General features: G+C 41.3%; 1 protein-coding gene across 4 annotated transcripts; it reads left to right on the top strand.

The window, feature by feature from the left end:
- Positions 1–37,089: 37,089 nt before the first annotated feature.
- KMT5B (lysine methyltransferase 5B) lies at positions 37,090–69,506 on the top strand. 4 transcript variants are annotated; one of them, XM_068399815.1, is made up of 10 exons: positions 37,090–37,664; positions 46,076–46,318; positions 47,174–47,321; positions 57,793–57,958; positions 59,267–59,376; positions 61,343–61,509; positions 62,176–62,195; positions 62,383–62,519; positions 65,118–65,314; positions 66,676–69,506. In XM_068399815.1, exons 2-10 carry the CDS (start codon positions 46,159–46,161, stop codon positions 68,142–68,144), a joined length of 2,574 nt encoding a protein of 857 aa, XP_068255916.1. In that variant the 5' UTR covers positions 37,090–37,664; positions 46,076–46,158; the 3' UTR covers positions 68,145–69,506. The 4 variants fall into 4 exon arrangements, with proteins under 4 accessions (XP_068255916.1, XP_068255917.1, XP_068255918.1 ...); XM_068399816.1 differs by having other exon boundaries at positions 46,073–46,318; XM_068399817.1 differs by lacking the exon at positions 37,090–37,664 and adding an exon at positions 38,411–38,439.
- The last annotated feature ends 2,583 nt before the right edge of the window (positions 69,507–72,089 follow it).

The raw sequence follows: 72,089 nt of genomic DNA, 5'->3' as shown, positions 1-72,089 counted from the left end.
CATGTTCCCACACTGCCTGGCACCAAGGGAAGGAAGAAGGGTGTGTTGGAGATGTAACCGGATGCTGTTTCCAGCCCAGGAAGGGCTTTGCAACTCCACCCATGCATCTCCCGGGCCAGAGTTTTATTCTGTAACAAAGCAATAAACAAAATGCTTCTTGTGTCCATTGTGGATTCCCGCTCCCCAAATATTTCTCACTTCTTGTAGCTTCTCCTGTCCTTAGACAGATAACTGGAACTGCTAATTGAACAGAGCTCCAAACTTGGGCCAAAAAGGAGGCAGATCCTTTTGTCTTAGAGGCGTACAGGGATATACAGAGCAGACAGAGGAAGACACATGGTTGAGGAGGCTTATGGCAGTCTGATACAAGCTGAGATAAGACAGAAGTTTCCTAATTTAGGGACCTACAATCAGTTCCCTGCAGCAATCTCATCTTCACAGCAATGCAAAACCCCTGCATTTACATCACCAAGTCTTTATCTTTTAGTCTTTGCTACTGATATATCATAATTGGGTTCTCTTATTTACTACAGAAGCCCCTTGTTTTTTTCTGAACTCTTCAGCAATGCAAAATACATATTGTTCTTTACATAATGGCCACATTGCTATTGCTTCTGCAATTCTTTCTATGCAAAAGTCTCACCAAGCTTTACCAGTAGTAGTGAAGCAAGCCTCACACCTTAGCTCCTCTGAGAACCAGAAAGCATATTAACTTCATCCTGCAGTTATTCCACTCTGCTGTTCACAAGCTATCAATATATAGCCAAAAATCATTCAGCAACTCAAGAGTCACAAGTTAGAGGACCCTTAATTCAGCTCCTTGGATGAGAAGCATTCTTTTTCTACAGCTTGCTCTGTCATGGCTGTAATGACATAAATCTTTACAAAGGTAAATTCCTAGACAGGAAATCTGACATCGTGCAAGTGCTCAGTGGGATAGCTTACCAGGCAGAGCACAAAGCAATGCAGACCATTTCACCACAGAGAGCCAAATACATCCTGCCAGGCTCTTTTTAAGCCATTAGCACTGTACTTCATAGTGCACAGACCCCAACATTGAGATGTTGAAATGTGACATTTGTTTGACAGGCAAAACTGATCTCCAGACAAACCTTTAACTAAAAATGGAAATTATGTGCAAAATAAACTAACAAAAACTTCCACCAATTTTGTACTTAAAACCTGAAATGTATTCTATACCTCTCCAGTCTTCCCTTGCCAGCAACCAGGGTTTATCAGATTTAAATCCCACACTGTCCTGTCAGCATGCAAAACTTCCCCCCTTGAATCAGATTCCCCACCCACCCCTTAAGTGTATAACACAATACTTGATGTACTCGGGACAAGCACTTGCCATTGTGCTCATGTGTCATTGTTTTTCGTCATTGTGCCAGGTCATATGAAAACAAAGTAATTTTAAGTACAGTGGGTGTAATTGTTACAAAAATAGTTGAATGGGCTATTATAGGCACAGTACTTTCTTTTGAAATAAATGCACTCTTGAAATATATTGTAGGATGCTACTGAATGTTAGGTAATTTTCCCAATCTGAATGCGTGGGAATTATATGCATGGGTTTTAAAGAAAATAAATTGAAAATGCTTTGCAGCTTTCCTCCTGATGTCTCATAAACTACAGATTAAGAACTGCTGTTCTATATCAAACCATACCACTTTTTAGAACCAATTTCATATTTCCTTTCTTACTTAAAAACCTGTAAAGATAGCAATCCATAACAGATAAAATACCATAAGCCTTCAGGTTGCTTGAAAATAATGGTAAGTGTGGCACAGTTAAGTCTCTTAGCGATTTTCAGCCAATCTTACTAATCTGCGATGTTATGCAACTTTTTTAGGTAAGTCTATAGTAGCAACAGATTGTTCAGCTTCAGAACTGGTAACAAAATAATTCTGTGAATTATTTTCAGCTTCTGAGGGTCTGTTCTCATTTTTCTTGTCCTGGGCATGCGCTCAGATGTGTAAAGTTCGTTTTTTCACTTTTTTCTATGATTGTGAGCAAGATGCAAGGAGCCACACCAGCCAGCTGATATCCATTTAAGTCTGCCAATGGTATCTATCATTTTCAATATTGGATGCGACTGGTGGGGATGGGCTTGGCACATATGGAAACTCAGGATGGCTCAGAAAGATACGTTCTTGCAAGCCTGCTCCTGGCTGACCTGGTGATATCTGTCTCAGCATCTCCTACTGGCTTATCTCCTCCATCAGTTAAGTATTCAGATAGCCCAGCACTGTCCACCCCAGTCCAGTCTCATTGCCTCTCACATGATACAGCCACAGGTTGGTCACATCCTCACAAAATACTTGCATTCTAACTTTTCCCATGAAATTGACAATTGTTCACAGAGCACTCTCAGTCCTTTCTCCTGACAATCTCTGTTCTTCTGGACTGGTCTGTGCTTGCTTGCTTTTCTTGCATTTCTGTTGTGCATTGATCTATGTCCAAAATGCAGCTTCTCTGTCTCTTCCTTCTGGATATAGTCATTGCTCTTCGGCTGTTCAGTCCAGTAATTTCTCATCATATGATGAAAGGAATCAGGGCTGTCACAGGATATTTTGGCTGCCAGTTCAGTGTCGTGCTCTATCCCAACAATTAGCCACAGGAACAGGCTATTAAAATGAATGGGGAAAGCATGGTCAGTGCCCCTTTGCCTTCCTTGTTGGCAATGAGTGTTTGTGCACCTTCAGGTAAGAGCTCATTTTTACAGTAGAAAAATGGAGGATAAAGTGGTGAAGCTTTGTCTCCTTCCTTAACCTGTAGCAAGCTTGCAGCCTTTTTTTTCCCTACCTGATTCACACTCCAGACCCATATGCTCAGAGAAACAGAGATACAGCAGCCTTATCATGGGTGTGAAATGTCTGATCCAGACCATCAGACCATGTATTGACAGATGGAGCATATACGGTCATGCATATTTATCATTACCAAGCAGGACCTGCATTACATCGCTGGGATCACAAAGTATTTATTGGATTTGGATGTGTCTTTGGCCATGCTTCTCCAAGTCCTTTTTTGTGCCCCGGAGTCCACTGCTCTGTTTTGTTTTTCTCTCTTTCATATGTCTGTTTTGAAAATAAGGTCATACAGAAAAGTTGTGAAGACATCTACATCCATATGCCAAACTTTGCATCTCTTTTTCAATATTTGCTTACCTTGTCTACAGCTACTATGCATGTGAGACTGACAACCTGTTCCATGGCACTACAACTGTACTTTTCTTTGTCCTCCTTTTGGTATCTGTGGACAGCCTCCACGGATAATTTTATGTCTTCCTGTGGGTCAAAAAAAAACCAGAAGTGATGTTCATGTCAGGACACCCTTGACATCTTTCAGTTCCTTCATGTTGTGCCCTGCCCATTGGGTGACATTGTGAAGGAGAAGCCCTTTGAATTGTATGATCATCCGTGTATGAATTTACTGACATAACTGAACATGAGTAATGGCCTCAGATTTTTTTCCAGACTGTGTGTTTCAGATTGTATCTTCAATATTTCTTTGCATCCTCAGCCAAATTTCCCTTTGAGAACAGTCTCACCCTCCAAATGAAGTGATTTCATCCTTTAAAACTGATATTCAGCCTTGTTTGGTTTAAGTTTACTAAGCTCTTACACTTTCCAGTCCTGTCCTCTACTGTTCTTGAGGTAAGTGTCCATGCTGCCCAGTCTGTTAGGCCATCAACATAGATTTTCCTCTCTGCTAGACATAGCGCTTGGGGCGATTATCCTGCAACCAGAACTGTGGTGAATATATTCAAAAAGGCCATTTAAAAATGCAGTATCTGCCAAATGCTGCTCTCAAAGTGTGGATTGTGTTCAAGGAGATCTGTAAAAATCCTGCTATTGCATTCAATTTACTTAAGAATTTGGCTCATGCCATCTCAGAATGGATTTTATTTCTTATGGACAAGTGAAAGCATTCCCTTTCACTTGTTTTTGTTTAGCTTCTTTGAGTTCACACAAAGTCCTCCTGATCACTATGGAGTTAATTCAGTCTATTGGTTCTTTTATTCTTCGTCGTGTTGCACAACTTTCCTTCTAGCCTGTTTTTTAAAACTTGCAGAAATTGTTATGCAGCAGGCCTGCAAGCACTGGATTTGCTGTTGGATGCTACAGGGAACTTCCTGTGTAGCCCATGAGCCTGTTTAACACCCATATGTGTGGCTCCAGATTGTCCTTCTGAAACAGAGGGGCATGTAGCCTCTTGATCAGACTGAGGGACATACATACACATTTAACTCCATGCTAGATGACTTACATCTTAATCTTCTAATAATTTCCCTTTCTATTTGAATGTCAGGGTGTGCTCTCCCAGCTCGGACACTTATCTTCCAAATAGCGGTTCTTTGCAGATACGTTTTTAACTCTTCCATTTTGACACGTACCTTACACTGACCATGCTGTTGCCAGTGATGGGCAGTTTGTGACTCTTAACTGGAAAATCCTTTTCTGTTTGCTGTATTGTGTTGCAATCCTAAAATCATCTCTTCCTCGTCACATGAGGAATCCCTTTCCTCACTCACTATGCACATTTTCCTGCATTCTGTAAATGTTTCAACAGTGGCCTGGGTCTGTTACAAGTTCTACATATTTCTTGCATCATTTGTGCTGATTGCCACACCACTGGTACTGTTTTCTGCTTTCAATTTTTCTGCCCTCCACCAAACTTCATTCTGTTAACTTTCCCCTAACCAATACAGCTATGTGCACTGAGTGATCTTTTCAGCGCCTTTATCATGGACCTGTATTTGCACTTGATCTTTTGACTTAGTGTATTCACACTGGCCTTTCCCAGTGTCAGATTTACCAGAGCAGCTGTTTATGAACTTTTTTATTGCTGTGCTTTGTGACCATCTGGTCAGTAAAGTTTTCAGTATCCCTTATTGATAGAAACAACTTCTTAGCCCTGGACAAATCTCTGTACTGTTTTCTCTTTGTTCCATGCTGTCACCTTGAGCCCTTCCCTGGTAAATGTCATTTTTTTGCAAGAATACATGATCCTCTGACACTTCCAGACTTTCCACAAAATGCTCTGCCTTACTACCCGCCGCCACCTTCACCCCACGCCATGGCCTTACCTCACACTTCTGGGTCTGTGCTGTTGAGCAGTCTTTTCTACTCCTCCAGTTTAATTGTTTCAGTAACTTTTAATTTCCATTTGACACTTCTCCAGATGTCTTTAGTGTGTCACCTGATTCTCAAGGCTGCACAGGCTCAGTAGCATCTTTCAATATTACTTCTCTTTCCAGGTCTCTCACATTTTGTACTGCTGTTTTCTTGATGAGCAAGCCAGCTTTCAAGATAAATCCTTCATGACAAATGAAAACTATGCATGGAATAAGATTTTTCTTTTTAAATCTGCTCTTCCCTAGATGTAGGCTGTCACAATACACTGTCCCTGTGCTCTTTTGTTTGACAGATAGCAGCCTGGTGTGCTGAGAGACACACTGCACTGAACACTTCTTGAGGCCTGCCCGTATGCCACAACTGGAATCTCTGCACAACATTTTATCAAACATGTGCATCTCATTAAGTTTCAGGTTTCAGTGCAAACCCACAGCTTCACTAGATTCGCTGAAACCTGCTCACTTTCAGAAGCTTTTGGATGAGGCTTGACCAGAGTGGGGTGACTTCAGGTGGAAGTCATGAAAAATTTGGAAGTTTTGCTTGGATTCACCCACAATTTAACCCAAAAAAGCTCAATCCTAAGCTGAATCTGAAAGCATTTAAGACTTTTGTGGGTTTTTTTACTCTCTCATGAATTTGGGGATTGGACTAGATGATCTTTCGAGGTCCCTTCCAATCCCTAACATCCTGTGGTTCTGTGATTCTGTGAATGAATTATTTAAAGCACAGTAATCCAAATTAATGTGACAGTCAGGATTTCCAGTAATGGAATAACATTTGCAAGTTCACAATGTATATGCCACCTTAATTCTGCTCTCCTCATGTAGCTCCAGATTGCTGTATAACTAAATATAACCATATATATTTTTCAGCAATATTTGATAACAAAGTGCTAAGCTGACGTGTTCACAGTGCAAGAAACTGTTACTATTAAATCACTGTGATCCTGCCTTTTCAGACTGACTATCTGGACTGGCCTTTGCAATATTGTGCTTAGCAAGTTCATCTTAATGAAACAAATCTGCATTCACTCCATAACACATTCATAGATTATGGACCCCTTATAGACAAGAGAGAAGAAAAAAATTAGTTCAGCTTTGGGCCTTTTCTCTGCCTTTGTTGTATCAAATAGGTGTGGGTGGCAGAGTATCCCATGAATAAAACCTTCATCCAGTGCCATCCTGCCCTCTGCTTAAAGTCAATATCCACATGCTCATAGCTAAGGACCCCTGGAAGAATTGCTGTGGTTCTGAACACAGTTTACAACATCAAAAGATTTCTGCATGGCTGAAAATTTTCACTGCTCCAGGAGCTTCATCGTAACACAAGCATGGATCTGTCAAACCAGCTCTGCCTCTCCTTTAGCATATTAGCATCCAAACACCAAACGTGGAAAAATACAAGCCAGTGTCAACAAAACTCAGACCTGAAGAACTAGCCTTCCTACCCTCATTCTTGGCCTGCAACCATGCTACTACTGGTTGCAACCTCATCACACATCATCCTGTAACCTCAGGAGGGTCAGCTGCAGTGCTAGCTTACACGAAACTCAACTGCTGAGAGGCCAGAGGGGTTTTGTGGCAACTGGTTAGTTTTTGGGCTCTCTCTGTGTTTCTATTCCCTGTGAACTTCACTCTCCATGATGTTGTTTCAACCCAGATGTCACCAAGTTAAAAAATACTGAGGGCAGTCTTTTAGCCAAGCTGAGCTGGAAGCTGTGGGGCTACTAGAGATCTCATGCCACCCTTCCCAGTGGAGAAGGTTAGCTCTGGGGTGTGATCGATCCCACTCTAGATGATGGCTTCTGCTTCCTGCTCTCACCTGCTCTGACAGTTTCAGTTCTCCATTTACAAACTCGTGAATAACACCAAGGGTCCAAAGAACGCCAGTGCTGAGGCATGTGTAAATATGTGTGTAGGAGGAAGTGGGGGTGGAGCGTTTCCAGTTTGCAAAGAGCTTCTAGATCAGTCTGTGAAAAATAAGATGTAAATGTAACCCTGCATACATATATACAGATATGTATGTGCACATATACAAATGCAAAGGTCCATACCCTCTCATTTATATAGCTACTTTCATCTTCAGACTATCTCACAGTAATCACAGAATCACAGAATCACAGAATGTTAGGGGTTGGAAGGGACCTCGAAAGATCATCTAGTCCAATCCCCCTGCTGGAGCAGGATTACCTAGACCATCTCACACAGAAACGCGTCCAGGCGGGTTTTGAATGTCTCCAGAGAAGGAGACTCCACAACCTCTCTGGGCAGCCTGTTCCAGTGTTCGGTCACCCTCACCGTAAAGAAGTTTTTTCTCATATTTAAGTGGAACCTCCTGTGTTCCAGCTTACACCCATTGCCCCTTGTCCTGTCAAGGGATGTCACTGAGAAGAGCCTGGCTCCATCCTCATGACACTTGCCCTTTACATATTTATAAACATTAATGAGGTCACCCCTCAGTCTCCTCTTCTCCAAGCTAAAGAGACCCAGCTCCCTCAGCCTCTCCTCATGAGGGAGATATTCCACCCCCTTAATCATCTTCGTGGCTCTGCGCTGGACTCTCTCTAGCAGTTCCCTGTCCTTCTTGAACTGAGGGGCCCAGAACTGGACACAATACTCCAGATGTGGCCTCACCAGGGCAGAGTAGAGGGGGAGGAGAACCTCTCTTGACCTGCTAACCACACCCTTCTAATACACCCCAAGATGCCATTGGCCTTCTTGGCCACAAGGGCACACTGCTGGCTCATGGTCATCCTGCTGTCCACTAGGACCCCCAGGTCCTTTTCCCCTACGCTGCTCTCCAACAGGTCTGTCCCCAACTTGTACTCATACATGGGGTTGTTCTTGCCCAGATGCAGGACTCTACACTTGCCCTTGTTATATTTCATTAAATTTCTCCCAGCCCAACTCTCCAGCCTGTCTAGGTCTCTCTGAATGGCTGCGCAGCCTTCCGGTGCATCAGCCACTCCTCCCAGTTTGGTGTCATCAGTGAACTTGCTGACAGTGCACTCTATTCCCTCATCCAAGTCATTAATAAAAATGTCCTTCTGAGATAAGGGCACTTTCTAATATGCAGCAGAACATAGCTGTATCTACAAGACTGAGTCTCCCCAGCTTAATTTGTAGGTATTCATTTTGAAACTGCATGATTAAAACCACTGTAGCAATTTTATAGAGGCAAGTTTATGGACTCAGATGTGCAAAATTCATGAATTCTTATTGGAGCAGCTTAAGATACCACCATCCTTAGGTTTCTGCTAGTCCTGCTGCGGCAGTAGCACACCTTGCAGCACAGTTGGCATAAAGGGAGAAGTTGCTGGGTGCTCCAATTCACAGACTCATATCTTAGTTCAAACTCCCCTTTACTAGCAACTGAAGCTGAAATGTTGGACTACGAACGAGGGGCAGACGTGCGCTCTTTTGCATGCATTCTGGGCCATGGCCAGTCCCATCCAGCAGTTGTACATTCCGAGTTAGTGCTGTCTTAAACCTGTGCAGGCAAACATGAGTCAGAACCTCATGTGGTACCTCCACGATGGGCCCAGATTAGACCCTGGAGCTACTCTGATAGCAGAGTGTTTCTGGACACCAGATTGTACTGTGATCCATTAGCACCCCCAAGAGATATCCTTCAGGGCAGGGCTCATTTTCACCGGGCAGGATTACTAACCTCTCTGGTATCAGAAAAGCATCACACTGGGAAACTAGACAGCTGGACTTTTGCTCTGACCAGCTGTGTGGCTTAAGACAAGTTGCTCTGCACCCCTCTGCCACGGTTTCCTTACCTCTAAACTGGGCATATGCTGCCAGGCATACAAATACATGCCACTCTTCATTCACAGCTCAGAGTAAAGAATTAACCATGTTGTGGTGGTTGTGTCCAAATGAAAACACCAACAAAAGCAACAGAGCAGCTACTCTGTCTTCATTCTCTCCCTTCCCCCCGTGTTACTGTGATCAGTGGTAAAATTTACAGTCTTAATATTTGGAAGTGCCCCAAATGCCTTTTCCTTAGATACCATGTGCAAATTGAATTAGAACTTTGTTTAGGAATGTTGTTAAGAAATTTAACAGTTCTGCAGAAACAAGTGCAAATTACTCAGTCCCCTACCTCCTTTCCCCAACCAGCGAGACAGTCATAAAAGTGTGATGAGGCTACCATAGAACCAAATCTGCTGTAGCCTTCTGGACAGAGTTTAGTTTTGGAGACAAAATTTCAAAAATGTAAAGGCTTCATTAACCAAGGAAGATTCAACCACCACCAGCAACAGAATGCGGAGGAGGGGGCAATAATATGCACATACCTAATGATAAGGTTTGTGTTACTGGTGGAGATCATTGATGTAAAATGGAGCCCAAAGCACATGCTAATTGCTCTTGTTAGTGCACTCCTTTCACTTGAGAGCAAAAAGGGTCAAACTATGCCAATCTGCTTTTTCACCTTGGCTTCCCACTTGCTTGCTGGAAATTCAGACTGTGGCCAACAAGTGCTATGATTCAGGTTGTCCCCTGTTGCCTGAGAGACTTTTTTGGGCAGCCTTCTGGGCTCAGGAAAATGAGTCTGTGATTCATCTCTCTTTCCGTTAATGATGTGAAGGGACAGAGCCAATCCACGGCTTCAAATTAGAACTTTTTTAAGGCTAAGTTTTTAAGGCTTGAGTGGAAATCCGAGTGTGCCTTGGACTGCCATGCAAACCCAAGACCTTGTCAACTCAGGAAGGATCACTGCTACTGTGTGGAGGAGAGCTCATGCCATCTTCCCTGAACCTGAGTAGAAGCCCCAGTCACATCTTGGATGTTAGCACAGTCCAATGTAAACCTCTCAAGACCAGCTTGTCAGCATCCCTTCCAGCCCTGGCAGGAGCTGTTATTCAGGTTGTGAGGGTTCACAGTCCCCTCCACTCTCCATCAATAAGGGCAACTATAAGCATCCGTTATGATGTGTATACTGCCTGGCAATGGGTAGCTCACTTTCCAGGGGCCACCCACTGCTCTACAACTTCTTGCTGCTACAGAGATGGGCTGCATTTCACTGAGTGCTGAAGAAAGCACATATTTCTCAGCTCAACCCAAAGCTCACTGAAGTCACTGAGCTTTGGTACAAACCCTCGCATTCCCACGAATCCTGACGTGTAAGGGGAGTTTACATTATTGACTTTTCCCCTGTCTGCTTAATAAGGAACACCTCTTTGCAAAGGGCATTATAATATAAGCTGAATATTTTGTGTCTGAGGGACCTAAAAAAGGGAGTGAGTCACACATCCCTTTCCATCGTGCTTTGCGAGATGATGTGATATGACTTTGAGCAGTCACAAAGAAATACTGTTCTTTTCCCTCTTAAAGAAAAACATTTATTTTATTTTTCTTCCATAAAGGAGGCTCAAGCTTTGGGTCATGTTGAGTTAAGCTCCTTGTGAAAAGCAAGGGGCCAGCACGGCTGGTTTTCACAAGGCAAATTTAAACCCCATATTAAATGGAGAAGTTTACTGCTAGCCATAAAAAATTAAATTATGTTATTCAAATCTTTGATTTTTTCAATGAAGAGATTATTTTCCTACAAGGGTTTTCCAGATTAGATTGATTCTGTAATTGAAAATAAAATTCTGCAGAGAAAAGTCAATAAGCTTTCTACAAGGGTCTAGTACTATCACCCCCTCTATGTCAGTCAACAGCTCTTCAACTTCACAGTTCAGTTAAAATTGAGATCCTATCAGCAAAGATTTTGTTGTCTAGGAGTCTTCTAGTAACATGGCTATGTGTTTATATTTCTGATACTACGCATGGGAAGCAGAATGCTGGCTTATGCCTCTGGGCCAAATTCAGTTCAGTAATTTGCCCTGCAGGCACAGCAAATACCTCTCATGCCAAGTGAGACTGCAGGTGCTTGTACTTGGGAAGAATTTGATCTTGCATGCACCTCTGAATTAAACTGCAAAAGACTACATTGCAATCAAGTTATATGTCGTAAGAAATCCTAAGTAGAGTTTAGAATTGCTAATGTTCAGAGCATGCTTTGAGAATCTGGAAAGAATAATGCTTTTCCAGTTCAAATCTTAAAATAAAAACTCAGACCTTATCACCACGCAGGGCCAAGTGGCCTTTGTTACGTGACAAGCGTAGTGCAGGCTGCTGTGCACGTCCTTAGTCATGCTGGAAACTATGGAGTTCCAGATGCAGAATACCCTAGAAGTGAAAAGGGACAAAAACATGGTACTTGCACCTTTCAAGAGAGTGAGGGGTTACTACTTAGGCCAGATGTTGTGGATGAGAGTGCACAAAGTAAGGATAGATAATAATGTGCGCACTGGCATGATGGACACTTGCAATATCCAAATTTCTATACCGACACCTTACTTTATGCAGTACCATTCCTGTTTCTTGTCAGGAGATAGCTAATGTCAGAATCCAAAAGTATTAGGGTCAATACCCTACCTACAATTTTGCAATTAAAATGTTACATCATTTACAGCTTTTGTCTGACTTTAAAATGTTAAGTATTTTAGCACCTAAGAAAATACGATTCCAGGGTAAACAAACTGCTGCTATGATCCAGAATTTGCTCTGGTTGGTGAAAATAGGTATCTAGGCAATTCTCTACTTCAGCCACAAGTTACAAGATCCAATTCAAGACTGACTGAGTTACAGAAAGCAGCTTTGTTCCCTCTGTTAGATGGGAAGGACGGAGCTAGGCAATAATAGTGATCCGTTCTGATTTAAGTTAAGTTTGTGACTGACTTTCTACATTAGTCCCATGGGAACAATCACACTGATCTCTGAAAGCAGCAGAGCTTATAAAAGCAGTAGTGGGAAGGCAGGATGATCTTCATGGCAGAGCTGACAGTGGTGGTAGCTGTTGCTTAGGAATGCACATAGAAGCAGAATCACATGGTGTCTGGGAGTGCTTTCAAGAAAGCAATGGCTGGGGTTTTGCCACAAGAGACTTAAAAGCTGAATCCCAAGGGAAGAGGAAAGCAAATTGCTAGCAATGCAGAAGATGATTGCATTATCAAGCAAAGCTTACAGAACTAAAGGACTCTGACATAAATGTCACAAGATGGACAGACAATTCACTGTGATGAATGAAGTCAAAGAAGTGATTATCTCCTCAGCAAGCTGATAATTTAGAAGCAGGTCAGGTACAAGGTACTAAAGCTCTGATGCATTTCAGAACCACTCTGCTCCAGGCCACTGGTACCCAAACAGAAAATCAATGGACAAGGAGGGAAATGGGAAGGAAACACAAGAGAAGGAAAGGGGGAAGTTCTGGTAGAGAAAAAGGAGGAAACAACAAGAAGAGTTTGTGCTGAGAGACTGTGGAATTCAGAGGGTGCTTCTGGTTAGAGTGTTTCTCTGGGCACTGCGACCAGCCTGAGTGGCCATTTCCAGCCACCCTCCTTCCCTGTGTGTCCACTTCTACACAACAGGAGGAAATACAATTCGAAATCAAAGAAATTAGTGGGAAATTGGCTACTAGATAGACTACGGGGTCTAAGATGCTCCCCCTTCCTTTCTAATTCTAAGCTAAGTGTCCTTTAATACCTTACAATAACAGAGTGTAAGCTAAGCACAAGATTTTATTGACGTTTTCTGTATGTCTCTGTAGTTTAGGAGAAGCCATAGCTTTCAGTTCTTTATCATCTATGCTGGATTACTGATTGCTAACATTTGCTTTCACTTGTCTATTGTAGGGACGGGTTCTATCATGTTTTTTTGAAGGGAAGAAGCGTTTTTGTTTTTTTCCTGTACATGCTGCTCTTTGTGTCACGGTAAAGAAGCAAGCTTTTCTGTTTGCGGAGAGTCTTGCAATGGTGCTTAGTCCTTGCTGGCCTCCATGCTGGCTCCTGGGGAAGTTCTCTCCCTGATTTGGGAGAGCCCCTCCCTTTGTCAATAGTCCCCAACAAAGGTAAAAGAGCTGAGAAATCACACACCTACAGGCACGCACAGCTGCTGATGACAACAGTCAAAGTATGTTTCTTCCATGGAAGAAACCCACTGAAGAGGATGCGAATTCTGCATGTCCATTAAGGTGCAATATTTTTACAAAATCTAATGTCCTACCCCCACCTGCAAGAGTCCAGGGACATTGACACCTGCTGTAGCTCCTCCAGAACAGCTCCACTGGAAAGTCCGTCAAACTCCTCTGGACACACAGGCAGGCAAAGTGATGGAAAGGGGTGCTCGCCATACATAAGAGAAAGAGCATGTACAGACATGGAGTCCCTGGGCTGAAATGCTTCTGACAGAGTCTGAGTGCTGCCAGAGAAGTTCTCCAGATCTTCCTGCAGGCTAATACAGCCTCCCACTGCCCTACCCATCAGCTGGCACTGACATTACCATCAAGTGACATGTGCCAGATCTCCCTGACACATGACCCTGGGCCTGGGATCTCCTGCACTGAAGAAGAAAGAAGGTGAGCTAGCCATAGCACAGGCAGGAAATGTTGGTCCTCTTCTGGGAATGCTTACACCAGAGTTTCACAACCAAATTAGTGCTGTTCAAAACTCAGTGACTGTATTTTCAGTCTCCAGCCTGCAGAAGAACTTCAGGGTTCAGTGGGGTGTGGGAATGTGATCCAGTGAGGGCAGAATATTCACACAGCAGCAGAGCAGGGCTGCTAGCAAGTTCTACTACACATGCAGGAATAGTAACTTTCAGAGTCTTATAACACAACCAAATTGGGCAGGATTTTTGCAGGGATGCCAAAAAATATCTCTTTGACTCCAGGAATATTTCCTTGCCAAACCTCAAAGTCCTGTGCCAAACCCCTAAGGTACTGATCCTTCTTTCTTTTCTTTTCTTTTTTTCAAATAAATGTTAACATTGACTAACTACCTACATTTTCCCAGCTAAAACAGTCCTCCAAATTAGCCTGAAAGTATATGAAGAAGTTAGCCTGAACCTAAGCATGCTTTATCTCAAGAAGTTTAAAGCTTGAGACACTCTTTTGTGATCGAAAAGGAGAGGGCTGCCCTGGGAAGGTGTTCGGCATCTTAAATGTAACTCCTAGACCCCACTCTTGCCCAAAATGAAATCTCAAAAGATGCTGGGGCGCGTATAAGAATGGCTCTAATTTTCAAAATCATTTGTACGGAAATTTTCATGAAGGAGGGGGCTCACTGCAATGGTGGAGCTGCATCTATTTGACATAATTTCTGTGGGAAACTGGACAGGGATGTTCACTGACTCCCTTGTTCCTCCTTGGCCAAGACGGCATTAGCTGGGCTTCCCTACATGGTGCCTCCCCAACTAGCATTATTAAAACTTTTCTCACTCTTTGGGCGACAGTGAGAAAATGGGTGAAAGCTAGAAGGAGGAGGGGTCTGACCATTAAGTTTCCAGGAAGAGCTGGCTTTGGAGTCCCCTCTTCTCAATAAGGTTAAACAAAAAGCACTGTGATCACTAAGCAGAGGCGCTCCTGAGCACAAGTTAAATAAGCCCTTTTGTGATTTTTTTTTATAAAGGTAAATCATCTGAGTTTTGGAGGAGGTAGTGGTTGTGCCTGGGCAGTGTGCAATGAGAGAGTTGATCCATTGGCAGCTCAGACACAGCAGTACAGTAGAGCAACAACATAGGATTCAGAGAAAAAGTAGCGAGGAGGAGGCATGGTCTGACTGCACAGAGATTAACTCCTTCCCTCCATTTCACATCTCTCTGCAAAACTCTGCCAGAGGGGGAAAAACTCCATTAATATCACTTCCCCTCCTGTAGCTGGCCAGGAGCACGTTATGCTGTGACTGAGATGGGATCTACTGAGGTGGGACCTGCTTGTCCTGTCCTCACCTCCTGGCATCCTGCAATGAGGCGGATCACTTGCAGTGGAAGCGACCACACAGGACTCAGAAACACCAGCCGGGTTTTCCTTTCAGCTCTCATCAGATGCTGCTCGGTTCCCTTAATTCTTTGGGTTAGTTCCCGTTTTCATTATCTCTGCCTTTGTCTTGCTGATGCTGGCTGCATCTCAGTCCTGCTGAATCCGGGCTCTGCTGAGCATGGGGCCATCCCCAGACAGAGTTTGGGGTCATCCCTAGCCACCGTGGTTTTAAACTTCTTTTCTTCAAAAGCGGACAGGAGCCTTTCTTATTGTAAGGCACAACCCTGGGAGGTGAAAAAAGGATCAGGAGATTTTGGCGTTTAACTCTTTCCTAGGCGGTCGAAGACATATCAGTGTAAATTAAAAACCAGTGTTCACCCACCACCCCCACCCCAAGTCTGCACTTCTCGTTTGCTCTTTCTAAGCACTTTGCTCTAAAGGTTTGTTTAGTCGGGATGCTCAGGGAATGGCTGCTTTTCATACCAATAGCCGCATACTGATGCAAACTGCATAAACAAAGGAACTGCCTCTTACTCGTTTACTACAGTCTTCCCGGATGAAAAAACAACAGCTATCCAGGACATCAAGAACAGGAGCAAAACCCCAGCTGATCAGTAACTAATTTCCACACCTCAGTTTGTTTATTCACAAACAAACCATAGGCTGAAAGTGAGTCAGCAAGGGGTTTTTTTTTTGGCTAGGATGTGACAAGGAAAAAGTCTGTCTCCTCTTTGTTGCAGTTCCAGAAGTATCTGGGAGGGGACATAAGGAATTTCCCTCTGCTGCTGAATCACATCATCACCACCTCCAAACATTCCCCTTGTCCATCTCCTACATGATAACTGGCAGCTAATTCAAATCCACAAGACCGGACTCACCTGCGGGGTGACCACATGTGATTTATTGGCATCCAGTGGCCTCACAGACCAACGAGCTAACATCCAGCTAACGTCCGGGTCTAGGAGCTGGACTTTTTGAGTCTGGCTCTGCTGATAGTTGTCTTGGCCATTAGAGCAAGTGACTTCTCAGTCTCACTTTCTTCTGTCATTCTTTGAGTTGTATCTTGCAAGAGCAAGTTTGCAAGAACAAAGCACTGCAGAGAAGCAGTTAATATGTACATACACTGCCTTCTACTATGGCACCCTAACCCCAAGTTTTTCTCCAGGCTGTACCGTAATAATAGTAATGTACAGAAACTACCCAAGCCATGATACCAAAAGCAACTTGAACATGCTAAAACAACCTCCAAGAGACCAAAGTAAAAGGAAAGTAAAAATTATGTATTTTGCTTAACAGCCACAGCAACAACAACAAATCCACAGAATCACAGAATCAATCAGGTTGGAAGAGACCTCTGGGATCATCGAGTCCAACCATTGCCCTAACACCACCAAGTCAACTAGACCATGGCACTACGTGCCATGTCCAGTCTTTTCTTAAACACATCCAGAGATGGTGACTCCACCACCTCCCTGGGCAGCCCGTTCCAATGTCTAATGACCCTTTCTGAGAAGAAATTCTTCCTAATGACCAACCTGAACCTCCCCTAGCGAAGCTTGAGGCTGTGTCCTCTTGTCCTATCAATAGCTGCCTGGGAGAAGAGGCCAACTCCCACTTCACTACAACCTCCCTTCAGGTAGTTGTAGACTGCAATAAGGTCACCTCTGAGCCTCCTCTTCTCCAGGCTAAACCATCCCAGCTCCCTCAGCTGTTCCTCATAGGTCAGACCCTCCAGACCCTTCACCAGCTTGGTCGCCCTCCTCTGGACTCTCTCCAACACCTCAACATCTTTCTTGAAGTACGGGGCCCAGAACTGGACACAGTATCAAGGTGTGGCCTCACCAGTGCTGAGTACAGAGAGAAATACACGGAAATCCATCAGCGAGTAGGAGATTTAATAGCCAGTGTGTTGTCTCCTTCAATAAGCAGTATGATTATGTATTAATTGACAAGCTCAGAATAGACTTCCTTGAGTTGGGGCAGTGGGGGTCCAAAACAGAGGAAGGTCAGCACTTGAGCATTCTCCAGTTACCTCAGTTTATTTAAAATGTAGCAATTCCTTACTCCTGCAGGTCAGATTTAGATTCCAGTGAGAGCCAGGGTTTATGCAGGGCTGCAAAATATGCATTCCTGCCAATGTTTTGCTAGGATTGCCACCTCCAAGTGACAGTCCCCACAGAGTGCTTCTATCTGCCACTTCATGCATCGTATCATTGAATATAATCTGACTGCACAAGGCACAATCAAAGTATGGTATGAATCTTGAGTACTGGACATCCAGCTTTGGATTTCAACATGTGCATATGTGCAGGTGCGTGCTGATTCCTGAAATAAATGGAAAGCAAGAAAGTGCAAATATTTAACCTCAATTTTCCTGCCAATCCTGCCTCTCTGTAAGAAAAGTGATGCAGAAGTAGGATTGCACACGTTTTCACTTTTCCATATGAAAATTGCAGAGGTCTCAGTGTAACATAAGAGAAAGCCAAGAACGCTAGGGGAAAACAGTAAAATTAGCAAGTAGGTATTGTGAGAAAGCAAGATCCTTTCTGTCCTGCCTCTGTAATCTAGCTGGAGCATCTGCTATCCAAGTTGACATCAACAGTCCGGCTAAAAAGAAATGCCTCCTGGCCCTTATAGCTTCTGATGTGTTGCATCAAATGCTGTCAGTTCAAATTAAGCAATCCTGTTTTCACACTGCATCCCGCCTGCTGCCTGACTTGTTGCACTTCTGCGTGCAACTGCATTGTACCCTGGCAGAGGCTGGTACTGCCCTGCTCCCTGGATAGTCTGAGGAAGCAGCGTGGCCAAGTCAGCAAAGGACCGGAGTAAGGATCAGATTTGCCCAGCTCTGCAGCGCTCTGGAACTAGTCCCTTCACTCCCTGTTTCTCTCCAACTTTTTGTTCAGACTGAAAGACTGCTAGCCATTCAGAACAGGAGCCTGGTGCTTGTGCAGCCCACAGCAGACTTCCAGGCTTAGCTAAGTACACGTTCTCAAATGAATAGCAGCTGCACTCAAAATAGGTGGAGAGTGCCCAACTTCTGCTACACTGTATATTTAATAGTGTTGGTGTCCAGGTGCTACAAATAGATACAATACTGTAGCAAGGATTTTTGGAGGGGCTTAAAAAATCTCAAACTGTCAAAATGTAAAATTATGTCCTTTTGAAAACTGTAATAGACAAAACCCATACACAACATCTCTGGCCCCTGTGGCTTGCCCTCCCAATTCTTACAGTAAATGTCTTCTTGGATCTAAGACCAAACACTCTTCATTTCCTCTCAGCTGTCAAATGAAATCACTGGACTGTTGAGCACAAGAGATTAGATCACAGCAAATACAAATTTTCCCCCATAACACACTGAGGATCATCTTTTACACCATTCCAGGCTCTTAAGGGCCACTAAATTAGTGCTCTGCTTCATCTCCTCACACTAGCAGACACCGAGTTTCCAAGAGCTTTTAGAAGCTATGTGCACAAGGTTTCAGACTGGCTACTTCAGGAAAACAAGCGTGGGTCAGAAAAAACCTTTTGCTTTGGTGTGGGTCAGGAAAAAAATCTGTTCTCTCTCCTGATTTTAGAGACAATCACCCATTTCCAGATGCTCCAATAACAGTTTAGGGTTTCACCTGTTGGATAAAATGAGGTCTACTTTGCACAGCTCAAGCTTTCTTGAGCCAGATTCCTATGTTCACTTGGGAAATGTTGCTTATTCTAATGTTCTGCCTTATGTAGCCATTGACTTGAGCTGCAATTATGCCCCTAGGTCCATGTAGCAATGGGAATTTCTTCACAATACATGTATTTTTTATGCACCACTACACCCGTTTCGTAGGAGGTATTCCTTGCCAGAGCATGTTTTTTTTCTTCTTTGTCAAGACACATACTTCACTGCAGAACAGTCCGCTGTGGAGTAGCAAAGGAGGTTACCTTCTCTTGCAAGTACAAGACAAGTGTCTCAGAAGGAGACATCTCTTCTCACAATTTATTCACAAAGCCTAGGACATAGCTGCTCTAAGGAAAAAGAAAAGATGGACAAAGTACAAGTTTAAGTCCCTTAAAGTGTCCTGGGGATTATATACACTATCCATTTGGATAGACTCTAGTGTGATATGATGGGAAACACCACTGGAGTCCATAGCCATAGTGAGCCCACAGGACATCCTAGCAACATTTCTAGCCTAAACATGGAACCGTACTCTCTTGACTACTTAATTTGTGTTTCTTTTTCCCTTGCATTACCTCTCTGGTCCCCAGTGCATTAATTTATCTTGTCCACAGACCTGAAGAAGCTCTAAATACTGTCTTCTCTGCCTGCTTCCTCTCAGGTAGGGCATTGCCTTACTCCTGAAGACTTCAAGAGGGTGCCCAGTGAAGTAAAGAAGTGCAACTTGCACTTGCTAGGAATTGCACATACAACCACACCCTTTCAAACCACTTGGAAGGAGTCTCTCAGAGCAGGTTTTCCCACTGAGAGATGTGATCTTCCACCTGTTGACCTCTGGCATGGAAATTAAGAAGGAACCTGTCTCAGTAGACCATGCAAGTGTGAAAAACCCTGTTCCTGCTACTGCTGAGAAAATCCTCTCCTCCTCCTCTTTTCATAGAATCATAGGAACATTTTGGTTGGAAAAGACCTTTAAGATCCTCAAGTCAAACTGTAAACCCAGCACTGCCAAGTCCACCACTAAACCATGTCCCTAAGCACCACATCTACATGTCTTTTAAATACCTCCAGGGATGGTGACGCAACCACTTCCCTGGGCAGCCTGTTCCAATATTTGATAATCCTTTCAGTGAAGAAATTTTTCCTGATATCCAGTCTAAACCTCCCGTGGCACAACTTGAGGCCATTTCCTCTCATCCTATCATTTGTTACTTGGGAGAAGAGACCAACACCCATCTCCTCACTACAACCTCCTTTCAGGTAGTTGGAGAGATCAATAAGGTCTCCCCTCAACCTTCTTTTCTCCAGACTAAACAACCCCAGTTCCTTCAGCCACTCCTCAAAAGACTTGTGCTTCAGACCCTTCACCAGCTTCGTTGCTCTTCTTTGGACTCTCTCCAGCACCTCAGTGTCTTTCTTGTTTCTTCACAAATTGAAGAAACACTTCTCATTTGGCATGTCTATTACATTTACAGACACCCTGCTGCATAAGAAAGGGTGATGCAATGAAAGATTTCTGCTGTCTCTTTCCAGAACTTCACAGTGCTAAAACCAATAACACATATTCACCATGGAACACAGAAAAGTTGGGAACAACCCAGTTCAAACTGGCCATGCCATAGGAAAAACCTCACAGCAAAATGGAGACTGAAGACTCATGGGCTTCCAATGTCATCCTAGCATGAAGTATTAAAATAGCTAACTCAGATCCTGAAAGCCATAAAGCATAAGCAGCATACATACAGGCTAATTTACACCTTCGACTCTGCAGTTAGTTCAAGTATCTCTGTGGAGTTTCACTGAAGACAAACACTAACAGGAAGAATGCCAAAAATTCAACAGACTTCATAGTATTTACTATAAGGACATACAACCAAGATCTTTCTGTGATCATTATTCCAGAATAAACTCATTGGAAAGAGCAGGCAAGAAGTGTTTGTTTAGGCAAAGGAGGTTTGGATTTTAATCTTCCATCTGATTTTTGCATAGTTTTGGCACTTAATATTTAACAGCTCTGTTCTAGTGCCTATTGCTGAACAAGGAGCTAGGTGTTACAGCAAACCTGTGTCAGTAATGCTAACTAAATACTTGTGATCCTGAGCGGATGAAGAAATGCAGCTGAGTGGCATCATATGCATTTTGCTTGTTTCTCCTTTCCTCTTCTCTTCTACTCTCCACTATCGAAATAAAGATTGCTGAATCGACTGAGTCTTCCCCATTTAGGGCCAATACCCAATTGCTTCTGTAAAATTTTCTAGTGCTTTTTCAGTCCAGTCTTACATGACTCATAACAAAGCTTTCATCACTTTCTTCATGGGATAATTCAACAGTCTCCTAGACAACATGACAGCAGTACATAGGTCCTAAAATTAAGCAAGAGAAGCTGTTTCTAATTCCTCTGTAAAGATATCCTGTGAATTAACCTGGCTCCACAACTTCTCTCTTTGCATTTTTCAACTACCACCAGATAGTTATCAAACCTCTGTAGTATAGCCAAGTTCTTCTTTATTTAGTCCTTTCTTCTCATTGTCTTGTTTGAACGTAAATGCAACTCCTGGTTAGAATCAAAAGCTGAGAGTTCACAGTGCTATCACTAGATAATTTTGAGCCTTGTTCCACAGCCACTGAAGTGACCAAGCATTTCAATTTAATGCAGATGCTCCCAGTTCTTTGTTGAAAGTTGCTAAGGCAGATTTGAGACATTTTTCTAACCACTCCAAGTTGCTCTCATGTTTTCTCTCAGTTTCCCTTCTAGGTCTTTCTCATTCAATAGAGCCCTCCCTCTGGCAAAGTAAAGCATGTTGGATCAGACATTAATTTTTTTTAAGAAGACAACTGGCACTTGTTCTTGTTAGATCAGAAATCCAACAAACCCAGCTAGAGAGAATTCCTATCTGTGTAATAAATGGTCCTTGTGTAAGACAAGATTGTAGGTATCAGCAAAGGCTTCTGCAGAGCTGAAGTTGCAACGTTGTTTTCTTTACCAGTAACCACACATTCTCTGGAAGTCTTCAGTGGCGTACACACCAAGGCCCAAATCCTAAAACGTTGCTTACGCAACTAAGTGGAAATTAGAAATCTCATTACTCATGGATTTGTGATGAAGTAACATATTCAAAGTGATGACCAGGACATGCATTTAGCATCTCTGAAATTCAGCCATGCTCAGGAACTTCAGGTCAAATTCTGTTATAAAATTCTATATATTTATGAAGAATACAATTACCTTGAAGGTATCTCAGTCAGAGACCACTGGGAGCTTGGCATGCCTACGCAGAAATAATGAAAAGTAGATTCATCCTTGTCAAGATTTGAACTGCAACTCTGTCATATATGAAGCTTAGAGTTAGTTGATAATTATTTATGTAGGTAAGCAGTAGTGTGCACTACATGTTAATGTTTTATAATATTGGGACTCAAATCAACATAATAGGAAGAAGGTAGAAAGAAAAAACAGCAGAGAATTTTGACAGGACAGCATCTCTCTCTCATATCTTAGTTACTACTGAAAGAAATCATCCCAAACAGACAAATACAAATACAGACTTCAGTCATTCCTGATCTAGAGAAATTTAGATTCAGTGCTATAACATGAATCTGTAACACAAAATGCTTATTAGGTAGAACTTCCTAAACTGCTTTGCTAAATCTGGAAGATGACTGCCCAGGCTGTTTACTTTGAACCATTTCCATTGCCTTTAAAAAAGAATACTTAGTATCTTATTGTTTCCCCCTACTCCTGAAATACTTTTCTTCTTCTTTAAATGGGGCCATCACTGGGAATTGCAGAGATACAGAGAGATGCACAAAGCAAGAAATGGTGTAATGCAAGCATGCATTTCATCCTCTGTTTAAAACATACTACCCGTTCAAGACAGAAAACACATCTATCTTTTTTGTAAACTTCTTATTTTAGCTCCAGATCATTAGTATTTCGATGAGTTCATTCAGAGATTCAGGAATTAATTCATCTACGAGAGGGGAGAACAAAATACTGCAGATAAAGGGGGGAAAAAAAAGGAGGGGGACGTTAGATATGAAACAGAATATCCCTCAGGCTATTATGTTACCCAATTGTGTTTTCATTAACATTCAATATTTCTTCTTTTAACTTGCAACTTGTGTGCCCTGTATTTTAAGGCATCAAATTATACTGCCACATTGAGGATTATTTAAGCAATCCCAGTAAGTAGGTCAGTCAGTAATTTACTCTTGGTTTATTAGAGGGTGCTAAAAGAAAAAAAGCAACACCATTATTTGTTAAATGAACAGCTGGACCCAAATTGTTGGGGGAGAAAAATCCATTAGTTGAGAAAGTGTTTTGTTAAGATTTCTAGCATAATGAAAAGTATGGCAAAATCTTTGTTTGCCACACAGATTTGTGTAGCGAGCAAACACAATTAGAGCAGCCTCTTTTGCACAGCAGGTTAGATTAAGCATCAGGAGGAACAATGCAGAGAAGAGCTCTGTATGACCCAGGGGACCAAGATGGAAGATGCATTTGGTCTTGTGTAGGCTGATTAGACTAGGTTTTTCCCCAACTGTGTTAACAGTCCAGAAGCTGCCACTGAAAGAAAGAAGAGAAAAGCATCCCAGTCAGATTTCTTTATAATCATAAGGAAGAATCATTCAGTTATGATTTTGACATACATAAGAGCAAAAATGATGAAGTTGTCCTTATGAAACTAGAATAGCCTTCTGGCACCAGACCTCAGATATTTACTTGTGAACTAATCTCCAATTTCCCAGTGTTCCCTTTGGAAATTCTCTCCAGTACTGTAACACAGAATTTTAAAGAGAAGGTATTGATTTTGATGTGTGGCTGTAGGTAAATATGTAAGGCTAGCATAAAGGTTTTAAAAGAAACTAACTGAATGGCATAGAAGGGGTGAAAAGGGCAAAGATCTGGTCTTACAGCTATCAGATCAAAGCCTTAACACTTATCCTTCCTTCTGAAAGCAATATCAGCAGCTCCTCCATGTGAATACTCTGTGGTGAGAGATTTTTATGGATTTGGATAAAGGTGAGGGTAATGTCCTGTCTGTACATTGTCATCCCCAAAAAACTGTCACAGTCACCCAGAATGGGCAACTGTGTATGTTCATACTTAGCATTCATAAAGGAGGTAAATGATAATGTTCTTCCACCTCAGTTATTTTACAACAGTGCAACTGTGCCTGGGTTGTGGTAGTGAACCAAAAGTTTTGCTGATGTTGGCCTCAAGAACTTCTTTGGATGGTAGCCCTCAATTACAGTTTGTCTTTTCCTTTACTTAGAAAATTTGCTCCTTAAAAACAAGTTTTATTCATGAACCTAGCTCTAGCTGGCCTTCCTCAGTGCAGGAGACTGATTTCAAAAGTTCAGCTTCCCTTCCCCTTCTCCCTCCCTCACAAAGAAATTTGGTTTTCATAATCTCTGAAGCAAAAACATCATTAAATTTCCAAATCAGTGTTAGAGGGTTTTATGAGAGGCTTAACTTTCCAAAGAAGCCTGCAAGAAATCAGAAAGAGGGTTTTATTAACAGCTAAATAAAAATAACCTGATAATTTTTCATATTTATAAAAATGCAGAGGGCAAGTAAGATGGTCATGTTGCTCTGCTATAGGAAAGAGAGAATTTGGGGCAGTGAGCAAGAAGAAATGGGTATTCAGAAGGTCAATATTGAGACAGTCCCTGGTCTCTCTTTAGTTCTCAGTTTTCTAAGTTCAGAGCTTGTAGTAGATATCAGGATGTTCCTATTAAATGTTGGTGAATATTAAGCAGTTACAGAATACATTTTTGAACGTATTACAAGGACCAGCTTTCCACAGAAGGCAGCATGTCCAAGTCCCCACTGTTCAGAGCATTAGGAAACTTTGGGCAAATGCATGCACACAGGCATTCCTATTTTTAAGGGTTCAGGAAAACAAGTACAGACTCAAAATATGAACTGAAAGTCAATAAATTAGGGTTGTACCAACCTGATAACCTGATGAGGGAAACACATTTCATCAGAAATTCATTTTCAAGAAAAGTCCTAGATCCTTCTCTGGCAACTGTCTTGTGACTGAAGAGTCTATTAGCCCAGATACCTCAAACAGTCTTGTAAGCAGCAGTATCAGTCTGTCTCCTTCAGGTAACCAGGAATCAACCCATTTAGGGCTTCATGCATCACATTCCATCTGACAATCCACAAGCCAGCAGAGATTGCACAGCACAAATAGTTGTTTCCTGAGGAAAACACTCTGCAGCCAATGGGCAATCATATCAGTTGAATTCATGGCTAGTCCTAAGGCACAGACATATGAAGAACACACAGTTCATGTGACATCCTTCAGGTGGGACAAGCACAGACTGCTGCTCCATAGTTTTCTCCAAATTCCTAACGTAACTTCATTGCTGACAGCTGTGGCCACCTTATCTGCATCCAGGCCCCTGCTGCCAGCAGGATACTGCATAACTAACCCAACAAACCAAAACAAGAAATATGGCTGCCTTTAATGTGTCGGAGACAGCATGACCTATATGGCCTCACTGTTACCTTGAAATGGCTCCAGCACTGAGGAGGGGCTGACAGAAAAACTTACAATTCTTAATTCACTTTGAGATGGTAGAGGAAGATGACAGAGTCAAAAAGGTAAGTGAAGCTTATTAGTATCTTTTGCCAAAAAGTAAAGAATAAGGCCATTAAAGAACATGTATATCCCTGCCATGATGTCCAAGCATGTCAGTACCTCTGTGGCCAAGAGAATCAGAGAGAGATGTCCCAAAAGGATCAGTGTCGTCAACAGGCAGCCACAAAACTAATGCAGTCACCCAGCTTTGTACAGGGTACACAAACTAACCAGGCTCCAAAGAGTCAGAGGTTGCCAGGCATTGTGAGGGATGAATCACCTTTCCTCACAATTCTCTCCTAAAATAGGAGGATTAAGAGTAGAATCATAAATAAGATTGCAAACAGCAAGAGAGCAAACAAGGATCCAGTAATACCTTGTTTGAAAACAAGCTTGACTCTGTGCCGCCCCCCGCCCAAAAAAAGGGCGCTGCCAGTCTGTCCTGTGTACCTACTGTCTCACCACAAGATGTTAGAGGCACACGCAGTCCATTAATAGATTCCCTCTGTAAAACTTCATTTCAGAAAACCTTTTGCTTCCAAAGAAACTGAACATTCAAATAAAAATCAAATCATCTTACCCACAAGATAGAACAAAACTTTCCACATCAAGAAACAGACAGATGAACAGCTAGACAAAGGGAGCAGGATTTTGCAAAATGTCTGCTATATAGTATCTGTCTGATATCATCTGTCTGAAATCACTACATTACTGGCTTATGACCTGTGGAGTTTCCATTCCCTGACATAGCGGAGAGGAATATGGGCTAGAACATGCTCTAGCAGAACAACTCAGTAGTACAGCACTTAGATACTAGCTACAAAATGCTGCTGAAAGTAGCAGTCTACTTTTTCACCAAAAGTAGAACCACCTCTGCTAGTCCTGCGAATACCACTTACTCGTACTCTAACCAAACACATTTTTGTGCCTTGAGTAAACAAACATATGAGGAAAAAATCAACAGCTAAGAGAGGTTTGTTCCTTTTTTTCCTTTTTTATGTCTAATTTAAGTAATAAATAGATTGCTTCTAGACTGATGACTTCTCAGTCAGGAGGGGCCATTTGTCTTTTAAGAGCTTACAGGGACTGTAACTAGACCACTTCTGCTTGCTTGTTAAACATGGTTGTCATCTAAAGTTTCATCCCCAACACAAAGCAACTGGAAGAAGAATGCAAAAGAAGTATCTGCATTTCTATGGGAATGCAGAAGGTATCACCTGAAATTCACACACAGAGCTTAGGTTCAAAGATGCAACATGAGATGCCTTAAGAGTATTTCCCAACCTGAGAAGCACCAGATGGTCAGAGCAGCTCTGACAAGACAATGACAGGAGGGAGAGGGCATCACTGTGAAGTGGCCTCTTTGGGGCAAGGATGCATGAGACTGCCCAACTCTGTTCTACTAGCCCTGCCTGCTACACTTAATGGATACTGGATGAAAAGGAAAAAAGCCTAGAGAACAGGTTAGTGGCTATTATGGGGTGCAACTGGCCTGGCAGACTGGGGACCATATACAGACTGTAGCCTCACAAAGGAGCTGATGCAGAACAGGACCTTGTGAGCTAGAATTTTGGAGTTTAACATTAAGCTTTATTTGCAACCCAAATATCACTTTAAGCAGGTTTTAACCTTTTATTTTTTTTAAGCATCTATATTTTAACTGAAATCATTGATCTGTTCTGTGTATCTATACTTTCTGGACAAAAAGGATGGCAGAAGCCAAGAACATACCTATATCAGATATTAGGTGTTACTATGAAATATTAAAGCAAGTTTGTATTATTTGACCGTAATGGAAAAAAGGCCCAAACTTATCAGAGAGCTATAATAAAAGAACAAGTTCTGGTTTCAGTTGTGCAGTCCTTTAAAGGGGTTGCTCTTACATGTCAGCTCTTCTGCTTTCTCGTGGAGATGAGCACACTACCAAAAGCAAAGCTGGACTGGAAAAAGGATTATTATTCTTCTGTGTTTCCCAGTTTCAGCACAGAAACTGTTTCAAAGTGAAGAATAAACTCACTGTATTTCTTGAAGCAGCTGAGGAAAACCTTCACGGTTTGCTGTCAAGGTATACGAACCCCTCTGCATTCAGCGCAACGCTGCACATGCAGCAACATCTTTGGCAGCTGGGGCTTACACACAGTGCCCTTTATGCACATGAACACAAGGCAGTCCTTAATGTCTGCTTTTGAGCCTGGAATTCTGTTGTGGGTACATAAGGCAGAGTCTATCAGCCTAATTAGACATTTAATAAGGCATTGCTCTTACCCTCAAGGTCCTCAGTGAAACCAGGGCCTTCCCACTGTCTTCAACTTTCCCTAAAAATCACAAGCTGTGTGCATCCTGCAACCACCTAGGCAGCTCCTCCCTGCCAACCCCTCTGCCATGTTCCCTACAGATTTGAACCTAGTAGCCTTTTCTTGGGACTAAGAATTTATCAGCTGTCTGCCAGCCAGCAAGTAGTTATTTTTTCCAGGGTAATTGGGATGCGAAGAAGGCCGCATTGATAAACTTGGCTCTGAATCCCTCAGAGAGAACAGTCATTCTCTGCTTGTGGCAGGTCAGGCTGATATGACCTTTCATGTTGGCAGACATCTGTTAGAGAAGCAGCTTTCTGACAGGATGGTACGATGCACTGCTGAAAGCAGAAGAACCACAAAGTTCCTCTTCATGTGAAAAGCCACTTACTAGAAAAGCCAGGATCTCCTTAAAAGAAAAAGGGGCTACCCCTCAATATTAAGAAGTTTCAAGGAGTTTCCCGTATCGTCAGATGTTCTCTTGCATTCAGGTAATAGGAATGAGGAAGGACATCAAAGCATAGAAGGGAGAAGCAAGATTGATTTGCTTTCTGTATGTAGACATGTGTGCAAGCATCTGCTCTGATCACTCCAACCATGTTCTCAGTAACCCCGAACATGGAAACTCCTTGTTTATCCTGGTGCATCACTGAAGAAGTTTCTCTGTTCCTCTCCGCCTCTCAGATGCCCCTCAGAAGAACAAGCAGGCACACCTAGAACACATTATATCCCGATTTTTTAAGTTTGTCTGATCCCATCCTTCTGTCACTAAAAGTATTAGCCCCGCTCACCAAGTTCAGCACTTGCAATCCTGCCTCTTACATCTGCCATTTTGCAGTTTCACACAAACGCCAAAGTAATCAGGATGGCACCCATAAAGGAGAAAAAAACCACTTTCAAGCCAAAAAACCCTTCTTGCCAAGGCAAAGTCCATTCCAGATGTGTTGGTAAATTCTCACTTGCCTGTATGAAAAAATGCATACAGCCAAAATTTCCATGTCTTGCCTTCCATTCAGCCTTGATGAATAACACAGTCTTTCCAAAGCTTAGAACAGAGACATCAAGCCACCTCCATATACATCCATGACAGTAGCCAGATGGTTTTTTCCAAACTTCAGTTCTAGACAGAGCTGAAAGGAGAGTGAAAAGGCCATTTCCAGTGACATATTTCAATGTGTTTTACAGTCACAAGGAAGCAGGTAAATTATGACAGCTCCTGAAGTAATAATAACTGAGGCAGATTTATTGCATTGCTCTTTGGAGTCCAGTGAGACTTTCTATCACATTTAAGGAAGGGATGTTATCAGAGCTGTAATTCCATTGCACTGAGATATACATTCTTATCACAGGCACACTGAGTAAAAGCCTCAAAAGTAAGCATAGACAAATGATCTATTTTTCTTTCTTCTTAGTAACCAAAGTAACTCATTATCTATCCCAGAGACTCTAGCAGAACCCACCATTGCACAAACAAAATAGCCAACTGGGCATTATGACCAAAATTTTCAAAAGCAGATAGAGACAGAGTGCCCACTTTGTGACGTTTTACAGCGATCTCTAATTACAGCAAGAGCAGAGCAACAACCTCTCTCAATATGCCTAAGCTTGGCACCTTAAATGGCTACTGATTGGGAAAACCAAAGGGAAAGTCACAGAAAATTCCATCTCTACACAGTGAATTTGCCTTGGACCTTCATGAACATCTCCTGAAGCTGAGAAAGTACTTTTAGGGCCAATGTCCTGTAAAATGGTGTGACACTCCCATCTGCAGAATTCTAAGGGTGGTACAGCAAAGCAGATACTTTGCACCCATAGAGTTGTATCACCAGGGGAACACCACGGTCGGTGTATGTTTTTCAACCTCAAATAAAACCAAAGTGGTTTTGCCCACATAACTGATAGCTGGTACTGCATCCAAACGCCTAACAAAAATTGGCTGGCTTTTAAAGAACATTTTTTCTGGCTTCCTTCCAACCTGGTCTCAAAGCTACCTGTGTAAGATGCTAGCCTCCATCATAACAGAGTTGCAAGAAAAAAAGATGCTCGATAGTTGCACATATTAAATCCCAAGCCCTTTTCCTTTGTTGCAGGTGTTGATATATACTCTAGTCCAAACTTGATTCAGCTCATACTTTTTATTCTTCCCAAAAACAGATGAATGAAGCAGACAAGGACAGAACTTGTTTAATTCCTCATCCTTCCCTCCCCCTCCCCCAAATTAACCTCTTGCATGCTTCTGAAATGTGTAATCACGTGGTGGAAGACAACCTTTTCCCTTTTCAAGCAAGTCATGAACACAGTAAACTCCATTTTGCTTGATGGGAATGCTGCAGAGATGCACTCAACTTATTTTTTGTCACTTGACAGAAATGCTCCATTTTTCTATTTTTTTTTTTTCCAGGAGAGGAAAAATTCTTATGCCAGCCCTGGGACATGAAGTTAAAATTACAAGCACACAAATTATTCTCCTCACAGCACCATTGCTGGGTAAAGCAGCCTGTCTGGGAGCAATAGCTGGAGCCTGAGGTGTCCACAGGGAAAACAGAACATCGTGCTTGATTTCATGCGCTTCTCATGGGATTTACTCTTGGCAAAGTGCCTGTGTGGTTTATGTCAGAAGGGATACATGATTTGCATGTGGATCCAGTGCTCACTGTGAGGTAACTCTTTAGAACTGATGGAGCATAAAAGGAGCGAGCATCCCATGAAATAAAAAAAATGCACCTGAGAACTACTCTCCACCAGGAGAAAACTGAAGGCTTGCCGGACTCTGGTAGGAGAGGAAGAAAGATGAATATCCATATATATCTCCAATATAACCAAAAGCAGTGACGAGAAGAAATTACTATTAGGTTCTATAATCGGATAATGAGCAGAACAGTGTCAGTGCAGGAAAATCTGCAAACAAAATATAAAACAAGCCCATTTTTGGGTCCTTTTTTGCCCTTTTTCTGCCCTTTGGATTAATTTAGAAACAGACACTATTTTTTCCAGGTGTGAGATAATCAATACTGGTAATATATATGGACAAATAACACCTCAATCAGCATGCTCTGTTGGAATCAGATCAGTACCCATCAGAAATTTTCCATGATCCTGTACTTTTAAAAAAAAAAACAACCGAACAAAAAACACTTCTACAGTAACAAAGCTTGCAAGGTGAAAAATATGTTTGTTTTTGTTTTACCACTTGAAACAAAGCATCTCATTGCTCTTCACATGGCTGGAGACTCTGTTCAGTGACAGAACTGCGAATACCATCATTTTGGGTTCAGAAATCTGTAGCGGATGAATGAAGTTCCTTACTCTCTTGTAACAGGTGCAGTCTAGGCAACCCAAAGAGACTGCATAGCAGAACCCCATCCACTGCTATTTACCATGGATCAATCTATAGATAACACATAGTACATTGTTTCTTATGGTAGTCATTCAGGAGTAGATCAGTTGTAACAACTACCTCTAATTTGCCATTTAGAGGAATTGGGGGACTGAGAGCATCAGGCAGCTTGGTGTTGTTTATGGAGCAAATTGTCTCAGAACTTGCAGAAATAATGCAGGAACAGGCAGAAATACTGTACATCATTAACTCCTTGGGTCCCCACAGTCTCGCACTGATCTGCCAGTCTGTACAGGGAGGAAAAGCCTGGCTCTAAAAGGAGACAAGTGAGAGGTGCTGAAGCACATCACTCGTACAGAACTAGTAGCCTTCCTTGTCGGTATGACAAAAGAAAATGAAAAATCCCTGCCAATATAATGAATCTCTAAATGACAATGGAGCTTTGGGAAGACAGTAACAACTCCTCCCTCCAGAGCATGAAAATGAGAGATCAATACAAATTAAGGGTGATACTTACCAAGCTCTCATTTTTTTGCACAGCATCCTTCATAAAAACTGGGTCCGAAGTAAGTCAGTGGACACATAGAAACAAGTTAAAAAACGCCAACCAACCTAACTTCAGTTTGAAAAGGAAAGAGATGGATTCAGATACAATTTGAGAGGAAATGAAGGAGCCTGTTTCAGAACTGACCTGGAAGTTGCAAATCATGGAGAGACTGTGGTCCAGCTGGTCATCTGCTCTACGTATAGTTCCTACACAGTTAAAGGTAAGCAAGAAAAGGCGAGCTTTTGCATATATGCTACTATGAATCCATAAGCAACTTTAAAAGCATCCAAAGGACAGCATTTCATTCCATAAAGCAGAAAAAAAAAAAAGGTGGAAAAAAAAAGGCTTTTCCCTGTCTCTTGATACCTTGCTCTGCATTTATATAATATCTAACATAGTGGGATCCTGATGTGATTGGGCTTTGTCCATGACACTGTAAGAGCAATAAGAGGCTTACTGAAATTAGTAAACTCATAATGACTTCAAAGGGCTTTGCCTCAAGGCAGTGAACAATTTCTGGAGTCTGTTTTTCTTCAAATTCTAACCTTTGTTTTCTGTACAAATATCACTTTCCTTCTATTTGTACCTCTAATGTAGAGACAGGTCACTCGGACAGACAGACGTCGGTGAAGGAAAGCAGGAGTAAAGCAGTATTTGTTTGGTACCAAAGCAGTATTCCTTGCTGAGGACAATAACTGCAGCACTATCCCAAGGACTGGTGAAATCTATCAACAAACAAAACTAATCTGGGAGAAGAGAAAAGGCTGGAAGGGTTTTCACTGGAATCTAACTGGCGTCCAAACACTCGCTGTGAGTTCTGTCGAGAAATTCTGCATCTTTAGCAAAAATAATACTCAGAGTTACTTGCAAATGAATTCCGACTGTTCCTTCCTGCCATGCAACTCTTCATCATTTATTCTCATCTCCCTTTTCCTCTCCCTCTACAACTTGCATTACTTCTTGGAAATGTATCCCTTGTTTGAGAAACAGGATTTAGTATCATCCTAATCACCTCCTATTTTTAGGAGGGAAAAAAAGGAATGGAAATTAATATTATTTCATTTGCTTGTGTATGCTCACATTTTAGAAGGGGATCCATACAGAGAAAATTTTCTCTTTCACCATGAAGGAATTTTATGGAGGAAAGGGAGGATTTTCTCCCTGAACAGGGATACTGTTAGGAGATGGGACAGTCTTTTCCCTGTACACAAAGAATTTTGGTTTCCAGGTGCCTTTTCTAGCCTTCTGGATCTGCTGCCTTCTTCCTAAATAGAAAAATCCCGTTATTATTAGAGATAGCACTTATTCCTGTTTAGCACCCAGCCCTCTTCTGTCTTTTTGTTTTGGACATAGCCTAATGTGCACAGAGGCAGTGACTACATTGACTGACAGAGGTTCCTGGATCAGAAGATACTGACGTTGTTTGTATTTGGTGGTGGGGGCAAAAAAAAAAACAAAAATAGGACTTATGTAAACCTCTGCAGATACTGATTAGCTTATTTTAAAAATAAAGGAAAGGGTTGCTGTTGATATGCATTAGAGGACAAAATCTGCCTTTACTGCAGACAGGGAGCTGAGCTTTTATACTCATCATTTCTGCACTGTGCCCCTGTATTAGAGTCACAGAAGATCCCTACAATAACGAAGAAATACAAACCTCCATATTTTATAAATAACAATCTGCAGACCCTAAGTGAATACAAGGGGGTAATTCACTCTAGGATTTCTGCAGCTGTTAATAAATCACTCAAGCTGCACTCTGGCAGCTTATGACATCAGCAGATCCCCTCAAGTGAATTACAGTCATTAATTTACACAGAGGAGGCCATCTATCATCTATTATTGACCATCTGCTACTAAGAATATGTACATTTTTGAGAAATTAATAAGATTTTAATAGAAAATATCTTTAATTTTATTTCTACATACACTCATTTGCGGTGTTCAACTTTGGGTTTGTAATAGTCTATGAAAACTGACTTGTGACATCAGCCAGAGGTGGTTACACATCGATTGCAATGGTACACCTCACAGTGAGGTTAGCGAGGCACCACGGCTAGTGCTTAAGGCCACACTCCTGCACAGGTGGAAGGGACTGATCCTCTCAAAGATGCCAGAGGAAGATATTTACTTGCTCAGCACACAAAGGAAACAAATTCTCTATGTGCCCATGCCAATAGAAAAGTGGTGTTTGCAATGTGAAACCTGTTACCCCTTTGCACAACATCATTTCTTCCCAATAGTAAAAATAACAGCTCTAGAGCATCTGCTTGCTGTCAGCAGAAGATAAGACACTACCATACATGAAAGATCAAGCTCATTACACCTGACGATTCACTTTGGTTCCTTCCTTGTATTTCTTTCTGTTTTCTCATGCTTCTACTTCATTGGGTGATACTGGTGGGCTCTTAAAACTGGCAGAACTGACAGCAGGGATTTGGGCACAGTATTTCCAGTTTGAAATTCCAACAGAAGTTATATATAAGTTGTAGCACAAGACGTGGTGTGCTTTAAAACGTTCATGGCATGTAGGTGCCTTATAGCCTGGCAGGCCTGCTAAAGAGCCAGAACATATATGACAACTCAGGTTTGCTACTGGCACATAAACACCCCCCGATGTCCGTTTCAGAAATGCTTATGCTGGGTCCATGTAAAAGTACTGCAGAATAAAAGTGAGCGAAAAAACCCAAACGCTCAGTAAAACTGTCGAGCAGGTGATGGACTTCTCAATTGTGGTTTTGTGTTTGTAGTCCTCCAAATTACCCATTGCCACAGTATTTAAGTCAGATTTGCAAATACAGTAAGAATGGACATACAGGCATACAGGGACAAAGCACCATTTGCTCAGCTAGAGCTGTATCTTTTTCAGCTTAAGCTGGATTTGGCTTCATATCACTGGAAAGGTTTTGTTGCAGGGGTGGTTGCGAATAGGGAGGCTTAGGGCTGAGGGCTGGATTCTGACCCTGCAGCTGTGGGCAGAAGTCTGGACCGATACGAAGCCCCAGAGATTGCAACGCAGCAGCAGCTTCTACACCTAACTCAAGTCTGAAGTTCAAGTTCTGCTTCTTAAAAGGTACGGTTTTTACAAAACCACTCATCACATAAATATTTTAATAACTACATTTTTTCAGTGAAAACTAGATGACCAAAAATGTTTGCGATATTAGGACTGTGCCATCACAGCATATATGGGATGTTGAAAATGTAAAAGCTGCTATTCCCAAAGTGGGAAGATCAGCAAAAAGCAAATTTTTACAACAGTAACAATTTAGGAATACTACTTTGTGAATTAAAGACTACTGATTCTTGCCAATGCACACTGAAATAAACTCATCCATTGCCCGGCGTATGCTTGAAATCTTTCAGTCTTACGGTATCAGAAAAAAAATCTCCATCAGAAGTCACAAAATCACCAAAGATATATAGAGTATCATCATGTGACTGAATGACATTTTTATACCTTTAAAAAAGAATGCCATCGTCACCATCCTTTGATAACTAATTAGAAAACAATAAAAGTTTATTATCTGAGACCTTTCATGCTCTGGTGAGGGTTAAGCCTGATATGGTAGTATTAATTCAGGAAGTGAAACCGATGTTGAAACTACTTATGGGTCTTTCACAATACAAAAATTAATAAATATCTGAAATTAAATTTAGTTGGAGGTAGTCACCACGTATCTGCTGGTTTACAGAAAAAACATAGGCAGTCAAAATTGTTTAACATAGTAAATTTATTCCTGAAGCATCCTATCATGATTTGACCACCATGGTTTGACCACCCAACTTTCTTATTTTCAAAGACAGTATTTTATTTTATAGAGTGAAAGACCTACAATGGGAAAATGCTACAATGTAGAAGAAATAACAAACCCATCTGTAATCAAACTGGAAACGCTGCTTATTTTTTCTTTAACTTTTATAATTGTTACCAGAATAGCAGAGGAAATAAGTTTTAGATTAATGTTTTTTGAAAAAAAATAACATCCTTTCAGACACAGCCAGGACTTTTTCAGCAGGTCACCTGCTGGAGTCTATGGTGGGGATGTAAAGAGGGTTTTTTGCGTGCACTGCTTCAACCACATTAAGGACTCATCACCTATCGTTGGAGCTATGGAAAACTCTTGTTGCCGTTAGGACTGAAGGCAGCATCTCCCAGTCTAGCAATACCTATACTTCCGAGATGACTGTAGCCATTCCCATAAATACACAGAGCAACCTGGTGCATCTATAAAACAATATACAAACGTTGTTACTATCACAGCATCGCTGCTTTCGATGCTATTAGTAGTCCATTCTGGTTTGAAGGAAATATTTCAGACATTTGTAATTTAACTGTAAAAGTCCGTGTTAATCCGGGTTAGCAACAGGGCATGCAAAATGTCTGCTTCAGAGGCAATTTCTTGTTACAAATTATTATAAAATCAATTTAGCTAGCAATTTCATTTGTTGGGCCACAGGCCATTTCCAGATATTGTTTCACTTGCATAATTAAAGCAAAATTAAACCCAGTTCCACGCAAAATTACATTTTATTAAAAAACTTTAGCATCCTACTATGAATAAAACTGAGGATTTGGTATTCCTGGTGAGCAGCTGTTGAGAGGAAAGGTGTTGGGTGGCAAATCTGTTCCACAAACGTTTATGGTTACCTTGAAATGAATGCGAATAGTGTAAAAGCTTCTCGTGAACTTACAAAACTTGTGTTTGAGCCCAGCCCGCGCTGCCACCAGCGCCGTGTGACAGGACACCCGCAGTCACGGCATGGGCAAGTTTTCCTTCCCACAAACGCATTCGGCTCGGCCCGTTCCTGCCCAGGGCGGCGGCACGGGCACGGCTCCCCGCCGCGCCACCCCGCCGGGTCCCGCAGCAGCGCAGCCGCCTTTTGTTCCGCGGGGGCTGCGCGGGGCGGGCGGCGCGCGGAGCCGCGGTCCCAGCAGCGCTCCTCCGCGGGGGGGCGCCCGCGCCCGCCGCGAACACGCGTGGGGAGACGTGGCTGGGGGGGCAGCGGAGAACGGGCGGCCCGGCCGCGCTGCGGGGCTGCCCCGCAGAAGGACGCGCCGCTGCAGCCTCTCCAGACCGCGGGGGCCATTTTTAAATACCGCTGTCAGGCAGCAGCGGGGGAAGCAGGTGCCGTAGCCCAGGAGCTCCCTGAGGCGCTGAAGTTGTGGCCCCCACTCCCTCAGGCTGGGCAGGCCAAGCCATCGCCTCACAGACACCAGGGTAGACGTGACATCTAAAGCCTCCTCCTAGCCACTGAACGGCAACGGACACCCACCGGCCACTCACCCCCGCAGTGGGGAGTACCTCGCATTTAAAGGGCAGCTCCGGCGGAGGAATCCCTCCACCGCGTGAGCTGGCCGGAACTTCTTCACCGCACACACGGCCGGGCGGCCCAAGCCGCGGGCTAGTCCGGACCTTGTTTTCTCTCAGCGAAATCCCTCCGCCACAGCGCTCCGACGCGCTGTGCGGTCATGGGAGCTGTGACCCGCGCCGACCCTCCTCCGCGGGCGAGGCGCGGAGGCTCGCGGGCAGGCGGCCCGCCTCTGCGCCGGCCGGTGTGAAGCGGAGGCGCGGAGAGAAGGCAGGGCGCGGAGCTGGGGGGGAGGGCGGGCTGTTCTTCTTTCGAGTGCTGTATCCTTCCGCAGCGGCAGCATAAGGCTGCGCCTGGCCGCAGTGTTCCTCCGCCGCCGGGAGCGCAGGGGCAGGCAGCATCTACCCGGACGGGGCGAGGAGGTTGTGGGCTTCGCCGGGAGAAAGAAGAGGAAACTTCAAAGCGCGGCGGCCGGCGCAGCGGCGCGCCTGGCTCGGCAGGCCGGCGGACGGAGGGCTCCCCGCAGAGAAGAAGCAAAAGGAGAAGGAAGCGGCGGCGACGGCGGCCGGTCCTCGCCGCCGCCCCGCGGGGTCTCTGCGAGGGAGCCTGGGGGACTCTTTCTCGTGGGGCTCGGCGGAGGGATATCTAGGTGGCTCTGCCTGTGGCCTGCGCCCTACTCTGCTCGCCCCTCGGCGCCGCCATCTTGGATTTTAATCCGCCATTTTTTCCTCCCCCCACTCGGAATTATTTTTTGTCACTGCTGCTGCTTTTTTTTTTCCCCGTTCTTAGTTTTCCTTCCCCTCTCCGCCCCTCCCTCGCTCAGTCTTCGCTTGCCCCCCCCCGCCCTTCCTCCCCTTTTTCCCCCTTGCTCCTTTCCCTTTGATGATTCATTTTCCCCCAGTGGCGGCTGGGGCAGCGCCGGCGGCAGCGAGGGACTCAGCGCGGAGGGCGGCCGGGAGGTGAGTGCGTGGGGGGGGGGGGGGGGTGTGTGTTTCTGGGGGGGTCGCGGCTCCCGTGGGCCTTGTGAGCAGGGTGCCGCCGCGCGTGGGAGGTGCCAGGGGCAGCCTGTCAGCGGGCGGTGACGCGGGGGCGCCCGGGGCTGTGAGGGGGCTGTGCCCCTCAGCTGGGGGAGGGGGGGCCGGTCTGTGGGGCCGGGAGCGCGGCGGGGCGGGGGGGGGCGGGAGGAGCCGTGCCCGGTGTCCCGCCTCGGCGCCCGGGGCCGCTCCCCGCCGCGGCCGGCCGAGGGGGCAGCGTGCGAGCTCGCCGGCGGCACTCCCCGCCGCGGGCAGGGCGCGGGCGGCTTTCGGCGGCGCTGACAGGCGCGCCCCGCGCTCCGGGGCGGCTGAAGGCGGGGACCCGCGGCCGCTCGGAGAGACGGGCGTCTGCAGGCGGGGCCGCTCCCCGCCGCGCTGGGGGCCGGGGGCGGTGGGGGCCGCGGCGGGGCCGGGCTGCGCTGGCGGGGCCGGGAGGCGAGCCCTAGGGGGCAGCACGGGCCGGGGAGGCGCAGCCCGGCCCGGCCCGGCCCCGCTCAGCTTCCGGCGCCCGCGGCCCCCCGGCTCCGGGCTGGGCTTTGTGCGGGCAGTGCCGGCCCGGGCGGGCGTGCGGGGGCTCGGGGGAAGCTGTGGGTCACTCGGCGCTTCTGGGGTTGAATGGCCGGCGTCCCGCGGGCACGGCCGTGCGCTGTGGCCGTGACAGACGGGGTAGCCCGTGTGTGGCTGCTTGGCTTCCATTAAGGTCTGCTTCCAGGGGCCGTTCGGGCTCAGGGCTTGCTGCAGTTAGGTGGAAACTCCTGACGTCTTGGGGGTTTTTGTGATTTTTTTTTTTTTTTTTTCGTTGGGGAATATACGCTGTTAAGGGCGGAGTAAAGCACATCTTTGTCCAGCATATGTGTCTGAAACTTTAAATAGTCAAATTATCTTCAGCACGTTACTCCTGAAAAAGTGGAGATGGGGGGTGGGAGGGAGAGAGCGCGGTGTTGTGCTGAGCTGTGTCACGGGCAGCGGGAGGATCTGAAGTACACAGCTTTGGTGTAGGTTTTCTGGTGGGTTGAATTCAGCACTGGGCGACGCATACGAGATGGCAATCTGATCAGAGTGTTTAATAGTGTGACTATAAATACAGAGTGGGAGGTTTTAATCAATGAGGTTAAAATGTGTTATAGAATAAGCTCACACAGAGTCATGTCCTGTTTCCGTTATCTGGTCACTATAGCTACGGATTCATCCTCTTCTGCTTTCATTAAAAATGAACTCTTGTCTTGAATTCTTTAAGCCTTGCTCCTTGCAAGTAACACTGTGTGAGGAAATCAATACTGACTTGATTGAAAAATGGGACTTGTTTGTTTGTTTATTGTGCTATTTTGGTTTTAGAGCCAGAGAGATAGGTACAAACATCTCTGCTTTATACCCATTTGAGTTTGCAAACTGGAAAATAAGACTTTTTTAAAGTAATTATTTAGTGCATGGCATATTAAATGACTAAGTGGGGTGATGTATCCTTGTACACTCAGTAACAGGACTGAACAGGGCTCTTGAATACTTGCTTTGCTCTGTGAGCACTATACTATTGCAGGACTACAATTCCTAGTATTCTTTTCACTTCAAACACCATTGTGCTTTGACGCAACAGACAGTTGCCCAAATCAGCATAGTAAGTGTGAGGTATGATACTTTGGTACTAAACAGTGAATCCAGAGGTGTGGTTTGGGAATGCAAAGCGTTGGGGAGCAGTCATAGCTTAAGTGCTCCTGACCACTTCCCTGACCTTGTCCCTGCATCCTTCTGTACCTTCCAAGCCAGCGAGGTTCAGACTTTTCTGGTGACTGCCCTGAGTTGGTCCCCGCTTGGCTCTGTAGTTGTTTTGTTGACACAGAGGGAGGACAGACGGCATGGCAGTGGGCACAAGCAGGCGAGGGGGCAGCAGGGCTGCTTTTGATGTTATGCTGATCTGAAGTCTTCTCTGAACTGTAGTTCTGTTTGTGCCAGCCATGGTGGGGCTGCCCTGAGCTGCTGGGTTCAGCTGAACCTGGGTGAGTCACATAGCTGAACTGTTACAACAGCTGATGCTTTTCCTTCCCCTTTCAGTGGTCCTGCTGCTGCTCCTCCAGTCCTGCATCTGCTCTTGCTCTAGTGCCCCTTGGATCCTTTGCTAAATCTGCTCAGCACATTAAACCAGCAGAAAATGACCTGCTCTCCCCCCCTGCCCCCGTGTTGGGTTAATGAGGTTAAATTGAGTTACAGAGAGGTCCGCTGAGCTCCAGAATCAGCAGAAATGTTTGTGTGAATTGGCGAGGGGGAGGAAGGAGGTTCTCCCTCCCTGGAAGCAGCGAGCTTGTGGATTCTCTTTGTGAAAGTCTGCTGAATGCTGGATTTGCTGCAGTGAGTTGGGGGGATCGTGCAGCCTTTAGGGTGCTTGGCTCAGTCATTCAGCTTCACCCTGAGAGGGCACCTGGTCGAGGGAGTGGGTGGGGGGGCGTGGGAAGAGGAGAAGGGGCAGGAGCTGCCGAAGCACTTCTGTATGTGCGTTCCCCCTCTGCCACTCATTCCTGCCGGTACCCTGCTGCTTCGGTGCTTGCGTTGTACTGGGATTAGTATCCAAATCGACACACAAAACTCACATGGCTGCAAAAGAACTGGCAAAGAAAGTGGGAATGTACAGACTGAGCTATTGGTGGGGGACTGAAGCCTGGGTTTGGGTCAGTTTTGGATCCAAACCTGCCTCCTGGGGCTGCAGCTCTGCAATGGTTTGAACTGACCCGGGCCAGTTTTGACAGTCTTACAGCCTCCCACGTGCTGCTGTTCATCCATGTCCAGTTCTGCACTGAACTTAATTCTGAGAACGGACTAGCTGAAAAGAAATGCTTTTCTTTTTTTTCCTGGTGATTTAATTTACTGAACCAGTTCATCCCAGGGGCAAAGAAAGTCAAAAGTGGGTGTGAAATCGGGTGGCTAAAATAAGCATCTGCAGGAGTGGGACTGAAGCAGCCCTTCCTAGGTAGCTTTTATCCTGTAGAGGAATTGCAGCCTCAACTCCAGAATCTTTGAAGTCCTGTGGGACCACCTGACCTTTCTTTAGGATACAACTTTGACTACAGAGATTATGGGAAAATAAACTACCAAATATCTTCTTTTCTTGTCACCTTCTGTGGTTGGAAAGACCTCTGTTCCATGCCTGGTTTTGCTGTGTTTTGGTATCTTCAATAATAATTTGTAGTGTAACATACAGCATCAGGTTCCTGTTTAAAATGACACTGTGCATTGGCTTCACACCCTTGGTGAGCCAGAAGCATTCTGTGCCTCCCTTCCCTCTTTGGCTTAATGGTACTTGTCTGGGCTGTCAAAAACAGTAACCAAAATAAGATTTGAGGCTGTTCAGAATAACTCCTTAAAGCTGTGCAGGTTTTCATTCAGCTTTGATTTTGCTCGGTCTTTCTTATTCTTAGAAACTTCAACACTTACTAGGAGTCTCCTATGAAGACAGGCTGAGAGAGTTGGGGCTCTTCAGCCTGGAGAAGAGAAGGCTCCAGGGAGACCTCATAGCAGCCTTCCAGTACCTGAAGGGGGCCGACAGGAAAGCGGGAGAGGGACTTTTTGCAAGGGCATGTAGTGATAGGACACAGGGTAATGGCTTTAAACTGAAAGAGCGTAGATTTAGATTAGATATTAGGAAGAAATTCTTTACTGTGAGGGTGGTGAGACACTGGAACAGGTTGCCCAGAGAAGTTGTGGATGCCCCCTCCCTGGCAGTGTTCAAGGCCAGGTTGGATGGGCCTTTGAGCAACCTGGTCTAGTGGAAGGTGTCCCTGCCTGTGGCAGGGGGGTTGGAACTAGATGATCTTTAAGGTCCCTTCCAACCCAAAGCATTCTATGAGTGAGTGTGGGGTTTTTGTTACCCAGATGGTGTAGCTGTAGTGAAAATCATCTACAGCTTGGTGATCCTGTAGAAAAACTGGTTGCATGGTTTTGCTCTGCTTCCCAAATTCAAAGACATATTGGTTTTTTTAGACCTATCAGTAATTAAACATATATCTTTTTTTTTCTTGATACCACTGATTTGTCCAGAAAAGCTGAGGCTTTGGTCATTGGGTCTTGTTTTGGTTTTGTGTCCTATATTTGCTTTAGGCCACTGTCTTGTTGAGAAAGACTTTGCAGCTATAGTTAAATGCAAAAAAAAAAAAAACCAACAACAAAAAAAAAACCACACAACACCACGAGGAGAGGGGGAACCAACAACAAACCAAAACTGGTTTAGGTGTGGAGTTCTTAACAAAAAAAAAAAAAACATAAAACAACCCACACACCAAGAAGCCATATTTTAGAAGGAGATCCTTTGACTGCCTGTGTACTGGAGACCATGGGAAAGGGGAGGATGACCCCACCTGTTAGGAAACCTCCTGATCCTAGTGTCTTTGCCTGTGTCCTGGAGAGGGATAAACAAAATCCACTGCCTCTGTTTAGAAGCTGTCCCTGTCCTTTAAGTAATAAATATTTATATGCAAAACCTGTGTTATGAAAGACTGAAATAAATTATACTTGAATTTGTTATGGCTACTGATGTATGTGTTGGTATGGTTTAGGGCTTTATTGATTTGGTTTTGTGCAGCTTTTTTTTTTTTCCCCCTCACAACAAGACTTTTCTGAATTGATAGATTTCACACACGAGAGTCCAAAACCTGTGAGGCTCAGACAGCTTTTGAGATGCATTTTAACAGCCATAGAATTTCTTTACTCAAATTCATAGGGATTTACTACGCTTTCCAGTATAACAGGACTAAGCCTTTTCATATGTGATATAAATCTGAATGGTGCTGTTTAATCAGTCTGGTAAACACTTCTGGATAAATCTGGCTTTGTGAGTATCTTACGTGATGACAGCAGTAATCGCGTCTGTGCTTCAGTTGTCGATTGGTGCTTCTGAATGTTACTGAAATGCAAATAATGCTCAGAAAGTGTGTTAATAGGTTTAATAAACTTAGAACCAGGTAAATAAAACTTGAGTTCTTGTTTTTGATAGTACCGTTGCAGTGAAATGCTGAATTCCTCAGTGAGAGGTGCTGAATGCAGTTGAGCTGTATTTTGACATTTGAGGAAATGTGCCTGTAAAACTACCGTAACAGAATTATAAAAGGCAGTATAATTATGAAGAGTAGTGGTATAATTAATAAAGGATTAAAACAGCTGTGTGACATTTACATTGAAATAAAAAAGGTCACTTGGAAGCTGTAATTGTGCTGGTAAACTTAACGGTATAGATAAACCCAAAGTCATAAGTGATCCATGCATGGTGTTATATTATTTGATGGTGGAGCCCTTTAGCAGGAATTTCTAAGTATGTGGAGGTGTAAGTATATTTCGGGGTTTTTTTGAATAGGAAGATGGTGTCTGTCTCTTCCTTTTCTCCCTCCGTTCCTAAGGAACTTGTCAGCAGAAGTCTGATGTAGAAAGTATTGAGAGCAAATCACATCTGAAGGTGTATTAAAGATCCCGTGGTGGTGATGCGTGGGGCATCTCTTGCTCTCTTTTAGGTTATCTGTTGGCATTAGGAGTTGTGATATTCACTGGGAAAGGAATTCTGTATGTTGGTTCTGGCTTTTGATACCATCTCTTGAAAGCAGTGTTTGTGTATTGGGAGAAGGAATAGAGGCTGAAGAAGCAGATTGCAGTCTTGAAGTTTGTCATTTGGCTGGTATTGGAAAACAAAAGGCAGCAGTAGATGGAGACAAAGGTTTTCTTGCTCATTAGGCTGCTAGGCTCAAATAAATAATGATTTTTCACAAGAATGTTTGCTAGGCTTCACTAAATGACTTTTGATTTTGCTTGGCAAGGACTTCTGTTGTCATCTGTAGCAATACATTTTGCAGCAAAAGCAAGTATTTTTCCTAATACTTAGTATGGTTTGAGTATCCTTCTGTGGCCACATTCCTTCTTTTGCTATCATACCTTCCTTGTCATTACTGTATTTGTTAGGCAGAAGTGTCTTAGCACAGATAGTGCTCAGCCTTCCCAAACCAGACTTAAAAAAGATCAGTTTCCTTCTTTGTGCAGAACACGTCTTTTTCCAGCTGAAAGCGTAGCTACCGTACCTGTTAGTTGGACTTCATGGTAGACTTCATTTACCTGTACTGCTCTTGAACTGTAGCACACCACTGAGTATACACACCCTGAGTATAGTTGAGCCCTGTTTTACAGAGATACCAAGACCGAGTTAGGTGGAAGTCTTTAATGTAGTTTCTGGTTTAATGTTCTTTTTACCACTGTTACAAAAAATGGGGAACAGGGTTTAATTAGAGTATATAAAGCTGTAAAGTGAATTGATTGAGAAGCAGAAAGAGTCTTAGTTTTAAACAGAAAAAGTTTAAGAGTGAGTTTGTCATTAAGTGTTCATGTGATAGTGTGGATCTTCACAGGGTGGCTGTCTTCTGAAAGAAGCTCAGGTGGGGTGCTTAACAAGAAGTTTTAGGGTTTTGTTTTGTTTTTCCTTTTTACATGTATGTTATCAGGCAAGCTCTATGAAGGGGAAAAAAAAAAAAAGCCTAGTGTTGTCTAGTGCAGGTTTTGCTGCAAGATTTCCAAGAGTTTTTTTGGAGGTACTGTATAAAAATGTCTGGTTCTACGTATCGCTAAATGCAATGAATTGGGTTTTCCCTAGCAAACTGTGAGTCTCTGTTTTGTTTTCTGAAGGCTGTATCTGGTAACTTCCTAAAGAATCTTGTCAGTATGCAGAGCGACTTTTGCATTCTGGTAGTCAAACAGTTCAATTCCAGCTATGTTAAAGCTTTCTGGTCAAGTAAAATAGACATTTAAACTTCTTTTTTAATCTTGAGGTCAAAGCCAAACCCTTCTGTCACTGGCAGCAAGAAAATTCCTTGTCCACTGAAATTTTCTCCCTTTTTTTTCCTTTATATTCTGTCAGTAGTTCAGCCAGCTTTTCCTCAGTATGATTCTGTTACACTTTGTTGATAATCTCACTGTCCTTCCGTGACAATTTGTAAAAGGTTCTAAAATCTGTAGTTTTCTGAATGATAGTTCTAGTAAGATGGTTGAGCTAATACATCTCTTAAGTCACTTGTCGCTACTGGTTTTGTCTAATTCCTAAATCTGCTGAATCTTTGTAAATAACTTAGTAACTAATCGTCTGACCATAAATATTTCTGTAGCTTTAAGTAGCTGGATCACATAGGTGTCTAACAGAAATCCAGTATTTTGCTAAACTGATTAAAAATGGCATTTCTACAAAAGACAGTATTTCAAAACATCTGTTAGTTTGCTGTGAATTTCTTCCACCAGCTTGAAATGCCTGGTTACATGATGCCTGTTATCTGCTATGAGCAGAGTATTAACTTTTTTTTTTTTTAATAATAGTCAAAATAAAAGGCACAATTTATTTCTTTATGAGGAAGCAGTAGGGAGGAGGATGAAGTAAAACCAAGTAAATTAATTACTAATGCGTAAATGCAATTGTAAAATAATTGTGTAAATCAGTGACAAATTTTTTCCTGCAAGTTGTTATACAGAGTGAGACGCAACTGTGTACAAAAGCATTAGTAGCTTTCTTATTATGATTTATGCAAAAGGCATTGAGACTGCAGACAAAAACTAGCATCTGCTTTGCTGGTCATTTATGTACTGTAAAATTTCAGCTCTACTTGTGACCCCACTTACTACTGGCCAGATGTGTTATGACTGTTCTTTTGTTACATGGAACAGTAAAAATAGTAGCCTGGGTCTTCTAGATCATCATTGAGGGTTTTTTGAACTCTGATTTTTAAATAAAGACTTAACATCTTTCCCCCACCCTCATTCCAAAAATGTTGTCAGTTTTCTGGTTGTTTTTTTTCGTTGTTTTTTTGTTGTGTTTTTTTTTTTCGGCTGTGTTTGTCTTTATACAAATGTCGGCCAGGAAGTAATGTCATTCTTTGCTGTAGAGTTCCGAACAGGTTACAGATTTTAAATATTAGGAAATATAATCTTAATTGGGTGTGCATTTGAAAATACTCTGGGTTTGGGGTCACACAGCTGTGTGTGTATTTATCCGTGTTTATGTATGCCTATATAAATACGTAGGTATATATGTGTGTATAGTCCAGCTCTTAAAATTGAGTTGTCCTTAGCAATGTATCAGCTTTAGACTTCTGTATTTGCCTCCAGATGTGGCTGTAAGTTGTGGGACAGGACTTCACCTGTGGATATCTGTATTTGCAACAGTTCCCTGTACCTAGTGCTAATGAAATGCTTTTCTTTCTTCCTATTGCAAATGCAGATCACTATCTTTGCCCCCCCACACCCCATTTTTTTTTCTTTTTGTTAAAGTCTGTGTCTTAGAAACAATTTCCAAGTAAGTTCTAATCATGTTTATGTTTTCCTTCCAGTAGGAATTGGAACTGAAATTATTCATCCACTTCTCCAAGCCTTTTGAAAAGTGACTAAATGCAACTGAGTCAGATTGTCTGTGGGAATGAAGTGGCTGGGAGAATCCAAGAACATGGTAGTGAATGGCAGGAGAAGTGGAAGCAAGTCGTCTAATGACCACGCGCAGAATCAGACCAAATTGCAGCATATAGGAAAGGAGAATCCGAAGACGGGCAAAAATGGAGTTGAGAGAAGATCAAGCAGATGTGCGTACATGTTTATGTGGCTTATTGCTGTGTGTGATTCATCTGTCAGTTTGCAACTCAGGCTTCTGTCTTTGTCTCAGTTCATGAAGGAGGTCTGCATTCAGCATGTAGCTATCATCAGAACTATTAATTAACATTTGTATTTGTTGGATGTGTTAACTCACTTCAGGAGTAGAGATCTCTTCGGATCAGTTCAAGTGAGAATAACTGGATGTAAATTAATTTTGAACTGGTATAAGTATAAAATAAGTGATTGGCACTGAATGAGAACTAATGTGATTGGAAGTGGAATAACATATAATTTGTGTTTACTAGCCCGTCTTCTACATGTGGCATTCACTAAAAGAAAACCCTGTTCTTGAATGAATTCACATATATCAGTAGTCATTATGTAACGGTTTCAAGGAACATGTTTTTTTATTTTTTTCTATTGGACTGGGATAAAGGACTAAATAACAAATTCAGAGTTAAGTCCTTTATTCAGATTTTGGGAAAATCAGGTTTGAAGTTTTCATGACTTCATCACGTTTATAGGTCGGAAATTTTAGAGGCAGGCATGATTGAACTGTGTAGTCTGGAAAGATGTTTGTAGTTGGTGAGGGGAAGAGGGAAGGAAACCAAAATTAATGAAAGACGCCCGTAAAATATATTCTAAAATACTTTCTCCATTGGCTGCTACATAAATGAACAAAAGCAAGAGTGAAAAATTAACTGTGGTCCTGCTTCTTTAGGTATTTTGTGATCTTCCTTAATTGTTCTATATTTTTGTCTCTGACCTGTGGCTGTCTGTCCCGGAGCGTAGCTGGGCTTTAACTTTCCTTAAATGATATCTACTTTATGCTCTCTTATTTGCAGGTAGCACTGCTTCAGGATTTGAGGGTCAAAGTCGTTATGTGCCTTCCTCTGGAATGTCTGCCAAGGAACTGTGTGAAAATGATGACCTAGCAACTAGTTTGGTTCTTGATCCCTATTTAGGTTTTCAAACACACAAAATGAATACTAGGTAACTTGTCTTTATTTTTCTGGGAAAGAATTGATCTTTTTAGTTGATGTAATTGGAGCAAAACTGTGGAATTTCTTGCATGTTTGCAAAAGTCTGAAAAAATAGCAATTTGTGAGTAGCTTCTGCCTTTAAAATGGTGTTGCTTGTGAGACTGGAACTCAGAGCTCTGTGGCAGCGTGCATTTGTAACGCTATCATAGGTGTTTCTATTACCCCTCGTGTGTTTATGCTGTAGAACAGGGTGTTAATAGACACTGTTTCCTAGCTTAAACAGTTAACTAATCATAAGTTTTGAACCATTAGTCATTTGAAATATTTTTCAAGGACAGAAGATAAGTGTTTGGGGACTTCTCTGTTTAAATCGTGTGCCTGGGTGCACGCTTACTTTTACGTCATCACAAGAAAGATATCGTTTCTGAGCACTTCAGTGTTGGTGCCACTTGGGTCTTAAGTTCTCGCAGACCTGTGCTGAAGCAATGCTACTCAGACACGTCCGATTTGTAGAAGATAAATTAACATGTACGCTGGGAACTTGCTTACCAGAATTGCACATACTTTTGCACTGTTATGCACCTGTCTGAATACTTCTGGCCTAAATTCAGTGTTGTCTTAGGGTTTAGTTGTTGCATGTTTCTTCCTGTTTTACAGGCGTACCACTGATTGTAAGTATATTCTATAGATCTCTACTAAGCCTTTTTTTGCATACAAGATCTGCATTCCTAGCTTAATGGAGAAGCTATATATAAATGATAAGTTTCTAAAGACAGGAGTCGTGTGCTTATTATTGTACAATAATAAGAGCTGGAATTTCCAAGCAGCACATTATGGGAAACGGGCTGCTCAACCCTTCAAACTGTTGCTGTGGCTATTTTCAAAGAACAGTTTACCTGTGCAGCACGGTCACGTAACTAGAGTATCAGTGGAGTAGATTTTTGTGTGTATGTAACAAAGCTGATTGCTTCAAAAATGACTGCTAGATTAATTGGTGTTGTCATGTAACATAAACGGTTGCTAGTATAACCTGACAACATGAGTTGCACATGAAATTGCAGCATTGTGGTCCTAATAACTGTAAAGACTTACTCCAAAGACATTTTTCTTTGGAGAGTGCAACATCCATCTCTGAGGAATGCTTGAGTTCTTCCTATTCCCTCAATGCTGTTGGTTACAATAGCACATTGTGCCCAAAAGAATATCTAGGCAGATACTCTTACAGTTCAGTTCGGAGTGTATTTGTATTTTGAGCAGTTAATCGAGCTAAATATATATGCTCAAAAGACTTTTTTGTTTTGTTGCATGAATGGTAGTCTACAGGTTATGCACAGGTAGTTAATTCTTATGCTTTTTGCTAAGGAAATGACGTATTCGTTGTTTAATAGTTTGAGAAGGTACTTCCATAAATGTTGTTTTCTGCTGATATGTTTTCAACACCTAAAATACTTTTTTAATTACTAATTTGAATCGAAACACTGCACAAAGGCTATCATCATGTATTTCTTCCTTTCTCAGACTTGGAGAGCAGTTACAGGCAGTCTTCAAGGACAATAGTTAATAATCTTGGAGCACTATGGGAAATACTTAGGTGAGGCTTACAACTTCTACTAGAAACACATCTTCTTGCCTCTTTCATAATGTCCTATTGAGACAGTTTCTATTGTTGCAATGAACTAAAATAAAGGCATCACCATAGTTCTTGTATATCTTTTGCTTGTTACTGTAGCTGTGTTGCTTAGATCGTCTTCCTTCCATCTAGTAAGCTGTAGTCTTTCTAGAGCTCCTGAGATTTATTGTTGGTGTATGGCTTTGAGGGAAGGCAGGGCCAAAGCGAATATGAAAAGACTAGACCATTTTCAAAATACCAGATGCCAGTACCTAAATCCATGATTGTAGTAGAAATTGAGATTTACAGCTTATGTTTGGGCATCTTCTGCTTCAGTGTGATGAAGCCATATTGGTTACATAGTTTGGTTGGTTACATCCATGTATTGGTTACATACAATAGCTGTATATTGAGGTTCGCTTAAAATAAAGCAGCCATTTATGATGGCAAGCAAATATTTCCTGTTCCCTTGTTTTGATTTGTTTGAAGATGTACTGTGGAAGTGACTGTGCCAGCATTCTGCTCTGCTGTTGGAAGCACATAAGAGGTTTGTATTTTTGCAACTAGCAGCCCAGCGTAAGTTGATGACCATTTATTGAAGTTGTACTTAACCTCTGGAAGCCAAGTCTGAATTTTTGTATGTGTCTTCTATGTAAGCACTTTCTGTACTTCATTCATTCCTTTAGTTGAAGAGTTTGTAAAGACCTCTTGTTTGGCCCAGAGTATTTTGATTAGAGGGAAAAAAACCTCATAGCTTTCTAGTAAAATATCTAGGTTATTGTTGGAACGTCTTTGTTTTCAGTCTTTCTTCATACTGAATTTAGTGATCTTAGGGTAGAGTGGTGAGTGACAAGAACATGATTTCCCTGCCCCCGCCGCCAGTGGCCATGAAAATAAAGTCCTGCAATTCCTGAATGCCCTCCATCTTAGGAATTGGGCTATTAGCTCTGTAATCTGTGAAGTAGTAATGTCTGAGAGAGCTGAAGACTCGTTCTCAAAAGATTATGATCAGATCCCTCAATGAGTTTGTTCAGTGTTCCTCTGAAATATCTTCTTATCACCAGGGATTTGATGGACAGCATAAAGTGTAGCGCTGGAAATGTCTTTGGTGGCTTTACCCGAAAGTAACTTTTTTTCATCCTCTTGGATTTCCAAGAGAAAGCAGGTTGTTTTCAGAGCTTCTGGCCCTATTTACAGGGCCCGTGGTCATTCTTTCATCAAATTGGTAGCTCTTATCTTGACAAAACGGCAGGTTGGCAGTTAATTTAAAAAAACCCATATGTTAGGAAGTGTTATATTGTCAAGTATAGCTGTTCTAAGAGTTTTTATTGCTTCTTGTATAAATTCTGTTATATCAGACTTTTTTTTTTTTTCTCACAAAGGCTATCCTGGCTGTGAGATTTACTTAGTCTTGCATAGCTGTCCTTTTTGTAAAAGCAAAAATTATTTTGCAAGCTATTACTTCCTGGGTTGAAGGTTATCTAATAGTAGAGATATGACACTTGTAAAAAGCCAAGTGAATTCTTGCTTATCTTACCATCTCTTATCTTCAGATGCTTTTCCCTAGGCTGAGCACTGAATCTTGAAGTTGCATGCCTTAGTGGCTAATACACTTTTTACTGTCTTGCATACAAATGTGTTAGTATTTAAATCTTAAGCAAGTCTCCTCATCATACTGCTGCTGTTACCAGTCACTGTTGTTTCCTGGTTCCCTAAAGGGGAACCAGCATCTTGCTAGGGAATACTGAGAGTGGTTCCAATGTCTTCCTAAGAGTTTGCAAGTGATTTAGGAAGTAAAATGCATTGTAGTCACTTAGGAGAATCTAGGGGTGTTTCCTAACTCTATGTTGCTGCTTTCAGTGAAGTTACAAACTGGTGTGTGGTGCGGGTGGTTTTGTCTGATAATGTGAGACTAAAGGACCAAGCTTGAAGAATTTCCATGTTTTCTGTAGTAAACATGAAGTGTTTGTGGATGATGTACGGGAAGCTGCTTTCTCTCAACACTGCACCAAGAGCAATTGCTGGCCTTGGTGTAAGCTGTCAGTCATTCCTGAACTTGACAGGGTATGTCACTCTTTGTCCCTCAGAGTCACTGTTGAGCAATAAAGACAAAAAAGGCAAAGGAGTTCCATATCGCTTGCATTCATGGTTCTGTGCTGAATCTCTTCTGCAGTCCTTAGCTCATTTTAATATAGTAATAAAAGGACTCAGTATTTGTCTTGAACAGGGTTTAGAGGTAGAACAAGTCACGTGGCTTCTGCTAAATAAGGTTACGTGGCTGTATAGTTCAACTTCAGTTTTGTGGCGCTATGGAAATAATTGGATTAGAGCTATGCACCTCTTCTGTAGTGAGGCCCTGTTTCAAAATGAAGCTTTTATGTTCTTCAGACCTCAGTGTCTGTGTACTTTTCAAAATTATTTTGTTTAACTTTTGTGTAAATCTGCTTTCTTCATTTTTGCTGAGAACTTAACTCTGTAAAGTCCTTTAGCTTGTTCCTGGTTGTATTCTTTCACAGTGATTACATTGGAACTAAATGTTTTGCTGCTGACCAAAAAAACCTCAAAAAACTCCTTCAAAAAAACCAAACCAACCCCCCAAACCAACACTCACCACTCTAGTCTTACACAGTTTTTCTAGTTGCATCTTTAACTTCAATAAAAATTTTTATACCTCCAAAAGATGGAGTGGCTTGCATCCAGTAGTCATGGTAACTGCTAAATTAAATTTACCATGTGGAGTGTCAGACTAGGGATGAAGGAAAGTGTTGGGGTTGTTTTTTTGTGTGTCCCCCATATTAAAAAAAACAAAAAAAAAAACAAAAAAAACAAAACATTTATTTGCTAACCATATTAGGAGAATGAAATTATGTGGCTGTTAGAATTTTCTTTACTTCTGTTCTAAGCTGTATTGAAGTTTTGACCACAGTGGTGTGTGTATAGTTTCAGTTCAAGAAATTTAAGTAATATGGATTACTTTCTTCATTAAAAATGCCATTTTGAACTTTGGCCTTTAAGGAACGTGGTTTGTTTTTTTTCCAGATAACAACACCGGAGGTTAAACACAGAACAAGTTGATTTTTATATAACTAGCTTTTAATTAAGATATTCATACTACAGGGTTGGGCGAGGGGAAGCCAAAAATGTATGTTAACTAAATAAATTGATTCCACTTATTCTAAATAATTTTCAACTCTTGTTGTGCTCTCTTGAATGCTTAACAGCCTTGCAGTTTTAGCTTCTGTGCTGAATATCTGGTATTAGATGAACAGTAACTTCCTATCTTTCCATAGCCACTTAAATTAAAATATCATCTGGTCAAAGTGCCTGTTGTTAAGAGGCTAATGGGATGCTGTGTTTTGATAAATTCACTCTTCTTGATGTTCCCAAGTCGGAAGTTAAGAAATAGGTTTAGAAGTATAACTCTCTTATCAGGCACTGGTACGCTATGTGGAGTTCCATACTGGATCTCTTGCAGGATCAGTTTATCCTTTATGTTCAAACTCTCTGCTCTCAGTGACTGAGCAAGGTACTGTGCTTCTGAACTTACCAGAAACTCTCCTTTAACTTCCTTTATAGGCAAGCATCTCAATGACCTTTGGCTTTATACCTTGGAGTTTCAAGATTCTTTAAGTATTCCCAAGGTAAGAGAAACTTGAGAGAAAGAAAGAGCTATGCTTTCCCAAGCCATTTTCCTACATCTTCTTTATTGAGACCACCTCAGTTTGTCCTTAACTGGGATAAGATCATCTTCTAGCTGATTTTGAAATTGCAATAGCCATAGCTTTTTTGGATCTTAGTGACTAGGGAAAAATAAATATTTCCTAGGGAAACGTGAAAAGTTTCTGTTTTGCAGTTTTTCAGGAGGAAGGCTATTATTATTTCTTTAAAGATACTGTGATAGCTGAGTTTTTCATTCTTAGCTTACTTTTAAAAACAGACTGTTTTGCAGCAGACTCCATGTTCTGTGAGACCTGAAGCTGTTTGTAGGGTAGCTCAAGGAGTCTGTGCCTGTGAGCAGAATCAAACACCAGAGTGTCTTCAGTTTCCATGATGGAATCTAATAAAGGTACTGCTCATAGGAGCAAACCAGAAGTCTGGATAAACAATTCTGATTTTAATTGACTCTCTGTTTAGAGGCTGAATTGGCTGGTTTATTTTGTTGGTTTTCTTGTGCTCTTTCTATCTCTCTATTTCTCTTCTTTGAACTAGTCTCCTATTTTACTGACACTTAAAAGCCAGTTTCTTTGGCTCAGATTATATATATACATTTAGCTGTGGGGTCTTTTCAGGCTCTCTTCATGGTGATGCTCAAAAACAGTCATGTAGACTCTGCCAGCAGATGTGTAGATTTTTTTTTTTTTTTTTTAATATCATGTGTAAATGAGGAAGCCCTGTAACAGCAAAATGATAGTATTTAAGGTTGCTTCTTAAAACGAGTTGGCTTTTTGGTAGGTAGTGCTGGGAAAGACTAATGAATAAACTGCTATTTTGTGATACTCCTGCGAGGAGTGAAGTGTTTATCAGCAGACCCTCAAATTCTTAAGAAATACTCAACTCCTAGGCTTTCTTGGCATATTGGCTTCTTCAGTGTCTGAGATACCTTTTAAAGTATACACAGAGATACACCTGTGAAAGTACTGAAGCTTTTTGAGGAGTCTGGGTTGTAGTATTCTGGTTTAGCTCATAAACTTTATATGCCCTCAGTGCAGTTTACGTGTGCTGTTGAGATGTGAACTACTCACTAACTCGGTCTCAGGGTGCAAAGTGTCATTGTTTCATTGATTTAGGAACCCTTGAAGTGAAATGCTGTATGTCATGATGTTTGTTTCCAGCATCTTCCTGTGTAGTTGTGGATGCTTCTTGCTTGTTTGGCTTCCTGTTTATCTTTTCTCATTATTTCTGTCTTGTCACCCTGTAAAAAATATCAGTACAATGTTTTGATAGAGGTGCTGCAGGAGGTCCTTGGTATTAATTTTTGAACCCTTGGGTGCCGAGAGTAGTGTTCTTTGAAAAACACAGTTCCTGTTTCAAGTTTCACATACTTGGCATATAGTGTAACATTCATCTGACCTTTTAATGTTTTGGGCTTTTTTACAATCTCTTCACCTCCTTCCTCTTTCCAGCCTTCTTTTTGGCCTTTTCAAGACTTGGGCATACACTTACTATTCTGCTTCTCAGGAATGATATTACATGAGTTTCTGCTAGATATTTAAAGGAATTCCACCAGCAGTGTGGACTGCCTGAGACAAAAGCCGTAGGAACATCTGCTGAATGTGATCCGTGGAGGTATGCAGGTGATTTTTAAAGGGTTGGGGCCAGGTTCTGAACTACCTAAGGTAGCTAGTCGGGTAGGCATGTAGTCAGCTTCTGAGAATGGTATGTTGTAAAAGACCTGAAATATGAGCATTACTTTGGGGCTGTAAGATATGCTTCTAATTGACAGAAAATGTAGGGTGTTGGTTCTTTCTGTGTAGATCTCGAGAGCCACTGTTTAAGCTTAGCATCTGCCATGCTTTTGTTTGCCCTCCCCCGCTGGTGGTTGAGTTGGGATGCTGCTTTCATTACTAGCCTGGACCAAGCTGCTTCTTGATAAACAGGCGTGATTGTGTCTATCAGCACATACATTGCCTGTCTCAGGTGCTAATGCAATTTTGAATGTAATGGTTTTTCCACCTATCTTTGCTCCTGCAGGTCACTTAGCTAAAAAAATGGTATATTTCAACATATAACAAAATGTAAGGGAGAGGGCAATGATCCATTTAGCCCAGCGAGAACAGACATAGCTGAAGACTGATTTTAGCTGTAAATCCTGTGGCTTTTCATCCTGTAATGTTTGCAGAGAAAGATGTAAACAAAATGTTGACCAGTCATGTTTGTGCACGTTGGTGTGCTTTGTACTTCTCATGATGTAAGGATAATTGGGTCCTTGTTGGGAAAACTGTTTCTGACTGAAACTGAAAATGAGAGCCAGTCCTATTCTGAAACTAGTCATGTTCAGTTCAGGCTATATGATTTTAAATTCCCTTAATGTCTGAGGAAGCTCTGTGAGTTATGACTATCAAATCTGGGAGTAGTCTTTTTGGGAGAACTGGGAGATACTCTTCTTGTATCTGACTGGCAAGTTGAGGGAGACTTTGCTGCACTACAAAACAAAAATAATAATGATCATTTATTATATCACTTCAAGAAAGATGTTGAGGTGTTGGAGCGAGTCCAGAGGAGGGTGACCAAGCTGGTGAAGGGTCTGGAGGGTCTGGCCTATGAGGAATGGCTGAGGGAGCTGGGGTTGTTTAGCCTGGAGAAGAGGAGGCTCCGAGGTGACCTTATTGCAGTCTACAACTACCTGAAGGGAGGTTGTAGTGAAGTGGGATTCGGCCTCTTCTCCCAGGCAACTAGCGATAGGACAAGAGGACATAGCCTCAAGCTTCGCCAGGGGAGGTTCAGGTTGGACATTAGGAAGAATTTCTTCTCAGAAAGGGTCATTAGACATTGGAACGGGCTGCCCAGGGAGGTGGTGGAGTCACCATCTCTGGATGTGTTTAAAAAAAAGACTGGACATGGCACTTAGTGCCATGGTCTAGTTGACATGGGTGGTGTCAGGGCAATGGTTGGACTCGATGATCCCAGAGGTCTCTTCCAACCTGGCTGATTCTGTGATTTTATGTCATTTGTAGTCTGAAGGGAGTTTTCTTCCATGATGAGGTCTCAGCAGCTTGTTAGGCAGTTAGCTTTTTGGGGAGACGGGATAAGTATATTTTTTTAATAAAAACTTGATTTGAAACTTCTTGGCATGATACGTACTACAATTCTAAGTGGGCATCTATTTCTTGACTGACCTTTGCTATCTTGTTAGGTGTTATCCGAGCCAGAAGAAAACTTATCTAGTGTCTTCTCAGAACTACTTACTGTATCTTCTTATCTGAAAGATCACAGGTTTATGCTGGTATTTTTGTCATATTCAAAAAGATCTAAAAGATTGCTTAGTCATAATATTACAAGGAAGTTTTTCAGATGCAGAATGCAGAGAAGATGTGTAAAAGCAGTAGCATGAAACACTGATAACCTGCTCTGCTGCTGGAAGTGATACTGCTGTTAGGAGGTCTGTCTTTATCGTATCAGGAGCATAAATACAGCATTTTATTTCTAGTGAAGGAAATTGAATCCTCATCATTATTATTTATGATTAAACTTTTAGTATTTTACAAGGTGAAATAAAATTGGGATGTACAACACTTAAGGTATTTTGTTTCCTTCATACAAGTTGCATAGAAAAAGCAAATCTTATTTGGTCATCTGAAAATAAGTTACTCGCAACATTCAGCGTTCTAAGATAAGGATAAGCCAAGCGATATGGTAATTTAAAAAACTGGATATCATTGGGGGAGTTGATGAGGCTTTCTTGGACCAACTTCAAGAATTTATTTCCACTTGTTCACTTTTGTCATCAAATACGGACTTCACTTGGTAAGTGAATGGAAATAAAATCAGCATGGTAACACTCTTCAAGCAATGGGACTTAGTCTTATGGATTTAATCAAAAGCTGTTAGCTTGTTTAATGCTTTTGTCATGCACTGTGTAAGCAAAATGTGTGAGTTGTAAAAGGAACTGCAGAAAACTGTTTCTCATGACCCTAGAACATTTATATCTTTGTGAAGAGTCCCCTGGGGTGTGTCATACACTTAAAAGTACACGCACCCACCTCCGCCCCAAAGCAGAGTGAGCATATATTGGTATGTGCAATTTATAGAGATTTGGCATAATCTTTAATTAAGTTCTGCTTTCTCTTGGTAGTTTTGCAGCTCAGAAATAGAGCTCCTGCTTCCTGTAGTCATATAAGTTTTTTTCTGTAACCAGTTTTTCCTGTTGAAGATATGAAGGATAGATTTTCTTAAATCTCAAGCTTTGGGAAGAAGGCAGAATTCTCTGCTAATGTACAGGGGTTTATTTTCATATTTTATCTACCCATGATTTTCAGCTACCTGTTTCCTGTAGCCAATATTTGGGGGAAAAATTCTTAATGATTGCACTAACTTCTGGAACCTCAGTCTTCCACAGATGTAATATCTATGCCGTGTGCTACTATTTATAGGTACTTCTTGTGCAGTCATTAAGAGGTGTGTTTTATATGAATGCAAATGTTAAGTTTGCAGTCTACACAAACCCATATGGTGGATCTGTCAATATAATAAGACTTTGCATTGGGCAAAAGTTGATTTGAAATCACTATTCAAGATAGTTGCACATTTTTTCTGTTTTGAGATTTCTTACTCAGTCTTTTCAGCTGCACTAGTTGTTTGCTCGCTATTTAAAAAATTCAGCGTAGTATATGAGGTTGTAGAGGGCTTAAATTTAAAATCACATACATCTCCCTCCCAACCCAGCTACAAAAGCCAGAACTGTGCATAGATCCCTTGATACCAGTGTTAATTAGGAAACTTACAGCATCTAGTTTATTTGCTAGGTTTTTTGCACATGTACTTTTAATGATAGTAAATTTATTAGGAAAGTAAGGACAGTAACACTTTTATTATACTAGTTTTTAGCTGCTTTGTTCCAAATGACAGGCTTTGAAAACAGCAAAATATTGTTCTGTGTTGGTTAATCTTACCAGAGATTTGTTTTGTAAATAAATTCTGCTTTTCAGCAGAATGGAGGGTTTTAATGTTCCAAGTAGTATGCTTGGCATTACCTTACCTCTACCATTACCTCAGGAAATGAGGGCCTGTGATTTGAGTACATAATGGTCAGTTTCGTTATGCTAGGAGTTAAATATTTATATGGCTAGCAAAAGAACTCTGTGCTGTGAGTAACTGTGAGGAAGAACTGAGAATTAGTAACGGTGGACTGGAATAGCTTTCTTCTTTATTTCAGATTTCGACCTATTAAAGGAAGGCAAGAAGAACTAAAAGAGGTGATTGAACGTTTCAAGAAAGATGAGCACTTAGAAAAAGCCTTCAAGTCCTTGACGTCAGGTGACTGGGCCCGGCACTATTTTCTTAACAAGAACAAAATGCAGGAAAGGTTGTTCAAGGAACATGTAGGTGTATTTGTAATTAATGTGCTTTTTCAGATGGTTGAAAGGCTATGAAAATGTAAAAATTTCTTAGGAATGTAGCAGTAGTAAAGGAAATGATCCACTGCTCTATGTTATTTGTTTGATTGCTTTTTAACAGAAACTTCCTTTGTCTTTTAAAACCCAGCTAGCTTGTGCCACCCACCCCCCCTTTTTTTTTTCTTTTGGGTTAACATACCGTTGCCTTTTATTTAATAGACATGTAGAAAGGAAAACACATTTGCCTCTTTTGTTGTTGTCTTAAGTCATAAGCAGAAGAGAGAAGACGTACTTCCAGGAGACAAGAGTTTCGAGGACTTCTTTCCTTCTTCAGAAGGGTGCACCCCCCTACTTTTTTTTTGTATGGTTGGTTTGTGTTGTGTTTTGGGGGTTTTTTTGGTTGGTTTTTTTTTTTTTTACTTACAGCTTTTGTACATCAAATTACGTGACAAAGAAAGGTGAAGGAAAGGGGAGAAGCCTTGGTACCTCAAAGTACCTCAGTTGCTTTGGGTATAGGGACTTTATGTAGGAGTGCTATTCCTCTTCCTACACTTCGCACACCCCGGATCCATTTTGTGTGTAGCATAAAGGTTGTTGACTCTCAAAGTTCCAAAGAAATCATAGTATTTTTTTTACTTAAAAAAAAACCAAAAACAACAAACACTTCAGGAATGGGTGCATTGTTTTCAGATACAACCAAAAGGAATCTGGCCTACTTTAAAGTGCATCAAATCTAGTAGTGTAGAAAAAAGTAGGCAGCAAATTCTGCTTTCCCGAAGTGTTTTTTGAGTAATGCAACCGCACTTCAACTAAAAAGAATTGATCCAGCAATCCCTGAATTCAGTATCTAGATTTGTCATAGAAGTAATATCTTTGAGAACTGGAAAGAATTAAATTGGATCCTGTAGATTGTTAGGTCTCAGTGGTTCTTAAAGATCTGAGAAGAATTCTTGAATGCAGCTTCTCAGTGACTTTAAGAAAAAATTATCGATTTTCATTGGTTGGGCCAATTTTGTACTGTTTGAGGCATCTTTAATTGTTTTAAACTCTCTGGATAGTCACGTTATCCATGTGAGGATTCCTGCAAGTCACTTTGAAGAAGTAAATTAGCATAAAGTGTATAGCTAAAATTTATAATCAGGAATGCCTTTCAGCAAACAACACCCCATTGCAATATCCATTTTTTGTGTGTTTTTTTTTGTGCAGTTCATTTACTTTCGTTATTTTTATATAAAGTTCCTCACTGCTTTTGTTTTGCTTGTAACAGAAAAGTACTGTTTTCCTTCATTGCAGGTATTTATTTATTTACGAATGTTTGCAACTGACAGTGGGTTTGAGATACTGCCTTGTAATCGGTATTCTTCTGAGCAAAATGGAGCCAAAATTGTTGCAACAAAAGAATGGTAAGAAATATGGTTTACTGTTGCGTTCTATTCCTGTCAATTATTTTGAAAGGTTCTAAAAAAGATACTTAAAAAGTATGATTTAGAATTAAAACTGCAACGAGTGAAATACAAAGTTTTGTACAAATTTTTACTTAGCAAAAACAGGCACCAAATTTAATTTCTAAATCCTTAACACACAACGCGTGCATCTGGAAGACTTCCCTTTGTATATTTAGACATAGCCGTACGGTTTTCAGTATATACAAGGTTTTTTCATCTTGTTTTCAGTCAGATAATTATTTTCCTCTAATCATGAGTTGCTGGCCTCCTGTGAGAAACACAGCTGTGTCAAAACTCACATTATGCTGGATTTGTTATACAACAAATAATCCTGGGGGAAATAAGTTTTTCACCTTTGTGAAACTATGTTTTGCATATTTTGATTATGCAAGAGAAATCTGTTCTGGAAACAAAAAATTGGAACCCCAGTGTATCTTCCCTGTCTCATTTTGGCACATCTGAGTTTCATTATAAGCATGTCCATGGCAGCACCAGCGGATCCCTGGGTTCATTCAGATTTTAAAATACATTTTCCCCTTCCTTCTCCCTCCCCTCCCCCCCATAATTTATATTTGTTTTGCTTTGTGGCAGTACATACTCATAACAGCACATCTGAGATTGATATGCTGTTATATGTGGGCTAGGATTGAGTGGCTAGACATTACGCTGGCAGCGTACCAAGTGAGCATGGTGTTACTGTGGGGCTACAGCTTCCAACGTGTGGGAGAGTAGGCTTTAAGAAGGCTGAGGCCAATTTCTAGCTCTTCATGACTGTAGCTGGAAATTCCACAATCATGGTATCAGTACATTTTGGGTTGTTTTTTTTTCAGTTTGAATTCTCCCCTTGGCTGATTCTTCGGGGTCAGCTTTGTATTTAAGGGTGTTGAAAATGAATTAACTTTTCATGCTTAATATCGTGAGTGACCTGAGAGAGAGAGCAAGACAGGAGGGCTGCTTCTGAACCCTGCCAATATCTGGAAAACTATTGAGACTCAAAACTGATAAGAGTTCTCAGCACACTATATAGAAGGAGAATTTCACGCTTAAAAAGCTTGACTTCTAGTTTGTGTCCTTCGTGTATATTTAGTATCTCCATTTTATCTGTGTCAGAGTAATCTGGCCAAAATTTTGAACGGCCCCTCTAAAGAGCAATGAAAACAATGCACTTGCAAGATAATGGAAATTGTGTGCTTCTTCCTAGGCTGAGTATTCAGTATCTCTGATGTGCTATATTTATGGTGGCAAATTGTCTGTCTGCACATCAAGGCATTGTGGTTTTGTTGGTTTGTGTTGGTCGCTGTGTGTTGTCTGTGTCCACACCACCCCCCCTCCCAAATGGTCTACTTCAAGGACCAGCTTGATGCTGAAGAAGTAGTTGTGAGAGGGGAAAACATATTGCCTGAATTCTGGCCTTTTTTTGAGTGAATACTGGGCCTTTTTTAAGAAGCCATGGAGTTCTAAGCATCTTCACTATGCAGTGTTTTCCTGGCCAAAGGAAGAAGTATAGAAAATGCAAACAAAAGCAACTGGAGGAAGTTAAAATGTCTTAAGTGCTGATGAGGAGGGAGTGTGCACAAATGGAAAAAATCTTGCTTTTGGTTTTAACAGCTGTAGAAGCTGAAGTAAACAACTCCTGCAATTTCTTGCTTGCGGTCTCAGGAAATTGTAGAAATAATGGTGGTAATGTCTGTCAGACTTGATGTAATTGATACTATATAGTAGCATTAAAACATTTATTTAATGTCTGATAAAAAGTCTGTTTAGCCTAATATTCTGTCTCTAACTGAATTAAAACATGAAGTTTATAGGGATTGAGAAATGGTTTACAAAACACTTCCTGTTATTGACAACTTTTCTTTTTCTGAAATTACTTTGTAATTTTGGCATATGTATTCTTATTTCTGCTACTCTTTTTACACTAAAGGAAACGAAATGATAAAATAGAACTACTTGTGGGCTGTATTGCTGAACTATCGGAAATGGAAGAAAACATGCTGCTGAGACATGGGGAAAATGACTTCAGTGTCATGTATTCCACACGGAAAAACTGTGCACAACTGTGGCTTGGTCCTGCTGCATTTATCAATCATGGTGAGTAGTAAGTATAGGAAGCATGTTAAAGGACATACGCGATTCTACTCAGAAGTGTTGTTATATGTGAGCTGAACAACACAGGACTTTAGAGAAAATGTCTGAGTCCGGCATACTGGATTACTGTAGGACAAAATCCTGTTAGGATTTTCCCAGACCAGAGCTGATCAGCTGTGAACTGGGAAACTCACAGAAGGCTCTACGAAGTGAGCCTTCTTCCTTCACAGAGACTTTGGAACTGGCAGCTAAATTAGTGGAGCATATTGTGGATTACCTTGAATTCTTTGTGAACTTAGTCAACAGTAATGTATTTCTTAAGTGAACTTCTTATGCTTTCTTTAACCTTTTGCACAGAAGCCTAACTGGTTCTGTTGCATTTGTATGCTGAAGGAAAAATAGGTAGGATTTAAGATAAATCCTATTACCTTAAAGAGGAGGGAAACTGAACATTTGTGATAGCATAGGTAAGACCTCAGAAACCAAACTATATCAAAATAGGTGTGTTTTGATGTATAGCTTTGTGCAATACTAACATAACTCCCAGTATTTAGTTGAGATTCTACAGTTACTGAAGTCAGAGTGAATCCTTACTTTAGATATCTACAACTATTCATGTTTCAGGTCTTATCAACAGTTAATTGACTTTATCTTTTGGACCTTTTTCAGATTGCAGACCTAACTGTAAGGTAAGCAAGAAATTAAGAGTAAATAAATAAAGCACCCCACATTTTTTTCCCCTTTGTCCCTGTACCTTTTCCTCCCCAACTGTTTTACTTTTGGTTTTTCTTATTCAGATACTGCTCAACCTTAATGATTAACCTTTTTTTGTTTGGTTGTTTTTTTTCCTCCCCTTCCTGTTGTCTCCTTCTCCAGTTTGTATCAACGGGCAGAGATACAGCATGTGTGAAAGCTCTAAGAGATATTGAACCTGGAGAAGAAATCTCTTGTTACTACGGAGATGGGTTTTTTGGAGAAAATAATGAATACTGCGAATGTTACACCTGTGAAAGGTATGCATTGATCTAAATAACTTTCAAATGGCATTGGGCATATTCATGATATATTTTGTGAAAGTCCTTGATTATGAGTACTTGGACTTTTGGACACATCATAATTGCTTCCTAGCTATTTGTTGTAATGATTTTTTTTTTTATATTGTTACTGAATGGTCATGTTTCCTGAGAACTCCTGCATTCTGCTTTTCTTTCGATTCTCTTTCCTGGAGATAGAATAAAATGAGAATAACAGGAAAAAAATGTAGATTCTTAAAAATATTTGTACTGAATAAATTAGAATTGGAAGGAAAAGCAGTTGTAGCTGCTAGAAGACCATTAGCAACTGACAACCAACCTTTGCTCTTTTTTGCACTAGAAAAAGCAAATTCCACTAATGTTTTCTGTGTTGACCTGAAATTCTCTTCTGCTGGGAATGGGCAAAGTAGTTTTCAGCCTATGTTATTTCACCCTGGGGGGGGTTGTGTGTTCGTAAAGATCTACTGGTTTGGACAGTACTTGCCGATATCTGTCATTGCACAATAGCAGCAAAGTTGTTGTTATATTTGTTTTTCACCTGTGCTGTCCCAACCTAGTTTCTTCCCAAAATCAGTTGAAAGAATTTCACAGTTGGTTTTTGCAATGTTGAAACTTCTGCCTACTGTGAGCATGGAGGCTCAACATCATTTGTGAAAGCTTTACCTAGTTCCAAGAGGAACTACACAGAACCTGTAACAGGTTACTGTTTGACCTAACTGTAGAGAGGAAAAAAACTATAAAGGACAAAATATTAATCATACTGAGAAATAGCTTAGTGCACCTACATATAAATAGTTTAATAATCCTACATTCATTTTTACTAGCTAGTTTGGTCACTAGCAATTCTTGCAATTCAGGGGAAAACCTTCTGGTGTGGACCTCCAAGCTCATATGATGTTGGTGGATCATTCCAAGTGAAGGGTACGGTCTCAGACCTAGAGAGCTGCTAGTAAAAATGTTCTTCAGTCCTGGGAACTGTTTAGTATTGAATAAATCGGCACCATGATTGTTCTTTCCTTGTTACTTGGAGTAATATGTTTCTTTTTGCTCCAGTTCCTTTTACATTAAAATCAACAATCACACGGACATACTTTCTCTTTCAGGACAAACCAGTTTTGTGTGTCTGAACATTTTCACTAACTTCTCATCTTCGTATTTTAAGTACATGAAAATGTTCTATTTGAAAGCTAACGTTTGGGTAGTTCTAACTTTAGCTATCTGCTTTTCAGTCACAAGGCTGTGTTACAGCAATCAAATAGAGAGATTTGAATTTAGGGTGGCTAAGCAAGGAAAAATGAGTCCTTACCAACACAGATGAGGCAACTGTCCCTTTGTACATCACAAAAATCATCTTTAGGTGACCCAGTTTTGACTGTGATGTAAAGGATGTTAATTTGTAATGTTAAAATGCTAGACTTCTAAGAATCTGTGGGGTATGTTTGGGAGCTGTGGGAAGTTTGGCGCTGTACAATTTTTTTTCAAGCCTCCAAAAGTCATCACCGAGAAAATTTGCGTATCTTTACATATGTGCATGTACTCTTTTTAGGTGAGCCTGCTGTTCATGTTGGCTGACCGAGACAACTGGGCACCAAAGATAACATGTCAAGACAGTTGTGGTTGTTTATAGCACCATTGCTTTCTGACCTGAACTGGCTGTTGCTTGTTCTAAGTTCAGTTTAGTATCTTAAGATGACTGTAATTTGCAGAATACAAAATAATACTGAAAGAATGTTCCGTATCAAAGAAATACCAGTTGATTTGAGAACAAGTATTGTGTATGCATAATAATAGACCTTGCAGAGCTTGAGATCCTGTCTGATCATTTTGGTGCAATTTTGGTTGTTTTGTAGATTTTCTTCCAGTGCAACACACTGGAATCCAAACTGAAGTTATCTTCAGTAATTCTGCGAAGTGCAAGTGTACTGGATTATGTAAGAGTATCAAAGGAATCCTAGTAGTCGTGGTTGAAGTGCAAGTACAGGAGTCTTAATTAATCTTCATCCTTTTCTGTGATTTACTTTAAAAAAAAAAAAAAAGAAAAAGTTCTAGGTTTGCTCAGCCATTTCATTTTCATGGTAAATACATACTGGAGTCTTTCAGTTATGACGGAACACAGTACTATGTGATAATTTTATTCCACTTTCTGTACTTTTCAACTCTTGCTGATGCTGTAACAAGCATTGTAACTGAAGCTGGCATTTTTTTACTAGCCTGATGTGATTAGGAAAAATTTAAGTTGTTATCTAAGCTAATGGAAGTAGTATTTTGAACTACCGTATTTCATTTTCACCTGTATAATTTTACTATGAAATGATAGTAAAATAGACGTAAAGCAAGGGAAACCTACTTTTGCAATTTTTCTTCTTGCAAGAAATAAGTGGGAGGTTTCTCTGCACATATTACTAAAATGAGATAAGTATATAGATACCTTATTAAAACAGCCCACAAAATGCTAATAAATTCAGTGGTTATTGGTATTGTTTATCCAAATATACCTGGGAATCAAAGTATTGTATATGGAAGTTCTAAGTTTATATTAATATTTATTAATACATTGTGTCCTCTTTTTCTTTGTAGACGTGGAACTGGTGCTTTTAAATCAAGAGTGGGATTGCCAGCACCTACTCCTGTGATTAATAGTAAATATGGACTGAGAGAAACGGATAAACGATTGAACAGACTTAAAAAGTTGGGTGACAGCAGCAAAAATTCAGACAGCCAGTCTGTCAGCTCTAACACTGATGCAGATACCACTCAGGAAAAAGCTAATGCAAGTAAGTAAGGGGAAAAGCTTGGAGTGCAGGATTGAAGGTTTCATAAAAACATGAAAAACTTTCACTGTGATGGAATTCCTCTTAGTGTTGAGATACATCTCAGGTACTGGTCAGGTATTGTAATTTATTCAAGAATCTTAAGGCAATTTAAATAGCAAATTCACGGTTTTCCTTAAGTGTTTCAAGAACAACAGGTGGTATGTTCTTGTTTTGTTTTATTTATATCAAAAGCAAGTAGTTAGTGTCATATTTCTAAACATGTCAGTTAAAGTTCTATCAATAATGTAGGTATCTCAAAATATGGTAAGCTATCACATGCAGTAGTATGGTTTAGGAAAGAAGACTTCTATAGTTTGAGTTACATTCTGTAGGAAAACAGGTTTTAAATAAATAATCTTAGTAGCAATTGTTGAACAAATAGTCGTTTCCTTTAGAGATCCTTTAAATTGGGCAGCTATTCCCTCTCCACATCCAGGACTGATAGTTCAGGTACCTTTCTGAAGTGAAAGTGTATAGTTAGTAATTTCAGAAGAATTTGGAAGGGATTTTTGTTTGTGGTGCTCTTGAGAGACTTCTCTTCATGGAGTAGGGAGTATCATTTATTTACTTTTCCCCCTTCCCCACCGCCGCCACCCTCAGTATAGGCAAAATATAAATATCTTACACTTTGACTTAACTAGCGAACAAGTTTGGAGCCATGTAAAATATTATGGTTCCATCTGGCTCCTGTTTGCTGCTCTGATATTTTAAAAAAAAGAAAAACCAAACACCACACTTCTCCAAACCCTCTTATGATGTCTAATTACTAAGCTTTAGAGTTGCAGCTTTGCAGACAAAATTCCTGTGCTTATGACAGTGACAGGTGACAGGTGGATACCTGAAACTGAAACTGTTGGAGTAGTTAAGGTTTTGGGGCTTTTTTCTTCCCCCGTAAGAAAAAATTCTGGGGTTAATACTAGCGCATGCTGATCCTCAGATTTTTCTGGAATAATACTCAGTAAAAACTGTGGATAATGTGGGAAGGTTTAAAAAAAAAAACCACAAACAAACAAAAAAACCACACACAAAAAAAAAAAAACCAAAAACAAAACAGTAGAAGAAGAAATTCAGTAAAAAGCAAACTTGGTATATTGGGGGCAGTGAGGGAAGTGTAGCTGGAATTTAGGTGTACTTTTGACTTGTTTGACAATTCTTTTCATGTCCGAGTTGCAAGTTAATCAGTCTCACTCCTTACTGTGTACTGTCTAGCCTGTTTCACAGATTTTGATGAAGTCTTTAAAATAAATGAAATAACTACAGTATTTGGGAGTGGGACACTGGATAAAGCAGTGTCATAACAAAGCCACCCTTTTCTTTTGCAGCTAACAGAAAATCTTCAATCGGCGTAAAAAAGAACAGCAAAAATAGAACATTAACGAGACAGTCTATATCAAGAATTCCAGCATCATCAAATTCTACCTCATCTAAACTAACTCATATAAATAATTCCAGGGTACCAAAGAGACTGAAAAAGCCTGCAAAGCCTTTACTTTCAAAGATAAAGTTGAGAAATCAGTGCAAAAGGCCAGAGCAAAAGAATGGTTCTAGAAAGCTCGAAATGGGAAATTTAGTTCTCAAAGAGCCTAAAGTAGTTTTGTATAAAAACTTGCCCATTAAAAAGGATAAAGAATTGGAGGGACCAGTCAAAGTTGCAGTCTCTAGTGGATGCTTAACAAGGCATGCAGCAAGAGAACATAAACTGAATTCTGTGAAAGGTGCTCATGAGCATGGTGATATACCACCCTGCACATACATAACAAGGAGGTCAATGAGAACAAGGATGAATTTGAAGGAGACCTCTGACATAAAGCTTGAACCAAATATGTTGGATAGCTATAAGAATAATTTGACCGGAACACAATCGGACGTTTTAGAGCAGCAGTCTCATGTGATAAACGAAAACGACGTGGCTCATGGACCATCACATAAAGGGGATACTAGGTGCCAGAAAAATGACACAGGCGTGTCAAAAAAGAAATCTCGACAAGGAAAACTTGTGAAACCATCTGCAAAAATAGAAGAAACTGATACTACGCACAATACACCTGTGAAAGATGAAGTACCAGATTTGATTAGTTCTCATTCAGATCTCGGAGAGAGGAATAGTGTGGTGGACACACCAGTTGGGTATAAAGACTGTATCCCTGGATCTGGTGGCTGCGCTGTTGTAACATCTGACAATTTTAAAGCAAAAGACAGCTTTAGAACTGCAAAAAGTAAAAAGAAAAGACGAATCACGAGGTATGATGCACAACTTATTCTTGAAAATAGCTCTGGGATCCCTAAACTGACTCTTCGTAGACGCCATGACAGCAGTAGCAAGGCAAATGACCAAGAAAGTGATGGAATGAATTCTTCGAAAATAAGCATCAAATTAAGTAAAGACCATGAAAAAGATAATAATTTATATGTAGCAAAGCTAAATAATGGGTTTAACTCAGGATCAGGCAATAGTTCAACAAAATTAAAAATACAGCTAAAAAGAGAGGAAGAAAACAGAGGGACGTACCCTGAGGACCTTCATGAAAATGGTATGTGTTGTAGTGAAACTCTCTCCCTTTTGGAGTCAAGAATGGAAGTAGATGATTATGGTCACTATGAAGAGGAAACAGCAGATGAGTCTTCATCAGAAGAGGATGATGAAGAGGAAGATGACTATGATGATGAATTTGATGACTTTATTCCTCTTCCTCCAGCGAAAAGATTAAGGCTTATTGTTGGCAAGGATTCAATAGATATTGATATTTCTTCCAGGAGGAGAGAAGATCAGTCTTTAAGGCTCAATGCATAAGCTTATAGGTCTTAAACTGACCTAGATGTCATTTTTTTAAAAAAACGAAAATAAAAAAAACAAAAACACAACAACAACAAAAAAAAAAACCAACAAAAATTCCATTTGATTATTCCTCAACTGAAGAACTTTCTCGAAAACTTAGTGGCAGCACTTCTTTATTGTTTATTCACCTATCAACGTAATATTGTAGAAAGTGTACAGCATACTGACTCTTCTTAAGTCTGATTTGTGCAGATTTTTATTGTACTTTTTAATAGCCTTCTTATGTGCAATTCTGAGTTAGAGGTAATGCTCTGTTGTAAAAATAAAGGCTCAAGCAAAGTTACGAAATTGCATCAAATCTTTCCATGCAGGACAATGAGAATACAGTGTGGCTACATAATTATTTTTGATCAATAAGAGCATTAGTTTGCTCTTACGATATTTGACTAAACAATTTAAAAAATAGTAGCAGCATATTAAGGTTTTCTAGTATATGTTAATATCACCAGCAATGATCTACAGCTTTTCGATTTATTTGCTAGATGTTTTTTTCCCCCTCGGAGTTTGTCAGTTTTAACACTGTATGCTGTCCCAGACGTACTGTTTGTGGCCTTTGTTATAGTAGCAAACCGTTGGTTGGAAGTCAAATTGATTTCTTTAAAAAAAGAGAAAAAAAAATGAAAAGGTGTTGACAATTTGCTGACTTTTTAGTACATTATATGTACAAGGGTAGCAGTATGCAGAATAAAAGTTTGGATATGGTGTATTTATTGCTTGTTATGTAAATTAAACACCTTGTATTTAACACTTTTCAATACTTTTAGATAAAATTGTTCTTTGCAAGAATGATTGGTGCTTATTTTTTCAAGAATTTGCTGTGAAATAATGTGATTACAACGGGCAACATTTATCCAATGAACTGCAGCTATCCTAAATTGGTTCTTCATATTTTTCTGTTGCACTTGTAAAATGCTACAAGGAATTTAAAGAAAATCTATTCACTTTAACTTATGATAGTTTTATGAAATTAAAAACAACTAAGTCACAGCTTTTGTTCTGTGGTAACCTATGAATTGTTTGTCTTTTAAGAACCAGTTGTAAAAGACTGAAAAACATATGTATATGTTGTAAATATTTGTGTGTTGTGAGAAATTTTGTCATAAGAAATTGAGATAACTTGCCAGAAGGGTTTTTAAGTTTAGAAATACATCCATGCCAATAAAATAGGAAATTGTAAACCTAGTTTTAAACTCTGCATCAGTTGGAGTTCTTTGCTCATATGTAGTTCACTTAATACTTCAGAGTCTGCTTTATAACAGTGAAGAGCATCAGGGCAATCTTTGGCTCTTTTGTTTTTAATAAAACAATGTTAGGAAATTTCTGGGCACAATGAACTTGTTTGTATTTATAAATTGGCTCATTTTTATAAGCTATTTCTTTGAAACAGGTATAAAATGTCATAGTTGACATAACTGTATGGCACTTTGGTCTATGATATTTGTGTTTTTACTCAATCACGGATTAAGGTTTAGAGGTTTGTATCTAGGGGTGTAGAAACAGAAGTCGCATCATAAAACATGGACTGTTGGGTTAGTTGAATCCACTGTTAGCTGCACAGTATTTTCATATCAAGTCCAACCCTCTCCTGGAGTTACATGACTGCTGTATTACCCAGTTGTGAAAGCGTTAGTGGAGACGGGTGGGTGAATTTGATGTGAACTGATCATAATGGTTTGGCCCATCTCTGACCCTCACAGAAGTGAAGAATTTTTTTTCAAAGAAATCCTTCCAAATGCATTTCAGTAATTTGTTAGACTACAAATCAGATGGTAGAATCTGCCTTCATCTCACTTCTGTATTCTTAACAGAGAATTAAGTGTAGAATTAAACATATTTAAACATATTGTAATTTTGTTTTTACAATGTCCAGGCACTGTTAAAGGCCAGCTGTGTCCCATGTACAGAGCGTATATATTTTAAAAAATGGGTAGGCCTGTATCTAATGCACAGTCTCTCCTGTCAGACCTGGCCTTTTAGTTCACAGACGGTTGAACACAAGAACTTTGGTAAGTATACTGACGTTCTTGAGTGCTGACTCAGCTATGGTGGATTGTCTTATGGGATTTTTAATTGTACTGTATCATATAAAAATGGGTTATCAAAGGTTGGGTTACAGGGAGGATGGCTTGCTTTGTAGCAGGAAGTTTACCGGCAAACAGCTGATGACAAATAACAGTAATACAGTCTCCTCAAGAACTCGCTTGCAGTTTCACTGGGTGATGTGCCCTGCAAGTACGTGGCTGTATCAGCAAAAGATGTGGAGAGCTGAACAGAGCATCTGCGTGCTTTCTATTCACTACCTCATAGATGACGTGTAGTGTGCTCTGGGATACCAGTTCCCCTACTTTGCTCCATAGTCAGTTTTTCTTGCAGCTCTTCTGTCTCCCTGCTGCTCCTGCTTGCAGACTCATGCTGCATGGTCCTCTGACAGTCTTGGTCGTTCTAGTGGGGGGTGGTTGGTTTGCAGAAACATAATTCACCTGGTTGGTTTGCAGAAACAATTCACCTGGGCATTTGAAGAAAAGGGGGTTGATGCAGCAAGTAAACATTGCCAGCTGTTGTTGGTATTTACTGACCAGTATGCTCAAGAGCAAGTTTAGGTCTTGCTAAATCCCCATCAAGCAATGAAAGCAGATCACGAAACAGGTGGTGGAGAAATTGCAAGAGAATCCTGCCCTTAAAGGTAGAAGCTGTTTTCCTAGAGTAGATATTCGTACTAGCTCATAGTTGAGCCAACCCCTTAATGAGAGCTGCTTTTCTTTTTCTCTGATGTGGAAATAAGTACAAGTAGCTCTGTGGGCATCAGGAACTCTGGATTGCTCTTGTTCACTGAAAAACCTTCTCATCTTGGAGAATTCAGAACAAAAGCTTTTAGTCATTTCCAGGGTAGACAGCTCCATAGCACTGTGCTGCTACACAAATTTTTGGTGTTACAGACACTTCAATGATAATTAAATGCATTCCCCCAAGTTGATCAGGTAGGCAGGGCTTGCACAACCCAGTCTATTCTGTCCTTCCCCTGCCGCAGAAAATATTTTTTTCATTGTTTATATGTGAATTGGCAGATCATGATGTTTCTATAACTTTAGTAGTAGGGGAAGATGAATGTTTGTGTCACATATATGAGAACCTGACAACCTGGGGATGTTTCTTGCTGTGCAATTCAGTTCACAAAGATCTGTGAAGTTTATAGTGATTTGACTGTCAGGGACCCTGTCTAGCCTTTGTCTCTCATTTCCCAAGATACTTCTAAGAAAAGATGCAATGGCTGGGTAGGTTTAGGGTGACCACAGCACATCTAGTGGGTTGAAGACTTGGAGGAAGCATATTACAGATGGGGTCTATCAGCTAGTTTTGTGTTCTGTGTAACGGGTTGTGAGGCTGAAAAGGGAACGTTAAAACCACCATGAAAATGGTGCTTGGCTGCGGATTTGTGAGCATCCTATGCAGTGAGCATATGAGAGAGGGAACATTCCTAAGTGCTCTGCTCAAGTAGAAGATTGCACAGACTTACTGTACAGTAAAGCTGCTGCAAAATACATTAGAGGCAGTTCAATCTATTGGATACTATTAATGTCGATCCCAGAAAGAAAAGATCATTAGTCAGTATGTTTCTGTCTGCCTTACATAGGGCAGTATAACCTTTCCCATGTCTTTCTGGAGTGATAAAGTTATTTTACATTTATTTGAGGAGGAGTGATTTCATTGGAAATAGCCAAATAAGCCTTTCCTGCTTCACATGTACAGGGATGTTTCCCTGGATGTAGGAGAAATTCTGGAAAATTGCTTGTGCCGAGAAGCAGCAATGTTTCTGCAAACAGCAGAAGCTTGTGATTGTCAGATGTTACTGTAATACTGTCTGAAATGAGACCCCCTCTGAGCTAGTCAAGCATGCTCTTT

This window comes from Nyctibius grandis, chromosome 4 (assembly GCF_013368605.1).
Source record: "Nyctibius grandis isolate bNycGra1 chromosome 4, bNycGra1.pri, whole genome shotgun sequence".
NCBI lineage: Eukaryota > Metazoa > Chordata > Aves > Nyctibiiformes > Nyctibiidae > Nyctibius > Nyctibius grandis.
Note: the sequence above shows the minus strand (reverse complement) of the source record. Positions and strands in the feature narration are given on the sequence as shown.

Coding starts and splice junctions, on each gene's coding strand:
- KMT5B (XM_068399815.1), top strand. CDS start 46,159: ATGAAGTGGCTGGGAGAATCCAAGAACATGGTAGTGAATGGCAGGAGA. Junction 61,510..62,175: donor TGCTGCATTTATCAATCATG/GTGAGTAGTAAG, acceptor GACCTTTTTCAG/ATTGCAGACCTAACTGTAAG. Junction 62,520..65,117: donor GAATGTTACACCTGTGAAAG/GTATGCATTGAT, acceptor TTTTCTTTGTAG/ACGTGGAACTGGTGCTTTTA.